Source organism: Pelobates fuscus, chromosome 5 (genome assembly GCF_036172605.1).
Source record: "Pelobates fuscus isolate aPelFus1 chromosome 5, aPelFus1.pri, whole genome shotgun sequence".
Taxonomy (NCBI): domain Eukaryota; kingdom Metazoa; phylum Chordata; class Amphibia; order Anura; family Pelobatidae; genus Pelobates; species Pelobates fuscus.
In genome coordinates, this window is record NC_086321.1 from 260,436,368 (window position 1) to 260,508,456 (window position 72,089).

Consider the following 72,089-nt stretch of genomic DNA (forward strand, 5'->3'; position numbering starts at 1 on the left):
AAGTCCTTCGTTAAAACAACCTCGTTACAGCTAACTTCAACTCATACTTTGTCTCAGTTAGCTGCATCTGTCTTACTTAAGTTTAAGTCTATGGAACAGCTATTGTAACTTCTTATCACCTAATTAATTAATACTACTAAAGGACTCTTTCTGCTTCAGTCATCGTTTACTACTTAAAGCTACAGTGCATATAATTGTGGACTTCAGTTATCGTTTACTACTTAAAGCTACAGTGCATATAATTGTGGACTTCAGTTATCGTTTACTACTTAAAGCTACAGTGCCTATAATTGTGGACTTCAGTTATCGTTTATTACTTAAAGCTACAGTACCTGTAAATTGGAATTAAAGTCAATACCTTTTACAATAAATATTCAAACTATAAGAAATCTGCAGTTGTGTTCCTTCATAACAAATGTTTAGACGTGACAGGTTGCTGTTTTACTCGTGAGACATTTCTGAATACAAATAGGTTATTTTATTGCAGTAAAACCGAACAGTATTCTGACATTAACAGTTAAATTGCCATGCAGAACTTGAAAAATAACATTTCTTAATTTTTCAAACCTTTTTTTTTTATCTTTATACATATAAAATTGAGTTCCATATATGAAGATTTGATATGAAATGAAAGTGCTGTTTCTCCTGAACAAAAGACAAACCGACACATTTATACACACAGATCCAGATCGACAGACACACACGCACTGATACAACCAATGGCATACACTCAGATACAAACACTACATACATAGCGGAGTTATGTCGACAATGGGGCGGTGTTATGATGGCAGTGGTGGGATTATGATTAGTGTTTGCAGATCAGGCAGGCTAGCACCATGCAGCTCTATCTTCCTCCTAGGACAGAAGACTGGGCCAGTGTTGCACTAGAGCGCATGACCGGGCCACTCATGGCATATGTCCATTGGGTGGCCCTAAGTGCATGGGCCACTTGAGGGACCTTCAGCCAGATTCCCAACCTGTGCGGTGCAACTGCACCGTCGCCGTTATGGGTTTATTTTTGTGTACTCTCTGGGGCTCGGAATTGCACCACTGGGGGTACGTGTACCATGGGTTGGGAACTCCTGTTCTACATTATCACTTCTCGATTCTGGCATCATTATAATGCAGATATACAAAAACAAGTTATGCGCTCAAACTCCCACTACTCTTGGGCGGCAGCAACGGCCATAGTATACATCAGGCCCAATAATACAGTAAAAACCAAAGGAAAAAAATAATGCATTGTAATGCAGTACTTTATCATTTGGATAAAAAAAAAGTTTTAATAAATTCACAACACAAAAAATGAAAGATCATATCTGATTTTTTATTTCCATTTTGACAAATTTAAATTAAAAAAGAAAAATTGTATTTCCAGAAATACACGTTAAATGCTACTGTAGCTCAGAGGTACAGACCTAATATAATTCATAAAGTAGACGTGTTGTGGACCCATTTCACTTCTAGCATTTTGGAGTTATATTCCAAAAGTAAACATGAGACTATTGGTATTTAAATTAAAATGTCAGTATTCCTGAGTGTTTATATTAAAAAACAAACAAACATGGTTTTCTGGCAGCCTTTGACCATTAGTTGTCAATTAGAAAGGGTTAGTATTCTTTATACATGCGCAGAGATCTTCTTCTTCAGTTCGTCTATGTCAGCACCACATACTTCATCAATCTGTCAAAATATTAGAAAAGATTATAATCTGCCAACATTTTAGGAACCCTGTGGTATGAAAAACAATGCAAAATATTTTATTCTTTTAAAATAAATCTTCCCATAAACCAAACAAATGAGACTTGTGGGAGGATAACATTGATATTCCTCTTATTTAACCCCTTAGTGACCAGACAGTTTTTCAATTTTCATACCGTTATGGACCAGGGCTGTTTTTACATTTCTGCGGTGTATCTGCTTAGCTGTAATTTTCCTCTTACTCATATACTGTACCCACACATATTATATACTGTTTTTCCTTCCCATTAAATGGTCTTTCTAAAGATACCATTATTTTCATCATATCATATAATTTAATATAAAAACAAATTATAAAATATGATGAAAAAAAAACACTTTTTTGAACTTTGACCCCCAAAATCTGTTGTGCATCTACAACCGCCAAAAAACACCTGTGCTACATAGTTTCTAAATGTTGTCCTGATTTTAGAAAAACACAATGTTAGCGGTTTTTTTTTTTGTGCAAGTTATAAGGCAATAAGTACAAGTAGCCCTTTGCTATTTCCAAACTGTGTGTGGTATGTTTTTTTTTTTTTTTTTTTTTTTAATTAACACAAGTTACATTGTTACACTGATATCTGTCAGGAATCCCTGAATAACCCTTCACATGTAGATATTTTTTAAAAGAAGACAATCTAAGGTATTAAACCTGGGATATTTTGACTCTTTTCGTGCGTTTTTTATGCAACCATTTTACCACCTATCTATGCCAAATTTAAAAAAATAAAATAATTGGTGATTTTTTTTGACACACAGCAATTTAAGAATACATGCACTGGGAACTTTAAGGGTTACTGCCAAAGAACACTTCAATATGTGTTCAGCAACATCACCTGAGTACAGTGATACCACCCATGTATAGGTGTGTCAGGTTCTCTGGGGGCTAGAAGACCTTATTTGGAGGGTGCGCATTCCAGTTTTCCAATGTGGAATTTTCCCAGCTGGTCATCATGCACCCATGTCCTATTTGGGAAATTTTTGAAGGTGGCCAATGTAATTTATCCCCATGAAACTATATATTTTTTTTAAAGTAGACATCCCACGGCATGGCCACTCTTTTATTTTAGTAGCCACTTAGTCACAAACACTGGCCAAAGTTAGCATTTATATTTGTTTGTGTGTGAAAAATGCAAAAAGCGAATATGAACGCTAACTTTGGCCAGTATTTGTGACTAAGTGGCTACTAGAAAAAACTGGACATACCCCATTTGCAATACCTTAGGTTGTCTTCTTTGCAAATGGTATGCCATCATGGAGTAATTCTTATTCCTGCGCTACCATACGGTCTCAAAGGCAACATAACCAATTTGACAAATATCAATGAAAAAAAAAAGAAATGGGCAAGCCTTATATTTGACCCTGTAACTTTGGGGGGGGGGGGGGGTACTGGTATACTCGGGAGACTTCGCTGAACACAAATATGAGTGTTTCAAAACAGTACAACTTATCACAACAATGATATGGTCAGTGAAAGTGCAGTTTTTGTTTAAAAAAAATTCAAACCCACTGGACAACCAGGGAGACATTGGACGACCAAGGAATTTATTATATTAAAAATAAAGGTAAGAAACAGTCCTCCCTCCATGCCCCCCCCTACCCCCCTACACTGTAACCCTTCTCACGTTGCCACCCTCCCCACACTGTAACCCCTTCTCTCACTGCCACCCTCCCCACACTGTAACCCCTTCTCACTCTGCCCTGTTCCCACACTGTAACCCTTTCTCACCCTGCAGCCCCCACTGACAAATATCAATGAAAAAAAAAGAAATGGGCAAGCCTCATATTTGACCCTGTAACTTTGGTGGTGGGGGTACTGGTATACTCGGGAGACTTCGCTGAACACAAATGAGTGTTTCAAAACAGTACAACTTATCACAACAATGATATGGTCAGTGAAAGTGCAGTTTTTGTTAAAAAAAAAAAAAATGCAAACCCACTGGACAACCAGGGAGACATTGGACAACCAAGGAATTTATTATATTAAAAATAAAGGTAAGAAACAGTCCTCCCTCCATGCCCCCTCCCCCCCCCCATCCCCACACTGTAACCCCTTCTCTCACTGCCACCCTCCCCACACTGTAACCCCTTGTCACTCTGCCCTGTTCCCACACTGTAACCCTTTCTCACCCTGCCCCCTCCCCACACTGTAACCCTGTCTCAGCCTGCAGCCCCCACGGAAGCCCTTTTTCACCCTGCAGCCCCCACTGAAGCCCTTTCACCCTGCCCCCACACTGTAACCCCTTCTCACCCTGCCCCTTCCCACTGTAGCCCTTTCTCCCTCTGCTCTCCCCACTGTAACCTTTTCTCACCCTGCCCCCAGACTGCAACCGTTTCTCAAACTGTGCCCCCACACTATCACCCTCACCTCCTGTCCCTGTGTGTGTGTGTATCATTTTGTGTCAGTGTGCGTGTATTTGTGTGTCCATCTGTATCTGTGTGTGGGGAAACTAGGGTGTGTGTAAGTGTATACACTGCACACAAATGCACACCAACATTCACATACTCCATACAAAACATGCTTACATTCAAACACACACTGTGTATATGTATATTTTATATACACAATATACACACACAGCAATCAAATGCAAATATTTCATACTAACACCCCTTTTATTCAAACACCAACATTATACACAAAAAGCACACCATTTAAAGACCAACACTACATACAAACACCCCTGCATTCAGACGCAAACATTACACACAAGTACACCATTACATTCCAATGGCAACAGTACATACAAATACACCCATACTTAAAACAAAAACATGCTTACATTCAAACACTGCTCAAATATAACCCTGCAACGAAGGGCAAATGGTAGACCCCCAGCTGGCATAGCATTGATGAAGTTCTCCGACAGATGGGGATCTACCTTTTGGCTACACTTGCACTAGAGGGGGGCCTAGAAAACATACTTGCACCAGGGGGCCCTCTCTATATTGGTTCCACCACTGGGATAATCAATGTGAGGTGACTGGCTGAAAGAGCGGGACACAGCACTTCTAAAGCTGAGTCTGTGAGAAAGCAGTTGTATGCCTCTTAAACTGATTGCCATGATATGCCAAGTTTCTGCCTCAAAAACTGCCCTGATATCCTAGTATTATGCCTCAAAAACTGCCATGATATGCCAATTTTATGCATCTAAAACTGATTGCCATAGTGTGCCAATTGTATGCCTCTAAAGCTGCCATGATGTGCCAACTTTATGCATCTAGGACTGTTTGCTGTGGTGTGCCAGTTGTATGCTTTTAAAACTGATTGCCATGGTGTGCCAAGTTTATGCACCTAAAGTTACCATGATGTTCCAATTGTCTGCCTGTAAAGCCAATTGCCATGGTGTGCCAATTATATGCCTCTAAAGCGGATTGCCATGGTGTGCATTTTTAAAATACGCATTAAAAGCAAGTGGGTCTCAAAATTACAGTTTTCAAAAGTGGGTCTTGGCCCATAAAAGTTTGGGAAGCCCTGGTGAATAGCATATATACACTATACTAACCAGAGCAGAGTAGCAGGATCAAGGCAGGCCTTAGGCACCTTGTGTACAGTGCGCTCCTTGGCAACACTCTTGCCCTGGCCCTGTTACAGGTTAAGGGAAGTGCAATATCTAGGCCAAGCATGTCAAACATGCGGCCCGCAATGATTATATTTGCAGTCCGCCTGCCCTGGAGATGCTTTGCGCTGTGGCTGTGAACAGCCGCAAGACAGGAAAGAGATTTCCTGTCTGATTCTTGCCTTCCCTCTCACAGCCACAAGAGAGCATCTGGCCTGCTTGCAGAGAAGATCAAAACTGGAACTGGAAGATGGACGGCTCATCTTAAGGTAGGAGAAGAGGGGCCTGTGTAGTGTGTTAAATTAGGGAGTTGGGGCAGTAGGGGCCAGTGTATTAAATTGGGGAGGGAGAGCAGTGTATTAATTTGAGGGAGAGATGGGACACTGTATGATTTGGAAAGGGTGGGGGCCAGTGTATTAAATTGAGGGAGGGAGTGGGCCAGTGTATTAAATTGAGGGAGGGAGAGCAGTGTATTAATTCGAGGGAGGGGGCCAGTGTATTAAATTGGGGGAGGGAGTGGGGCTGTGCATTAGATTGGATTTGGTGAAATGTATTTGATTTGTGGGCAGTGTATTAGAATAGGAGGAGGGGGCATTGTATTAGATTGGGTCTGCATGGAGGCGCTGAAAGCTCCCCATCGAGATGCTGATTGGTCGCGCAGCTTTTTGTCACACATGCACAATAGCCCTACAAGCGCGATGCCGTCCAGTTAGGCAACTTTTTTTATACTTTACTTTTCTAAATAAACCTACATTTGTATGAAAACTGAAGTTTGTTTTTTTGCGGCCCACATAAACTGAAACCTTGTTTATTTAGCCCGTGTTAGCCTTTGAGTTTCCCATGCGTGATCTAGGCCAATATAGCTCATCTGGGGATGATTTTCCATCTGAGCTGTTTTGGCACAAGTTATTGCTTACCATGCTAACTGATAAAAGAATAAACGTTTAAGTTGTGCTTAACATCTCCTCATCCCCTTGTGCGCCTCTCTTAATTCCCTCTTCCTACCTTGTGTGTCACTTATTTATTTTTACCGTCTTGTCTCTTAACCTATTGTTACTTCTTGTGTGTATAATCCCATTTACATCTTGCATGTCATAACCCCCTTTTTTGCTCTACACAGTCACATGCATAGATAGCTAGACATAGAATCACATAAGTATATGGACGTAACCAGTCACATGCAAAGGCGCACACACACAGTTACATACATAGACACATAACACTGTCACATACTGTACACATCAATATTTAATAAAGGGGACTGCACTTCAATCACAGAGATCTGTTTGTTTTGAATGACATATAAAGCAAAAAGAATGGGGTGCTCCAAATCTCCAGATATACATCGTTCACAAAACAAGGAATTCCAGGCACTCTGTGTTCTAAATCTTGACAGCCTTTTTCATGGAACATTGCCTATGTGTGTTATATTCTATCAAAAGCTTGATAAAAGTCATAGTTCATGACTGAAACATTGGCAATGTGTGTTATGAAAAAAGCGGTTAAGATTTAGAATGCCAATTTCCTGGACTTTTTTGTTTTGTGCACTACATACTGAACACAGACACACACAATGAGATAATTACATACACAGACACATGCATATCCAGACAGTCATATGCACACCATATCAGTCACATACTAAAACAGTACTGTATACGTAACAAGAATCACACACACACACACAGTTCTTACTGTCATGAGCACTTGGAGGAGCAGAGACGGCAAGGATCCTTGGTGTCTAGTGGTGGAGAAGCAAGCATTACCTCTGCATAGAGGTAGCTCTGGACTTTGTGATGCCCCCTTAAACAGTGTAAAGGTAATCTCTATTTACTGCATATTTTTATTACAAAGCTTCTATATAAAATATTTTTCCTTATTTCAGTTTGCTGTATATGTATATTGATGTATGCACCCCTATATACAGTACTATACATCCCTTATACATTAATACACATAGAAATGCACAGATCAAATCTCATACATACAGACATGCGGTCACATACACCAACACACATAACAGGGACTTTACTAAAGTCAAACTTGTTGGGAATTCAAAGTGGATTTCCTAGCCGACTTTGGAATTCTCTTTTAATATTCTGACAATTGTTTTTGGTGAATAACCTTGTCAGACATGAACCAATACACACCATCAGACATCAGGTACATGGACACACCAAAATAGTCTCAGATATACACTTTTAAAGTTACATACATTCATAAAAAAACAAAAACAAACACACAACACATACCACGTCACATGAATTAAAAGACACACAAAGTCCCATGCTATGACTCACTGAGTGCTGGAGTCACGAGGTTATTATGGTCGACCATAGCTCCCTGCTGGAGTGCACAATTGGTCCACCAGGGAAGTGTTTTCATTTAATATGCCAGTCTCTAATTGCGAGCTGTGTTGGCCGCCAGGTGCCCCTGTTGTCATGGTGCCCTGTGCAACTCCGCAGCTCGCACATCCTAAAGGCTGGCCCTGAGCAGGATGCTAGTGATGTATATCATACACGTTACTCTGCTGAAGCTGCACACAGATCCCTCCCACACCTGTATGGACTCAAAGCAGAAGTGTCTTATAGTCTATGGGGATATTTCTTTACCCAGAATTCTATGTCCATCCAGGGTTAAAGGGAGAATTAATTTATCCCCAAGGAACAGTTCAAATCATTATACAGAAATAATAGAACTGCTCTTTAAACTGATAGACGCATCACAGCTTTTATCAGTTTATACAGAGCTATGTTCATGGTGTAAAAAAAATGGTCTGTTTTAGCATCCGTTTAAAAAAACTTTTAGCTCTCAGCATTAGTAGTAGATGCGGAAAGCAGTGCCTTGCAGACCCCAAGTAATTCATCAAACAATTCAAAAAGGTTTCTTTATTTACAATTGGGGAGGAGAAGGTACAACTCCCCCTCCACAATAAAAAGTTTTGTTAAAATTTTATAGTACCTTTTTCCCATCTTTGTAAAATATGAATGTAGGCATAGCACGGACTTTGCAGAATTCCGCAACATCCTAAAAAAAAAAATATATATATATATTAAAAATTACAAAAAAATATAGAAATAAAATGCTGAGTAAGCAATACAATATAAACAACACATAACAATAAAAAAAACATATAAACTGATTAAAATAGTTTGAATTATAGTATAATAAAATGTTATAATATAGCAGTTTGAATGTTGACCCAATAAAACTGAGTCGGTGTTCTATACCTCAATACCTACATGTTAGATGTGCTTTATAACACAACAATACAATATTAGAAATATGGTACAATTAATACATACTACCAACAACCATAACATTTTCTATATTAATAGGTATATGAAGGACATGCAGAGAACAAGACAATATAGCTTACTCACCGACACGTCATCCACATCTACTTTATAAAAGTCAACTTTACTGATCTCTACGCTTAATTTCTGAAAGACAATAAATAAACAACTATTAAATTAGTTTCTATATATGGATCCTTGACTGTTACAGCTGTGTGAATAGTTTTTTTCTTCTAAACAAATCTTTGCCGTTCTATGTAGCTATCAGAGCTCAAAGTTGGCTCAGGGTGACCTGTGCCATTGCGGCAGATTTTATTTGAAGGAATTCAAAAACATTAAGATGGTGGATTGTGACTGTAGGAATGATTGCCCCCTCGTGATACCAAATGTAGTTGGACTGAATCAAGCCACTCATATTTATGACTTGTTGACTGCCTGAAATCAGCAACTCAAATCAGACCCAGGTTATCTTCCCTTGACATCTTCTTCAACAGTGGTTCCAGAACCTTTTTTCACTTGAGTACCTCTTGGCAGCCCATTTCCATAAATTGTACCCCTCATATTGGCGAAATGTTTGTTAGTAATATAGTTGCTGTTATTTCAATATATGCTTTTCTCAGCCCCAGACTCCTGTTCTTCAGCCCCAGGCTCTCCCTGCTTCTCCTCTGCCCCAGGCTCTCCCTGTTGTCATTGTGCAGATAGACAAACGGACACAAATGCAGATACTCAGATCCAAACACTGACACACATACAGTTGCAGACACACACATCTAAGCAAGGACACACTCACACACATACATGCAGATGCACAGATTCAAACATTGCCACACATACAGTTGTACAGACACAAATACAGATACAGACACTGCCACACATACAAACACTACCATACATGGAATACACACACAGATGCAAACAATGACACACATGCAGATACAAACACATGCAGACACACACAGTTGTAAGGACACACAGATACAAACAATGACACTCACACAGATACACACATGCACAGACACTGATACACACATAATGACACCTGTAGATATATACAGACACACAGATACAAACACGAACACAGACAGATACACACACAAACACTGACACACATACAGATGCAAACACACATACATGCATACAGTTGCCCAGACACACGCAGATAGATACAAACAGTGACACACATACAGACGTACAGACACATACACACATATTTCCATAAATGCACACACGCATGCAAACACACACAGATCCAAACAGTGACACACACTAATACACATGCAGATACAACCAATGACACACATACAGAAACACACCGACACATACACGCAAAACACTGACACACACAGAAACACACACATTCTGAGACAAAACAGATGAACACACTGTTCCATACTTGCAAATACAGGCACATGATACACACACACACACAGTTCCAAACTTGCAAATACAGACAGATGCAAACACACAGATACACAAAAACAAAAAACAGGTGGCCCTAAGTGCAAGGGCCAACCAATGTACCTTCACCTTTGCAGTGGTTGGGACTGCCATTACCAATTTGTTTCCACGTATCCCCAGGGGCACTGGATTGTACCCCTTGGGGTACGTGTACCATGGGTTTGGAAACCCTGGTCTACAATACCTGCACATTAGCAACTGTGAAATGCTGTGTGTAATCTGAAGCAGCTGCAGTTTCCACTTAAGCATGCCTGCTAGGCGAGTATTGAGACTTACTTCAAATAGAGGTGCAATCATTTTGCATGGTCCACACCAGACAGCAGTGAAGTCAATAACAACAAGCTTGCCTTTTACAGCAATTGCTTTTTGGTAATCAGCCTAAAAGGAGGAAAAACAAACAAAACCATTTGGAGGGATGTGTATAATCAAAGTACCATAAGCAGCAAAAAATATATAAAAGTAAAAATATATGTCGATCATAAATAGACAAGCATAGCGGGAAAAAATTAGAAAGCAGCTTGAAAGCTAAAAGGAAAGAAGTGGAACTGTCACGTAACTGACAATGAAATGTTGATTCACTCTTTTATGTTACACTTGTCTTCCTTTCTTCTTGATAAAACTATGAAAACCCCTGCCCCTCCTCCAAATAAATCTCAAACCCTACCACATGAACGCATGTCCAAACAGGCAGCAGATCTTTACAACTGAGAAAAGAAAACCTGCTGATACATGAAAGAGTGGTTTTATCACTCCCCCCTCCCCCTTTTAATCCAGTTAACATGCAAGCAAGAATACAAAATAAAAACAATAAGATGAGCTTTTACAAGTATATGAAAGCCCTGGCACCATCTATAAGCTTGTACAGGAAGCGGCTAGCTATAAGTTTCACTTTTGTGGCACTACCAAATCCTCCTAGAAGTAGACAAGGTGTGGTGTCCTATACATTTTTAAATTGTGAATTTAGAGCAAGACTCTTTAAAAGTACTGTATTCATCTGCCAAACCCATGTTATACCGGCTCTGAGGAATGTGTGATTATACACTTGATATTTGCATTTGCTTTCAGAAGCATGGTTGTATTTTTGCAGTGGATTGAAGTGAGGAAATTTAAAACTTCCTAAGCCCTGTTTAGCAAAAAGAACATAAAAGGCCTCAAGCACATCCCCACCACCATGTCTCTCTAACAAACGCCCATAATCACAAATTGCCAGAAGATAATGAAAGTGGTCGGCACTTTCAATAAACATAAAACTTAAGTGATGCAAATCTTTCAAAGTACTGGTTTCTTCAAACAATATGCAACACAGTTGGAGGCTTGGTAAACCTCATACAGAATAATAGATCTAGTAGCGGGGGGCACAAAAAAACCCAAATATATATATTTTTTTGTGCCCTCACTACTTGATCTATTACATAGATATATATATATATATATATATATATACACACACACACACATAACGTATGCACAAAACACATTTTTTGCATACTTTTTTGTGCCCTCACTACTTAAATCTATTCTGTATGAGGTTTACCAAGCCTCCAATTGTGTTGCATTTTGTCAGAAGAAACCTGTAAGTTGAAAGATTTGCATCACTGAAGCGGTCTGTTTATTGAAAGTGTTATTTATTTATTGAAAGTGTGGTTTTATGATTGGAACATACGTTTTCTGATGTATATGAGAAGATATAGTAAATATAGTAGATGATTTTCCTACCCCCATGATTCTCTTCCCGCTGTAGTGGATCTCGTGCCAGAACTACCCTAGCAATTCTCTCCCATCAAATGTTCTTACCTGGGGTCTGCTGCTCCCTGCCACCACTTGTTCCTACAAAGAGACAGAATCTCTGTCTGTACGAAGGCTGTCCGGTAGTGCAGGGCTTAGCTCATTGACAGAGCTATCAGTGGACACTCTTAGACAATGAGCCAGTTCTGCATTGCAAGGCTTAGCTCAGGACAGCTAATAGAAGATCCTAAGCAGGAGCATCAAGCTCTCTGTTAGATGTAATGGAGGCCAGGATTGGAACCCTGTGGACTTGAGGTATGAGCTCAAACCGTTCTAAAATGGTTTAACTTCTTACAGTGGGAGTGTGCAATGGTACTCCTGGCACCATAACAACTACAGCGTTCTGTAGTGGTTATGTTGCATGAATTGTTCCTAGAACAAAGAATGGATTGTGAAAGACCTCACACTAGAGATAAATAGTTTTTCTTGAAGGGCATACCACAATTTAATATGTTGAATAACACCAATTTTCAAATGGATTAAATGACTCATTACTAGAGGCAAATTAAGGCACACCCTATAAATATGGGATCAAGAGGGATAACAGAATGTACTGTAAAGATCTACACCATGTGACAAAATATTACAGTGTAGAGCTGCTTGCTATAAAATTAAAGCAGCTGTCACTACAACGTATGTATTTTTTCCTACGCTTGACAAAAGTAGCTACTTTTTGTCAAAACCTCATTAATGACAGCGAAGGGGAGAAGACTGCTGATGTCAACTCCCAGCAGATGAGGAAACAGGATTTTAAGGAGGACCTCATGAAGGAAAGACAAGCAAAGCAGTCACCATGTGGGGTCTTGGAAAAAATATGCAAAGAACCTAGAAAGTGACAGAACTGCTTTAAATGTATGAATTGTCAGGAACCGAACGTGAATTTCAATTTTCAGGCAGGAATATCCTATAGCCAACAATTTACACTTGTGTGATCACATACACAGGGTTAGTCACTAAAGTGAGAATGTCCCATTTAAAGCCAAACTGAAAGTAGGCTATAAGAAGATATTCCAGCTTGGCTATTTTACCCTTTAATGTGAAATTCACTTTGAATTCTAACTAGGATGAATAACCCTGATAATATTGTGTGTAAAACTACAGAATGTGCCACAGCTGCTTTGAAATCAACATTCACATATTCCCCAAAGCAGGCGTTTTACATTAATCAGGTATGGATGCGGCTGAATAATGAATAGTTTAGTCACTCCATCTACTGGGAGACAACGTTCCCCATTACACTCTACCTCTCGACAGGCTTGACATCAGAAGTAGACATTCCCAGCAACACCGGTAATGACAAAGTATGATACATGAAGTTATTATCCATTTTCTAGGACATAGAAATGGGCAGTGGTATTTTACAGCACAAACTTCCATTCATGTTAAGACAAGACAGCCCAGGAGCACACAGCCGTAAACCTGTTATCAGAAACGAACAACACCCTGTAATACACACACACCGCTGGAATGAACTCGCTGGAACCCGGTGTGACACACATCCTCTTACCATCGAATCGATTTCTTTCACCATCTTGTCGTTTAAGCTGCCGCTCTTCAGCGTAGAACTCTAAGTATCTCCGAGCACAGCAAGTAGTAACTCTATAGGCTCAGTGCAGCAATATATAGGGGCATGTGAGTGGGTGGCGATAACATGACATAATCGGGCTGCCTACTCACAGTGTCCCTCCCGCCGGCGCCAAAAGTAGGACTGCACTGAATGTGAGTCCTGTGTGATGTGTGCGACTGGAGAGATAATGCTGCCAGGGCTTTGTCATTATTGTTAGCAGCATTGTTGCAATTTACATCCTTTTGTCTGTGATTTAGGAAGGCAATCTATTGGTAAAACCTGTTCAACGTGTACAGGTTCTGTTTCTGGCAACCTTAAATCAGCATTTTGTACTTATGAGGCTAAAACAAAATGTGAGTTGGATAATTGCAACAGCAGCACAGGAGGGAAAAGCTTGAAAGATCGACATTGTTTTCTGCTAATATTCAGTTTGCATTGGTTAAAACAGAATTGGGTTACTGATATGTAGGGTAACCTAGGGAAACCTTGCCAACACTACTCTCCCTCAAATAGACTAAGCTTCATGTAGAGTTGAGGGGATAACTTCTAGGTCTGCGAACAAGAATAGTACTCTGAGTGTGACTGAGATAGGATGGGGAAGCCTGAGGTGTCACATAGCTCTCCCAAGATTGGACCCTAAAAGTTTTTTTTTTTTGCACTATTGAATAAACAGGAGGTGTTGGAGCACCTGGAATATTTCTGAGCAAATTTTTACCAATACAAAGTATTTCCCTTTGAACAGTTTTGATCTTTCCGGTTATCTGCCTCCATTCTTCATTCACAGCTCAGCAATCATCGGAACAAGAGGCCACAGGCACTAAGCACTGTGGCTTATATGTATGGTGGCAATTGAGGGTTAAAGGGACACTATAGTCACCTGAACAACTTTAGCTTAACCCCTTAAGGACACAGCTTCAAAAGCTTGTCTTGCACTTAAGGACCCAAGAAATTTTCCAATTTTTTGCTGCTTGCGTTCAACTGCAATTTGCATTTTACTATTTTATTGCACTGACACATATTATATACCGTTTTTTAAAGGACAAAAAGGGCTTTAAATTGATGTAACATATACATATATAAATGCTTATTTATTATAAAAAAATGCCCCAAAAAGTAAAGATATTGTTTTTTTTCTTCAGTTTTTGCAATAATAATGTGTGCACAATTAGTGCAGGTTAAGGAAAGTAATTAAAAATAAATTAATTTAGTTGTTCTGATTTACAGAATATATAATGTGTCTGGGATTTTCAGGTTTTTTTTGGTAGTTACAGCTCACAAAACACAAGGAGTAAAATAAACTTTTAATGTGGAGCGATTTTAGAATTTGGTATGTTTGTCTTCTAAGCTTAATAGCCATAAAAGAAAACAAAATTGCCACACAAAAGTATATATTTATATGAAGCAGGCATCACAGGCTATTTAGATAACATTATGTTGACACTTTTAACGTAGCCATTTCACCGCTAATCCCTGCTAAATATTGGACAAAATTATTTTGACACACAAAATTATAACAAACAACTTCTCATGTGTATTTTGTAAAGTTAGTGTGTGCTATTCCTGTACAAAACCTAATTTTGTGTTCAGCTACATTTGCTGAGTACAACGATACCCCTATTGTATGTCTTTGGCACTATTTTGTGAAGCTATAGCGCCATATAGGAGACCTGTCCATTTCGGTATTTACAGTAGAATTCTGAGAGACGGATTTGATGGGCCTATGTTTCAATTTGGGCCACTAGAGCAGTTTGACTCTTGGAAAAAAACCCACAAAGGCCTACCATTTGTAAAAGTAGACACTCCAGGGTATCTCATATACATAGACACAGAGAAAAATGAGATACGGCTGTACATAATCTAAAACAGGAACAGAAAAAGATACATAGTGTAATACAGTAAAATAAATGATAATGCGCTGATATAATAATGCACTCACAGGATCAAAGTGAATAATGCGCCAGAAAAGGTGCCTGCCCCGATAAATTTGGGCGGCTGAATGCCTCCACACTCTACTGGAACTCCAAGCGGACCAAAAATGGAATGAGACTCCAATAAGGTAGGGTGAAATAAATATGCTAATTTATTATAAAAAAGGCTATATATAATAGCCTCATTAAATAAAATTAAAACAAAAGAGAGGTCCTACGCGTTTCGTTCCTATGCAAAAGAACTTCCTCGGGACCAAAATACAAATAATATGGTAAGTAAAACCAATCAATACAGAGATGCATACAATATTATCCCCCCCAATGAGTCTCTATAAATAGGGCTGAGCCCTTTGTTGATAGGTGGATCCGGTGGGAGTTACCCTTGATTCCATGATCGCTTTCAGTTGTGGAGTGTCCAGTGATCCTGTTCAGGTGTGGAGTAGATGTTCCGACTGTCATTCTTGGCGCAAAACGGTGAAACCGGAAACCGGAAGTAGGAATCCGTTTACACTTCCGCGTTCCACTGCCCTATGCGTTCCAGCTCAGAAATGGAAGATGATTAAACATATTGCCACCTAGAGGTCGCCTAGAATATGGCGATCCTAATGTTAATCGGAAATAAAGCTGGAGTATATCATAATCAAACGTTATCCTAACAAAAAGATCTAAGTAGTTAGACTTGTGAAACACAGAATACATGAGCTCAATTGTTACTTCCCTAGTACCTTATTGCTATAATTAAATACATGGAAATCTCCATTGACTCTTTATACCTATATTATTTTAATGTGAAAATAAATGTGGTACATATGTAATATCAATGTTAGGGGCTTTTTAATGTGCCATTTAATATTAAACTAAATAAACCCAATAGATGGGTTGTTTTACCGCTCAAATAATCATAATAAACGTGTACTTCAAAACAATAATGGTAATCAGTGATGCTAGATTTATAGGCTAACCGTGCTATTCGTATTTCATGTTTACCTATTTAAAGATTTGTTTGAAAAAATTATTCATATTTACACCTTAACATGAATAATAGTTCCAAATTAATTTATATGTGAATTAATTTCTTTTCTATTCAAATATTGTATGTTCGCATGCTTTATATATTATAAATAAATTAATCATATTACGGTATTTATAATGTGAAATACTATAAATGATGTGTCCTGATAATCTAGTGATATCCATCCTTTATATATCCCTAATAAACATTATTAGGGATTATGAAAATTTATAATCATGTAATTTTGGGCATTTTTAACATCCGCATTACTTTTTCGCTGGTCATTTTGTATATTTGACATGTGCCACCATGATCAAAGCCCAAAAATTATGCTCAGTTAAGTCTTCTGAGTAAAATGACACCCCCATTGTATGTCTTTGGCACTATTTCGTGAAGCTACAGCGCCATATAGGAGACCTGTCCATTTTGGTATTTACAGTAGAATTTTGAGAGACGGATTTGATGGGCCTATGTTTCAATTTGGGCCACTATAGCAGTTTGTTTGTTGGAAAACCCCCACAAAGGCCTACCATTTGTAAAAGTAGACACTCCAGGGTATCTCATATGGTGCATATTGTGCCTTAACATGCCCCCATTTTTTCACCAATGTATGTCAAAGGTTGTGGTAAAAAATAATTTGGGGCATTTTTTACATCCGCATTACTTTTTTGCTAGGCATTGTGTATATTTGACATGTGCCACCATGATAAAAGCCCCAATATTATGCTCAGCTAAGTCTTCTGAGTAAAATAACACCCCCATTGTATGTCTTTGGCACTATTTCGTGAAGTTACAGCGCCATATAGGAGACCTGTCCATTTTGGTATTTACAGTAGAATTTTGAGAGACGGATTTGATGGGCCTATCTTTCAATTTGGGCCACTATAGCAGTTTGACTGTTGGAAAACCCCCACAAAGGCCTACCATTTGTAAAAGTAGACACTACGGGGTATCTCATATGGTGCATATTGTGCCTTAACATGCCCCCATTATTTCACCAATGCATGTCAAAGGTTGTGGTAAAAAATAATTTGGGGCATTTTTTACATCCGCATTACATTTTTGCTAGGCATTGTGTATATTTGACATGTGCCACCATGATCAAAGCCCCAATATTATGCTCAGCTAAGTCTTCTGAGTAAAATAACACCCCCATTGTATGTCTTTGGCACTATTTCGTGAAGTTACAGCGCCATATAGGAGACCTGTCCATTTCGGTATTTACAGTAGAATTTTGAGAGACGGATTTGATGGGCCTATGTTTCAATTTGGGCCACTATAGCAGTTTGACGGTTCGAAAACCCCCCACAAAGGCCTGCCATTTGTAAAAGTAGACACTCCAGGGTATTTCAAAGGGCATATTTTAAACCCTAGCGTAGGATCATTTTTTTTCTAGTTTGTACCAAGTCTAGTAGCAATTAGCATTTTTTTCTGCCTTTTTGACACACACTTGGAGATGTTACTGTATATTTTGCAATCCTTATGTGTGCTATGGCAGTATAACACCTATTATGTTGCTCAGCTATGTCGTCTTAGTACAACAATACCCCCATGTGTACCTTTTTCAGGGATATGGGGATGTTGAAGGGGCACATTGGAGACTAGGCCATATCAGTTTTTTTCAAACTTTGATGCTGGGTCCATGTGCAATTAGGGATTATTCTAGCCTCGGTGAGGGAATAATCTAAATTTTATTAAAGACAGGAGGCGAATATTTGCTTTACCTTCTTTACTGAAACCTCCAGCAGCAAAGAAACAGTTAACAGAACTTTTCAAAACAACCAATCAGAACAAAGCAACAGTAGTATAAAACCCCTAAGCAGGCTCTTCCACTTCCTCTTTCTTTGATGAGGTCGAGCAGGAGAGCAAGAAAACCAACGAATCCACCTTGTAGCAGACACATCCAGAGAAATAATCGTCAAGCCCAGAGAGAAAATAGATTACACTGCAAGAAAAAGGAAAACATCGTGAAAGTAAACTGTCAAGGCAAGATGTCATATCCATACAATATCACTTGCACATCATAATACCTGATGAATAAACAAAGTCTACAGATCTTATGAAGACCTAGTATCTAGTACCTAAACTAAAAGGCATTGACGAAACATAATTACAACACAAACATGATGAATAAAAATGCACACAGACAATCATCACCGAATAATAGAAATAACCTGTATTATGTAAAACAATGCATTCACAAAACATAACAATATCCCCAAATAATTATAAGACCCAAATCCAGGGAGGGAACGTAAGAAAAGGGGAAGAAATATTCGCCTCCTGTCTTTAATACAATTTAGATTATTCCCTCACCGAGGCTAGAATAATCCCTAATTTTATGGCAGGACAGGAGGCTTCATATTTGCAATTTTAACGCCCAAATAGTAGAACCAGAAGCAATATGACAGAGGACTGAAATAAAAGGAGAATGGAAAACCCCATTTCCTAAACCAAGCAGCGGTGTAGAGAAAATGCAGAAACAGTTCAAAACGGCCGTACGCAGAAATCAACAGCTGTCCATGAGTAGACGGAGGAAAGAACCAGATCCTGGATCTACATGGTCGCGTACAACCTGTCAACAGAGCCGTGGCCTATCCGGAGAATAGGGGTACAACACAGAGGACGAATAGAAATGAAATACGTGTGGAACAGAAACCGATGTACTGAACGGCAAGAAGGAAGAAGACACTACATCGATACCATGACGTCAGAACGCCATGAAATACAAGATGTACTGGGGAAAACCGTAAGCGGAAAAACTGGCGCAAGGCAAGTCCTTGTCATCAGGTCATTCCTCAAGGAAATGCAGAACACACGATACCACTAGACTTGAGGAATAGCGAGAGATAGGGCTCCCGTAAGGTATACTCCTCTTGGTAGACTGTAGACCAAGAGATCCTTACCAATGCCAGAATCTTAAGAAAACGCACATGAGTCGTCCTCTAGCTGACATAGGACGTGAATGGCCCCATATGATCTTACCCTGAGAGGGCAACTCAGCCAGACAATGGGATCCCACACAGGACATGAAGAGACAGGGAGTCGTAGATTGCCTTCCCATGGCAAACTCCAGCAAAAGGGGAAAGCACGGAGGACTCCTCCGAAGTGGTGTGGCCAGGCGAAACGACACTCCCAGGAATTCGGTCTGAAGCAAATCCCGAAGTATCCAGGAGGTAAACAGGATGCGGACGCCCCGAAGGAGACCAAGCTTGGAAAACACGTCCCTCGCCTTGCTGTAACGCTTACATAGATTTCTATGGAGCACAACTGCAGATTTCTTAGGACTTGTTGGTTGTTGATTAAGACACTTAGAGGATAGAATAGGAACTGTGTATTCAATAATGGAAAATACAGGCACTGTATCTTTAATTACTTCGCTGTTGGTTTAATTGGAGTAAGCAGCTTCTGATATACATGCAATCTAGCACATTGGTGTTTGCAAGTTTTAAGGAAATGAAGGAAGTTAGAAATGAAGTTGTAACAGGAGTTATTCGCTTTGGAGTTAGAGATAGCAGGCCTGGGAGCAGTTGTAGTCTGAATGCTTAGCGGACTTGAGAGCAGGCTGTAGCAGAAATGCTTGGCGAACTTGAGAGCAGACTATAGCAGGAATGCTTAGTGGGCTTGAGAGAAGATCACAGATATATAAAATTGACTTAGCTTCCAAAGGGGGGAAAATCAGGTTCCCAGAGTTCTCCTCCGGGGAGGGTTGTTTCTCAGACAGGATGAGGAAAGTCCAGATACTAGCCGTGGTCGAGGAGAGGAGAAGGAGGGTAAGTAGATTTCCAGTCCGGTTCGGTACACAAGTAGAGGTCGCAGAGAATCTTTTAGCCGGGTTGATATCGCGGTAACGCTGTTCAATAATCCAGCGTCTTGTATCTGGCGCGGTCGCATTACGTAGCGTGGGGAGACCGCGTCAGAGAAGGGGTGTGGCTAAACTCCGTCAACCCGGAAGAAACAAGGAATTACCGGTAGTTGAGGCATGACAGTACCCTCCCTGTAAGGAGCACCAACAGGGTGCTATCAACATGGTTTAGAAGGATAGCGTTTGTGGAATGCGGCAATTAACCTGTTTGCATGGATCACAGAGGAGTTTTCCCATGTATCTTCATCAATTCCGTAACCCTTCCATCTAATGAGGTACTGTAGAGAGCCACGATGGATCCGTGAATCCAGAATCTTTTGGATCTCGTATTCTTCTTCACCTTGTACCAAAACAGGATCAGGAGTAGTAATTACATCTCTATGGAAAGGGTCAGGAAGATGGGGTTTGAGCAAGGAAACATGGAAGACAGGATGAAGTTTTAAAGTAGGTGGAAGCTTCAATTTTACAACGTTACGGTTGATAATTGACAATATTTGAAAAGGACCAAGAAAAAGGGAACGGTTGGTGGATATGTTTTTTGAGGAGAGCCAGACAAGATCACCAATTTTATAAGCGGGATGAGGTTGTCTTTTAGTATCAAAAAACTTCTTTTGATTGGAGGATGCTAATTCAAGATTTTCATGTAATTTTCATGAAATAGGGAAGACGTGAGAGATTTGATTTGAAACGGTGGGATTAGATCAAGGAATTGTATGAGCAGGAAACAAAGAGGGATGAAACCCATAATTGGAGAAGAAGGGAGTCATTTTGCTACTGGTATGAACTGAGTTGTTATATGCAAATTCGGCCATGGGCAACCATGTCATCCAATCATCTTGTAAGTGGGAACAATAACATCGTAAATATTGCTCTAAACATTGGTTAACTCTTTCAGTTTGCCCATTGGTTTGGGGATGATAAGCGGAAGATAGTTTACATTGAATACGAAGGGAAGCACACAATGCGTTCCAGAACTTGGAGGTAAACTGGGTTCCTCGGTCTGATATGATTTCATCTGGAAGTCCATGAAGTTTCACAATATTATCGAGGAATACTTTTGAGAGTTCAGATGATGAGGGTAATTTCTTCAAGGGAATAAAATGGGACATTTTTGTGAAGCGGTCCACTACTACTAAAATGGTGGTTTGATGTTGAGAGGGGGGAAGTTCCACCAAGAAGTCCATAGAAATGGATTGCCAAGGCCTCTCCAGAATTGGTAGATTCAATAATTGACCAAATGGGTGATGATGTTCAGATTTGGATCTTTGGCAGGTTGAACAAGTCTTGACATTGGATTCGATGGTGGTGTCCTGGCGAGGCCACCAATAATATCTTTTGGATAATTCTAGGGTCTTTTTTATACCAGGATGACCAGCCAGAGGAGAATCATGAATAAATTTGATTACTTTATTTCTGAATGCGGGAGGAATGTAAATCCTGTCATTGAAATAATAGAGACCATCTTTCATTGATAACTTGATTGATTTAGGAAGTTCAAGAGCATCTTTACTTAGGCCTTTTATGTCATCTATAAGCGACGTTAAGATTCCGATGACTGTATGTGGAGGAGGTTCCAATTCAAGATCTTGGTGAATTCTGGAAAGGGCATCCGCTTTTTTGTTCCTAGATCCGGGTCTAAAAACAATTTGAAAATTAAACCGGGAGAAGAAAAGATTTCATTTTACTTGCCTAGCAGAGAGAGTCTTGTTGGAGTGAAGATATTCAAGGTTTTTATGGTCAGTATAAACCATTATAGGAGTTTGTGTTCCTTCAAGAAGATGTCGCCAGGTTTCTAAGGCTGCTTTTATACTCAATAATTCTTTTTCTCCTATAGGGTAATTTTTTTCGGCAGTAGACATTGAACGTGAGAAAAAGGCAACTGGATGAAGAGGATCTTAAAGAGTTTTGTGTTGAGAGAGAACAGCTCCGATGGCTGTTTCTGAAGCATCTGTTTCAAGGACATAGAGCTATGTGAGGTTTGGAAGTTGAAGAATAGGAGCAGTTGTAAATCTTCTTTTTAATTCATCGAAGGCTTTTTGAGCCTTTTCATTCCAATTGAAAGGATGTTTTTTGCTGTTAAGTAGATTAAGTGAATGAGCTACGTCGGAGTAATTTTTAATACATTTTCTGTAGAAGTTGGCAAACCCCAGAAAACGTTGTAATTCTTTTACATTAGAAGGAATGGGCCAGTTGAGGATACAATTGATTTTAGAACTATCCATGCTTATCGAATGAGGGGTAATAACGTAACCTAAAAAGGTTATTTCATGAACGTTAAAAATACATTTTTCTGGTTTAGCGTATAATTTATGAGTTCTGAGTCTGGATAACACCCATCTCACGTGTTTTTTGTGTTCCTCAGGATTGTTAGAATATATAAGAATGTCATCTAAATAAATGATAACACAGACATCTAGAAGATCCCTGAAGATGTCATTTATAAAATGTTGAAAGGTTGCGGGGGCGTTGAAGAGGCCGAAAGGCATCACAAGATACTCGTAGAGGCCATATCTTGTTCGGAAGGCAGTTTTCCATTCATCGTTAGCCTTGATTCTAATGAGGTTACATGCCCCACGAAGGTCAAGCTTGGTGTAGATAGTAGCAGTTTTTAACCATTCAATTAATTCATTTATCAGGGGAAGAGGGTAACGATTTTTAACTGTTATTTTGTTTAAAGCTCTGTAATCTATGATGGGACGTATGGTCTGGTCTTTATTTCTCACAAAAAACATACTGGAGGCAGCAGGTGAGCTGGAAGGTCTAATGAACCCTTTACGGAGGTTTTCATCCAAGTATTCCTTGAGGATTTTTAATTCAGATTCAGAGAGAGGATAGATGTGCCCAAAAGGTATGGGGGCACCAGGTATGAGTCGTAGGGACGATGAGGTGGGAGTGTTTCAGCTTCCTTTTTACTGAATACGTCTGAGAACTCAGAATAACAGGAAGGTATAGTTGGTTCTTCAATAGTCTGAAAAATTGGAATATGTTGTAAGCATGTTTCTTTACAATAAGCAGAGTTAAAGATGAGAGAGAAGGGAGACCAAGTAATTTGTGGGTTGTGGTTCCTTAACCAGTTGATTCCTAGTATGACCGGATAAAGAGGTGATGAGATAATATCGAATATAAGATATTCAGTATAAGTATGATTGGTGGTTACTCTTACAGGAATAGTTTCATTTAGAATAGGGCCCGAGGATATGAGGGAGCCGTCAATCACTCTGACAGAAACAGAAGTGCTTTTGCGAACACAAGGAATTTTATTTTTTGTTACAAAGGATGAATCGATGAACACCCCGTTTGCACCAGAATCAATGATGGCTTCAGTTGTAATTCTTTCTTTGTCCCACTGTAATATGAGAGAAATAGAGGAGAATTGAGTGGTTGATTTGGAGGGAAGTGCACTTAGTATAGAAGTGGTATGAGCATGCTTACCGCCTTTTGGCCGTTTCAATAAGGGGCAATCTGGGATCAAGTGATCTTGCGAGGCACAATACATGCAGAGGTTTAGTAGACGTCTTCTGGTTTTCTCTTCTAGAGTGAGAGGACTTCTTATTACCCCTATTTCCATAGGTTCATTTTGTAATGATGGTTTTTCAGTTGTTTTTGAAGGACTAAATGTTTTTTTCCATAATGAACTTGAGAGAGCTTTTTCGGCCTTTCTTTCTCTAAGTCTTCTGTCAATGTTGATTGATAGTTGAATCAGTGCATTTAACGTAGTAGGGAGTTCAGTTCTAGAAAGTTCATCCTTTACTGCTTCGGATAACCCAATTCGAAACTGGTTGCGCAGGGTTATGTCATTCCATTGAGTTTCTATTGCCCATCTTTTAAATTCAGCAATGTAGTCTTCGACAGGTCTATGTTTTTGATGTAGGGTTCTAATGGTTAAATCAGCTGTAGATTGTTTGTTGGGATCTTCATAAAGAAGAGACATGGCTTCAAAAAATTCATCCAATGAGTCTAAGATGGGATCGTCATTTTCCAAGAAGCAATGGGCCCAGGCCATAGGTTCACCTCTTAGAAAGGAGATAACTAAACAAACCTTAGATCTTTCAGTGGGATAACATCTAGGTTTTAAAGCAATTAATAACTTGCAGGAATTAAGAAACTCCCTATATTTGGATCGATCTCCAGAAAACTTTTCGGGATTACAGACAGCAGGGTCGCTAGCTGAGTGCATAACAGTATGAGGAGTATGTGTTTGTAAGTCTCTGACATAAGTAAGAATCCGTTCATTTGTAACCTGTAGGTCTTGCATGCCCTGGGCAAGTGTATCGACTCTTTGATTCAGCATAGTAAATTTAGAATCGAAATCTGCTGGATCCATTACAAAGGCTGGATTATTCTGTAACGCTTACATATCCATTTCTATGGACTAGATTGCTATGGAGCACAACTGCAGATTTCTTAGGACTTAGGTTGTTCATTAAGACACTTAGAGGATAGAATAGGAACTGTGTATTCAATAATGGAAAATACAGGCACTGTATCTTTAATTACTTCGCTGTTGGTTTAATTGGAGTAAGCAGCTTCTGATATACATGCAATCTAGCACATTGGTGTTTGCAAGTTTTAAGGAAATGAAGGAAGTTAGAAATGAAGTTGTAACAGGAGTGATTCGTTTTGGAGTTAGAGATAGCATGCCTGGGAGCAGTTGTAGTCTGAATGCTTAGCGGACTTGAGAGCAGGCTGTAGCAGAAATGCTTGGCGAACTTGAGAGCAGACTATAGCAGGAATGCTTAGTGGGCTTGAGAGAAGGTAAGCTCTTATCACAGATATATAAAATTGACCTAGCTTCCAAAGGGTGAAAAATCAGGTTCCCGGAGTTCTCCTCCGGGGAGGATTGTTTCTCAGACAGGATGAGGAAAGTCCAGATACTAGACGTGGTCGAGGAGAGGAGAAGGAGGGTAAGTAGATTTCCAGTCCGGTTCGGTACACAAGTAGAGGTCGCAGAGAATCTTTTAGCCGGGTTGATATCGCGGTAATGCTGTTCAATAATCCAGCGTCTTGTATCTGGCGTGGTCGCATTATGTAGCGTGGGGAGACCGCGTCAGAGAAGGGGTGTGGATAAACTCCGTCAACCCGGAAGAAACAAGGAATTACCGGTAGTTGAGGCATGACACTTGCTGAGGGTCTGGCAGCCAGCAGTTCGCACTGAATTTAATCATGCCAGTACTCGAGACCCCGGAGGGTGAGGCAACCAATCATTGTGATCTCTCCATGGTCGGGTGAAGCCGTCCGCCACATGAGTGTCTCGTCCCGCAGACATTGTCACAAATGACGAATACTTGTCCAGACGCTATAGATAGCGATCCTACGTGAGATCCGACTGCAGTTCAAAGTGGGCAACCAGTGATAAGTCCCGGCTGGAAGGTAGCGAACAGTACTACTTCCCCTGGGAAAGCTGTAAACGTTGAACAAACCTGCAGGTAGTTCCATGCAGTTGGCGTGAAGAGGTTCCTCCTTTGGACTCCAGAGTCCAGGCCGAAGTTGGTTGGGTTCCGAAACTCCTAGGTAGGCCAGGTCCCCCTATGTCGGAGTCATCAATTAAGTTTTAGATGATCTTCGTCTGAAGGTCACAGGATTCGGTCATACCAGGCCGAAGAACCGAGAAGGCGTCATGTTGGAGCGGCTGATAGTACCGGATCCATTGCCTCGATGGCGAATAACAACTGGTCAATCGACCGGGTTGGGCCCCTAAGTGTGACCCGCAGGTTGCGGAGCATATGCCTGGCATTTTCCTTAAAGACGGAAAGCACCGCCTGGACCGAATATTCTATGAAAGACCAGAAAACTGGGTTGACTGGGAGTGAGTCAGATTCAATATGTCCATGTTGATGGCAAAATCCATGCGGGTTTCTCTCATGTCCAGTTGAGGGAGAGAACCAATCGTCCACGCCGAGCAGCTCTCTGACGGGATGAGTGCCCTCCGTCTCAAAGTGTCCACAGGCGACATATGCAATGGGAGCATGTAGCGTGGGGATGGGGCGGGAGTCCACTCCGCCGCACCCTTCGCCCAGCATGGCAACTTCGGAATGAGTCGGAATGGTTCCGCAACCTTGATCCTGAGTCCGGGCACGGTCAGAGAGACCTCTGGGGCTAGTTAAGGGGAACCCTATGAGTAGAGACGTGTCAGCTCAATTTGTACGTGAGGGCAACTCCGGAGAGCAGACCCAGCACTTGGATGCCAAATCCGTCAGTTTGATGTCCAGCTTGGACAAGGGCCGTTTTGCGGTTCTTAGGGGTAGAAACCAACTAGGCGATACCTATAAGTCATATAGGTCCATTCCCATAGGGAATTAAGTATTTTTCGCTTTCCAAGCTGTAACGTGCCATTTGTCCCGAGGAAACATCTGTGTCCACGTGTCGTCGACATCCAGTGGTTAGTCCCGGATAGAGTGCAAACCCTGTATCAAGTGTCTGCCGGGTCCTCTCCGGACTCCGTCATGAAGACTGATCCTCTAGATGAATCCATCCGTTAGCCAACTCGTACCAGGGGTGCTTGGTGTAGCGTCTAGGATGGCCGGTGGAGTGTCCCCTGTAGGGTACCGATGGTTTCTGGCAGTGAGGTCAGCGGGGTGGCATGAGGACAGGCCAAGTGACCTTCTGGGCACGGGAGATTTGTCCTTTAGACGTGATTTCATAACTGCCATAGAGGTAACACTGTCGGAGTGGTACCTGGTGCGGACAGCTGGGGGTCACCCAGCGTGCAAGAGGGGGTCACCCAACAAGCACAAGCATACTATGCAGTATAGGCCAGCAGGGGAGGGGGTCACCCTCAGTCTGAACATAATTGGAAACTGTAGGTACAGTAGTGCCGTAGTGGTTAGCCTTCAGACGTGATTGCATAACTGCCATAGAGGTAACACTGTCTGAGTGATACCTGGTGCAGCCAGCTGGGGGTCACCCAGCGTGCAAGAGGGGGTCACCCAACAAGCACAAGCATACTATGCAGTATAGGCCAGCAGGGGAGGGGGTCACCCTCAGTCTGAACATAATCGGACACTGTAGGTACAGTAGTGCCGTAGTGGTTAGCCTTCAGATGTGATTGCATAACTGCCATAGAGGTAACACTGTCTGAGTGATACCTGGTGTGGCCAGCTGGGGGTCACCCAGCGTGCAAGAGGGGGTCACCCAACAAGCACAAGCATACTATGCAGTATAGGCCAGCAGGGGAGGGGGTCACCCTCAGTCTGAACATAATCGGACACTGTAGGTACAGTAGTGCCGTAGTGGTTAGCCGTATAATAAAAGTAGCCAGACATTGCCGGTCCAGCAGTGCAGACGGCAGGAGGGGGTCACCCTCATATAACCATAACCGGGCATTGCAGATCCAGCAGAGCTGTAGGTAAGAGGGGGTCACCCTCAGTGTGGTATCATAGAGGTCTGTACACCCAGTAGTGCAGTCAGTGAGAGCGGGTCACTCTGATTATGGTTATGACAGGACCCCGTAGGTCCAGCAGAATAGTCCACAGGAGGGGGTCACCCTCAGTATCTGGGTATAGCAGGGCACCGTAAGAACAGTAGCTCAATCAGTGGGAGGGGTACCCTCTTTTACGGGTATACCCGGACGCTGCAGATCCAGCAGTGCAGACTGTAGGAGGGGTTCCCTCTCGGTATGATAATAACAGGACATTGCCAGAGCATTAGTGAAGGAAGCAGGAGGGGGTCACCCTCAGCATTAATCCTACAGGACACCGTAGAGCCAGCAGGGTACTCCTTGGTAGCCATGTTGCCAGAGGGAGGGGGTCACCCGGCCCACAATGGTGTCACACGTCCATTATTATGGTCCAGTAGCGGGTAGACCCCCAGAAATATGGACGGGGGGCACCCCTAGTAATAACAGGGCTGTATGTGGGGCCGGTTAGCCCCCCTGAGGGGTAGACGGGTCCATACAGCTAGAAGCTGATGCACATCTACAGACCACTCAGGCATAATATTAGGATACATTTGAAGTGTATGTATAGTGGACAATTTTAAGCCCCTTGCAGGAAGGGCAGCAAAACCTTGGCAGGGGAGGTAGGCGCTGAAAACAGACCATATAATTTTTGTTGAGAGAAAGGCTTGATTAGCATATATCACATGTGGCATAGTCTTGTTAAACAATGATTTTTAACCCCTTAAGGACACATGACGTGTGTGACATGTCATGATTCCATTTTATTCCAGAAGTTTGGTCCTTAAGGGGTTAAACAAAGATATTTATTTGAGCAGTAACATACCCCTGTAAATCAAAGATTCTCCTTAGTAGCAAAAAGTGTGGCAAGTTTACTGCTAGGATAGAGAACCTAGTCACATTGCATCAGACATCATAGGAAGCTGCAGTGTGAGCTGGGAGAGTGCCTGGGACAGATCCTGCTATCCAGGATATGTTACATATGCAGCATGTGAGACAGGCACAGTAAGTAGGGGGATAGCTGAAATATTGGGCTATCTCCCCTTATATAGGGAGAGGGAAGGCTGGCCACATGGCCAGCAGGCAGCAGGGCAGCTCGGTGGGTGAGATCGGGCTGTTTGCGACGCATGGAGCCCATGCGGCTCCGAAAAAATGGCCGCCACGGCTCCAACAAAATGGCCGCTGCGGCTCCAACAAAATGGCCACCGCTGCCACTAAAAGGACTAGCGCGGCCTACTGCGTGGTGCTCGCGCGGCACTGCCATGGCTGAAAAAGTTGCTGAAAAAGCAAGCAGCCAGGGGCTGCGGGGAGCAGGTGGGGAATAAGGGAGAAAGGGTATGGGCGACAGAGCCCAGCAGGGGGACCCAAGGAGGGGAAACAGAGTACAGGCAGAGTCAAAGCATCAAAGCAGGGACATCCAGTCCCCATACAGCAGAGTGAGAAAAACTGCATGCTACATAGCATGGAGTGGTATAGGAAATAACACAGAATAAACTGCCTAGCTAAACCCAGCAATAGACTGCCTAGATAAACACAGCAATAGACTGCCTAGCTAAACCCAGCAATAGACTGCCTAGATAAAGCCAGCAATAGACTGCTTAGATAAAGCCAGCAAACTGTTAAAATAAATTCAGCAAGAACCCTGCCTAAATAAATCCAGCAATTAAGCTGCCTAAACAAACCTATGAAATAGACTGATTAAACAGACTGTTCAAATAAGCAAGCAGCATGTAGGATAAAAAACAACCCAGAGCAGAGACAACTCTGAGTTGGTGAGTGCTCACCCGGAGGCAGCAGCAAAGAAAGAGGAAGTGGAAGAGCCTGCTTAGGGGTTTTATACTACTGTTGCTTTGTTCTGATTGGTTGTTTTGAAAAGTTCTGTTAACTGTTTCTTTGCTGCTGGAGGTTTCAGTAAAGAAGGTAAAGCAAATATGAAGCATCCTGTCCTGCCATAAAATGTTAGAGCATCTTAGCAGAGTGATAATTCAAACCACCCCACAAAGGCCTACCATTTTTTAAAGAAGATATTAATCACCGTATTAACCTGCATCAAACTCTGGGGCACTGCCTGTCTGCTGATAGAATTCATAACTTCCTAAGCATTTTTTACTTTTTACACAAGAACATTAACTAAATAATGTTATAAAATAATTTTTTTTTCTATCTTTTTCACCCCTAGTGTAACAATAAACTCCCCAACTTCCTATGAATTACCACGCACCCTAATTAACTAACTAAAATTAGAAAAATAAAAATAATCAGTCAGAGGTAAGACTTTTAGTAGCCTCCTTGGCCCTAAACGTTGTCAGCAACTTTAAAATGGAAGAACTAAATAATAACAAAACAAAAAAATATATATATTTATACAATGTGCAACTTATTCTCCCTGGGTGTGAAACACTTTAAAACAGTTGCCAATGCAAAGGCCGGGCTGAGAGGGGCAATCAGGGCAATAAAAGCTGGTTTCCGTCTTTACGCCCCTCTGATAGCACAACTTGCATCTTTTCTGGGGTGTCTTCTTTTTGGGGGTTGGTGGTATCCGGAAACAGAAGTGACCTGTCTCAACCCTTCTGCTGCTAGGCCCAGCTGATGGTTCCCCACTGTGACACTCAGTGAGCAGCCCAGAAATAAGCAGAAACTGGAAATCCAGAAATGTGGATTTAAGGTCAGCATTTGCCTTTTTGTACAGAATAAAGGCATTGTGAGTCGTCATTTGCATAAGGTAAATGCCACGCTTTTTGTACCATGCCCTGGTCTTCCTCAGTATTAAATAGGGTTGCAGCAGTTGGTCGGACAGGTCAACTCCCCCCATGTGCTTGTTATACTGCCTAATGCAGACTGGCACACGTCTAATTTCTTGTCTGCCACGAACTGCGACTCTTCGAGTGTGCTCCGTATGCATAGATGTTAGCATTAACACCTCCTTCTTATCTTTGAATTTGAGAGCCAGCAGTTTGTCCTGGCAGAGAGCAGCCGTTTACCCCCTCTTCAGCTTTTTTTGTGCCAGAGCTTTTGGGAAACCGACACGTGTCTTTCGGATAGTGCCGCAGGCCACAGTTTCAAAGCAATAAAGCATCCTAAGAAGAGGGATGCTATTATAGTAATTGTCTATAAATAAATGATACCCCTTATTTGGCAATGGGTTAATTAAATCCCATACGATTTTTCCACTCGTCCCAATGATATCCGGGCAACCTGGGGGATCCAAGTGGCTGTCTTTACCTTCGTACACACGGAAGGTATAAACATACCCACTGGCACTTTCACAAAGTTTATACAACTTTATCCCATACCGGGATCTTTTGGCCGGGATATATTGTTTAAACCCCAGTCTGCCCTTGTATTTCATAAGAGACTCGTCTACACCAGTGGTAATCAACCTTTTTTTACCTACCGCCCACTAATGCATCTTTCTTGATGGAAAAATTTCCTTACCGCCCACCAGTTTTTGCGCAAGTGCGGAATATTGGTTAAGAAAGGAGGGTGTTTTAAAAAAAAAAAAGAAATGTACGTACATTTATCTTTTTATTTCTACTTCATGCATGTTTATAATGTTTTTAACTTTATAAAGTTTAATTAGAAAACAATAAAGTAAATTGAAATTAGCTTTACTAGTGAGATCCTTGAGGCTGATGCTGCGAGACTAAATATTTGATATCTGGTTAGATTTTCGTAAGGAACAAATGAAGGTCTCCTCTTTCGGTGATATTCAGACGGTTTCTCTGTTTGCTCATAATATGATTAACAGCACTAAAGCCTGATTCTACAAGATAAGTGGTAGGGGAAGGTATTAATAAGTTGAACATCATTTTCCACATATTTGGATATAACGCAGGCATTTTTTTATTTTGCCAGAGTTTTTGGTATCCACCACTGCCAAAATTACATTTACTCTCTTCGTCATATTTAAGTTCTTTTTTTTTTTTTAATTCTTTATTTTTACACACGATAGGTAAGGCAAAAATTATACAACTTGAAGGCTTGCGCAGAAGCCAAAATACAATAACACAATTTTGTAAACGTAATAAAGAAAAACAGCCCATGTTACAAGCCACCTTGGAAATTCTATACAATTCGCCTCCCATCGAGGGTTTTATTTTTTATACGGCATCAGTAGTTAAATTCCTCATTTTTGCCCGTGGGTGTCACAACAAGAACAGAACGACTGTGTGGCCTGCACAGAAGCCTTAGTGTAAAAGAGCAGTGCTAATAAGCCAATCTTAAGCGACATCTGCCCACGAGACACGCCTATCCCTAAACTCCATTCCCCCTACCCCCCCTCGGGGATTTGGTGTTATTGTATACGTTAGGATTATAGCGCTCCGTTGTCGATTCGACAAGAGGAACAAGAACATAAGGTCACGTGTCGGGTGAGCAGTAGCCAACGGTGGTGATACAAGAAGCAAACTTATAGCGAATGCAAGACCACCCCAGGCTTCCCCGTACAGGTCATCCGAGTCAACTGTCTCTGATTGAAGGTAGTCGATAAGTCTCAGGCATTTATAATTGTCCTATCGGGGAACAGTCAGGAAAAGGTGTCCAGAGAACACCAGGTCTCCACCTTCCCCTATCACTCTGATCGTACCGGAGGAGATGTTGGTTAGACAAGTAAAATGAGGAATAAAAGAGAATATGGCCTACGATAAAAAGAAAGACCTACCCCCGAAACCCGGAAACCGAGAATCGAGGGTGGTCGTAGAAGAATAGGAGTAGAAGGTACAGGGAGAGAGAAGTGAAGAAGAGGTGAGGCGTCGGATCCAGGACGCGGCAAGAGCGGGACGACCAGCCAGGGCTATTGCGGGGCGGGAAAAAACACAAGGGCCCTCCATACCCCAACTTCCTGGTGTATATGGTCTGTCTACGTGGATCCAGCTACACTATTATCCCAGGGCTCCCAAAGTTTTATGAATTTCACTGTCGTACCCTTCACATGTGCTGTCAGATCGTCCCCTTCACATGTGCTGTCAGTCTCGGATCCTAGATATCACGCCCGAAATCAGGGGGACCTTCAGGGGAGAGCCAAGCTGTGGCTATAGTACGTCTAGCCCCAAGGGTTATTTTGTGAACCAGAGTCTGCTCCCTTTTGGTCCATCCGTCAAGGGATCTGTTCAATAAGTACACCCACGGATCTAATAGTAGGGGTTTGTGAAAGGTCTGTGCCAATAGGTCGTCATATTTAAGTTCTAATAGTTCTTCTTGGCAAGTTATATCAACCTCAGCAACATTTGCTGTAAAAGAATTTATCATCCAGTCATGCACCTTTAAGTTCAAAATATCTTGAAATCGTTTTTCCATATCCAATTTGAGTTCCTTGAGGTGGCTACTGAACCTTTCAATATCCCCCGGAGTTACATCATTGTTTATAGAGGACAATTCAGGAAACTGATGAAATTCTCTCTTGACAATATTATGACGGAGAAGATCAAGCTTTTCGATAAATAATGACACAATATTTTTGCAACTTATGAGAGTTAAATTGGCTCCTTGAAGCTGCAAATTTATTTCATTAAATCTCTTTAAAATGTCTGCCAAATAAAAGGCATAATTCTTTACGTTTTTTAACTGTTCATAGAGACCAGCCTCATTATCACTTTCAAAAAACTGTACGACACTATCAAATAATACAAAACAGGAGAAGACAGATGCTAGATGGTCTCAAACTAAAGCAAGTAATGAGACCCTAGGCATCCCTGGAAATAGGTATAGCTTACTGGAAAAATAAAGCTGTATATAAATGCTAGTGGGTACAATGCCCAAAACAGAGAGGAAAGTACTACAAGAAGATATAAATAAATAAAGTATATACAGGAGATCCGATCCCTACTGTCTGGTAGACCTGGGATAGGGTACATATGCACTTAAACTCAAAGTGCAGAGGTCAGTATGGGATACAGGGAATGAAAATAAAAAATCCTTTAATGCAATTAACTAAATGAACATGTCCATATCCCTACCTCCAGTAACCCCACAGCCATATGTTCCTCAATTGCCTATTAGAAGCTGGAACTTCAACCTAAAACTCAATGGTATAGTATAGGTCCCCAGCCCCCCTTCAGGTGCACAGGAGTCCAAAGGAAATACTCAGAGAATATAACTGTATACCAGGGGTCCTAGTAGTACAAAAGAGAGATAAAGCAGTATAGGGAGAGAGAAATGTAAAGCAGAATTAGAGGTCAGTACCAAATGTACTAACAGTTACTTTAATAAAGCCTCTCTCCCTTTTCAGCTAGCTAGACAGACATAGTAGAGAAAGAAAAAACAAATAAATCAAAAGTAGTGGTTTAGAGCATCATCAAGGTGCTCCACACCCAAGGTGTTTAGTAAGTGCCCATGTGAGAATAAAAAAAATAAAAATAATAATAGTAAAACGCCCGACGCGCGTTTCGGTGCCTAGGTAATGCACCTTCGTCAGGGACCAACTGAATGCAGTAACTGACCTCCCTTAAATACAAAGTGCACCAAAGTTCCCAAAATACCTGTAGCCAATCACAAGGATCGGGGAGAAATTCCCTCAGGTGCTGCAGGGATATCTTGATGTGTCCGGTTAATAGACGAGTTCATGCCGGGTGGGTATACCACGTGATCGCTGCTTCAGGGAAGCAGATTGGTTTCCCTATTCGGCTTATATGAAACAAAAACCTGATCTAAGTGGGAGACCAATTGTTTCGGGTAGGGGAAACCTAACCCAGAACACGAGCCTTTATGTAGACCAGATTCTACGCAAACTAGTCATTAAACTTCCATCCTACCTGAGAGATACCAAGCACACTTTGAATATCATTGGGGAAATTAAAGTAACGGGGGATGCCATTCTATGTAGCCTTGACGTCGAGAACCTATATAGCTCTATACCACACAGAGTGGGCCTAAAGCACATCCGGGCTTTCTTGGATGAAGAACCTGGGGCCTCTCCCCCTCATAACCGCCTGGTACATGATCTAATGCAATTCATTTTGACTCATAATTTTTTCATATTCCAGGGCAAATATTACCATCAGCTAAGGGGGACGGCTATGGGGACGGCATGTGGTGGATGGTGGGAGAGAACCATGGTCTTTAATACCCATATGCAGAAATATACCAAACATATCAAAGTATGGAAGAGATACATTGATGACGTCCTGCTGATCTGGACGGACACCATTGACCTCTTCCATGAATTTGTGATGACCCTGAATGTAAATGATATCAACTTGAAACTAACAAGGGAAGTAGGGGGAAATAAAATCCATTTTCTGGATATTACCATCACACTGACAGAAGATGGACACCTTAAATCCACGTTATTTCGAAAACCAACAGCGACTAATAATTTGCCTAACTGGGAGAGTTACCACCCCCCACCCCTTAAGAAAGGTATACCTATAGGACAATACCTACGTCTTCGACGGAACTGCTCCAATTTGGAGGATTTCAAACTGAAGGCTAAGACCCTTCGGAGCCAGTTCAAACAGAAAGGCTACCCGAATAGATGCATCAAGCATGCATATAAACGTGCAAACCGAAATGATCTTCTCTCAGAAGACATTAATCGCAAATCACCACAAGACGTGATTAGATGCATTGGGAACTATGATGCTGGCTGGAATCAAATTCTTAAGATCTTGGAAAGATTCTGGCCTCTTTTGCATCAGGATCCCCATGTACATAAAGTGATCACCCCCCATGCATCTGTCACTGCAAGAAGAGGGCTTAATCTGAAGGATTTATTAGTCCCCAGCCACCTTAAGAATACTCCCCAGAATCCCACTGGGTTAAAATCTCCAGTGGTAGGCACCTACCAGTGCGGTAGGTGTAAGGCTTGTCATTTCATAGGTCGCCCATCCAAAACCTTTACAGATTCCTCTTACTCCCAGGAGTTTAAGGTTAAAAACTTTTTTAACTGCCAAACGAAAGGCGTAGTTTATCTACTCACATGCTCGTGTAAAAAACTCTACGTAGGGAACACGTGAACTCAGTGAACCCTAGGAGACTGGTAGAAACACCAGTCTCAAAACATCTCAAATTACACCACAGGGGGTCCCCAGATGGGATCAGGTTCTGTGGCTTGGAAAAGGTTACATTGGGACCAAGGGGTGGAGATCTGGATAAAAAACTCTTACAAAGAGAGAGTTTTTGGATCTACAAACTCAAGACACTCTCACCCCTTGGTCTCAATGAGGGTTTCTCATATACTTCTTTCATCTCAGATTGAGAGTTTTGGTCCCTTTTATAAATATGTAATTATGTAAATATATAGATCAGCCTCATACACACCCATATGTTTGTATAGCACTTTGGATTTTTTATGACTTGAACGCTGTTGGCCCTTTCTTTAGCCCTTACCTTTTTATATCATAAGTGCCATGGTAACCTGTACCTGTATGCCTCAAGTATATTTCTCCATCGCCTTATAAAGCACACCCTTCAAAAAGATAATGTCCCTCTAAATACATATAGACCTAGGGTGTATATATATGTATACTAGTCTTGGAGTGTGTCATAATGCCTTCCAGGCCAGCCGCTCTCATTTCCCACTGGACGGCTGGCTGAGAGACATATGAGCTATTTTTCCCTGGACATATCCAATCACTATTTCTCCATTGCGAAATTTATTAGGCAGTATGCATATATTTGTGTGTGATCAGATGTCGTTCTGATTCTCCACTGGACGGCTGGATGAGAGTTACAAGGGTCGTTAGTATGTCTGAATGACTGCTATGAATGGCTATATAATGAAGCCAGCTAGGGATGTTGTACACATTGATGGGATCAGAAGCCGTCCTTATTATTTCTTTCTTTGGGCGGCTGGCTGAGAGACATAGGGGTTATAGCCATCCTTGATGACAGCCATTATCTGGGTAAGAACGGCTTAACAAAGAAGCCTACCCAGGGGGCGTGCCTTCCACACACATACTACCCGCCGATAGGACGAGCCCCACGTGGGGTTCAACCAATCATATAAGCCGAATAGGGAAACCAATCTGCTTCCCTGAAGCAGCGATTACGTGGTATACCCACCCGGCATGAACTCGTCTATTAACCGGACACATCAAGATATCCCTGCAGCACCTGTGGGAATTTCTCCCCGATCCTTGTGATTGGCTACAGGTATTTTGGGAACTTTGGCGCACTTTGTATTTAAGGGAGGTCAGTTACTGCATTCAGTTGGTCCCTGACGAAGGTACATTACCTAGGCACCGAAACGCGCATTTTACTATTATTATTATTTTTTTTTGTTCTCACATGGGCACTTACTAAACACCTTGGGTGTGGAGCACCTTGATGATGCTCTAAACCACTACTTTTGATTTATTTGTTTTTTCTTTCTCTACTATGTCTGTCTAGCTAGCTGAAAAGGGAGAGAGGCTTTATTAAAGTAACTGTTAGTACATTTGGTACTGACCTCTAATTCTGCTTTACATTTCTCTCTCCCTATACTGCTTTATCTCCCTTTTGTACTACTAGGACCCCTGGTATACAGTTATATTCTCTGAGTATTTCCTTTGGACTCCTGTGCACCTGAAGGGGGGCTGGGGACCTATACTATACCATTGAGTTTTAGGTTGAAGTTCCAGTTTCTAATAGGCAATTGAGGAACATATGGCTGTGGGGTTACTGGAGGTAGGGATATGGACATGTTCATTTAGTTAATTGCATTAAAGGATTTTTTATTTTCATTCCCTGTATCCCATACTGACCTCTGCACTTTGAGTTTAAGTGCATATGTACCCTATCCCAGGTCTACCAGACAGTAGGGATCGAATCTCCTGTATATACTTTATTTATTTATATCTTCTTGTAGCACTTTCCTCTCTGTTTTGGGCATTGTAGCCACTAGCATTTATATACAGCTTTATTTTTCCAGTAAGCTATACCTATTTCCAGGGATGCCTAGGGTCTCATTACTTGCTTTAGTTTGAGACCATCTAGCATCTGTCTTCTCCTGTTTTGTATTTACCTAGTCTGGGGTTAAGCCCCTGGAGACCCCTGGAGTCTCCTTGCGGTACACAGGTCAGCGTGGCCAGACTGTGACTGTCCCATCTGGTTCAGTCATCTGCTCTGTCCCCCGCTACCTGCCTCTCGTTTTTTCTTCACTATCAAATAATGCAACAAAACGAGACAAGCATGTACCCTTTGAGAACCATCGAACTTCTGTATGTAAAAGTAACCTAATAAACTGCTCGTTATTATCCTGGCACAGCTGTCGAAACATTCTATCACACTTGGCATTAGATTTTATCTTATTTACAGCTTTAATTATTATACTTAATGATGAATGGAGACTTGTACTTAAATGTTTTCCTACAATATGTTGTCTGTGCACAACACAATGAATACACAAAACGTTTGGCACTTCTTCCTTCAAGTAAGCAACAAACCCACGATAGCGGCCTACCATTGATGGTGCTCCATCAGTAGCACATGCAACAATATTGTTCAAGGGTATATTATTTTTTGCAAAGTATGATTTCACAGCAATAAATATTGATAATCCTTTTGTATCTGTAATCTGATTGACATTGAATAGCATTTCTTCTTGCAATGTATTGTTTTCATCAAGGTACCGTACATATGTCATCAGTAGAGCATTATTATCTGCAATGACAGACTCATCCAATTGTATGGAAAATGACGAATTTTGGAGAATACCTATAAGTTTATTTTCAACATTAGCCGCCATTTCGTCAATGCGTCTCTTTACTGTGTTATCGCTAAGGGGCAATGTTTTTAAAACTTCAGGTATATCCTGATGCATTACTGTTGAGATAAATTCTTTGATAGAGGGTATTATCAAAGTTTCTCCAGTATTATGGCTTTTACCACTTTTTGCAATTAAGTGTGATATACGATAAGCTGCAGTTAATCCATCCTCATTCTTTGCATGTTGTTTTTGAAAGGATGTAGCTATTGTTGAACGATTTTGAAATCTTTTATAGATCTCCTGAAAATATTCAATGGGCTTATCTTTATCTTGCGAATGCTTTGTAGCGAGATGTTCTCTCAATCGACTTACCTTCATTGCTTCATTAGATAATGTCTTGTGGCACAGTAAACACATTGGAAGCTGTTTATTTGTAACAGATTCAATGAAACCCATCTTCAGATACTCTGGTAAATAGCCACGAGCCTATTTCTTTTTTTCAGACATGGGTTCTAAATTAGTTTCTGTATTGCTGTATTAGGTGCCAATTTTTATTAAGTGTCACCATCAAAAGAAATTCCTTTTCCTGCCTTCTTCTTTACCTTCCTTAGTATATCACTATATCAAGGATCTCTTTTTCCCTTTTTTATTTTCTCATTCTCCTTCCCTTACTTATTTTTTTTCTTTTATTTTACAAGATAACAAAACTTAATTTATAAGCCAGACTAAACACTGCTTACTCTTCCTCCTTTATTTTATCCCCTTTTCTCAATTTTTCTTCCCTTTTTTTGTTATTTTTTTTATCTTTTCTTTTTTATCTCTTTTCTTTTACCTTCCTTTGGTACAAAAGTAACGCTGAGCTAGTTAGCCCACTTTTTATTAGCCAACAACAATTCTCTCATTTTTCCTGCCTATAACTTTTCTTTCTCCTATTTTGCAACTGCTAATTTATAAGCCAAACTAAACACTGCTTACTCTCCTCCTTTATTTTATCCCCTTTTCTCAATTTTCCTTCCCTCTTTTGTTGTTGTTTTTTTTAATCTCTTTTCTTTTACCTTCCTTAGGTACAAAAATAAGGCTGAGCTAGTTAGCCCACTTATTATTAGCCAACAACAATTCTCTTTTTTTCCTGCCTATAACTTTTCTTTCTCTTATTTGGCCACTGCTCTGCTCCGTTTCTGCCTGCTTCTGCCTGTCCCTGCTATCAGTTTCTACTCCTCCCCTTCCTCTTCCCACGTGTTTGCGTGCATGCGCGCGTCCATTTATGTGCGCGCGCTCGCTCGCACCCGCCCGCACCTTCTCGCACAAAAGAAAGGTTGATCGTTGTGTGCGCTCACGCCCACCTGCGCCCGCCCGCCCTCTGCGCCCTCCCGCCCTCTCGCGCACGTTGGTTGCCTTGATGTGTGCGCTCGCTCTCTCGCGCGCGCACGCCCGCTCACTCACTCACTCGTTGGTGTCTTGATGTGTGCGCTCACTCTCTCTCGTGCACGCATCCGCTCACTCACTCAATAGGAGATTTTAACCTCCAAAGTCCCTACCACTAGTGGGCGGTAGGGACCAGGTTGACAAACCATGGTCATCACAAATATTTTTTTTGTGGGGTGTACATTGAGCCAAACTGTCTGTTGAAGTGGGAAATAAGGGGGCGAAGCTTATAGAGATTATCGTATTGAGGATTATCTCTTGGGGGGCACTTCGAATCTGTCTGGGAGTAAATAGGGGTGCTGCATACAGGATTTTTGGACCAGTACATCCTGATGCTGTTTTTTTTTTATAATTCCCATTAGCATTGTTAGTGCCCAAATTTTTTTTAATTCTGGCACACTGGTGGGGTACCAACTCCCTTGCCTGGCGATGAGATTCTGATCATTAAGTGTCAGGTACTGCACAGCATAAAGGTTGGTCTGGGTGTTTATATCCCCTAAAATATCATCCCCCAAGAATAGCTGCATGAAATCCAGTGCACTGTAGTTGGTGACGTCCAACTGAATTCCAGGACTGCCAGTAAACAGTGGGATTTCAGGCGTGAAATCATTTAGGGGTTCCCAGTTACCAGCGTCATGAGCCAGGTCAGGGGACTCGGCGCTTACAACAGAGGGCCCTGCAGTATCTGGCACAGTCTCATCACCACTCTCAGAGGCAGTGTCTGTGGCGTCAGTCGGCTTCTAGTATATCATAAGCCTCATCAGCAGTGTACCTTCTAGACATTATGAAGGTGTAACTTTAACAAATATTTTTTAAACAGTTTTTTTTTTCAAACTTTTTTTAACTTTTTTTTTAAAACTTTTTGTCTTTTTTTTTATCCTTTTTTTCTTTTTTTTATAGTTTTTTTAAACTTTTAAAAACTTTTCAGAACTTTTCAGAAAGTTTCTAAACTTTTCTAAACTTTTCGTCTCTAACTAGCCTAACACTCAATTTCCCAAATTCTCACTAAAGTCCACCCACTCCAGCTAACTAAGGAATTAACGTTAAGTTAATTAAATAACAAATTAAATAAAATTAACCCCTAAGGGTTAAAAAAAATTAGATCACAGTTAAATACTGTGATCAGTAAACTGATCACTGCAGGCAGTGATCAAAAGGGCAGGGAAAGGGTTAAAACTGTTTTAAAAGTTATAAAATTACTTTTAAAACACAGATACTCTTTATACTAAATTGACACACAATGTTTCAGCACCGATCCGTCTCTCTCCACTTCTCAAACCACACAAAGGTGGAGGGAGGAGGATCAGGAATCCCAGCAGCACTGTGATCGCTGTGACTGGCTGTCACAGTGATCACATGTGCTGGGACAGCTCTATTGGCGGTTGCTGGTCTGCCTCTGACATCGAGGCACCCAGCAACAGCGTTAACCCCACGATCGCCGCGATCGAGGCGATCTGGCGTTAACGTTAGTAAATAACGGAGATTTTCCGTCATCGGTCCTTAACGCACGGACAAGCTTGACGGAAAATCTCCGTCATCGGTCGGGAAGGGGTTAATGAAGCAGTTTTGGTGTATAGAACATGCCCCTGCAGCCTCACTGCTCAATCCTCTGCCATTTAGGAGTTAAATCCCTTTGTTTATGAACCCTAGTCACACCTCCCTGCATGTGACTTGCACAGCCTTCCATAAACACTTCCTGTAAAGAGAGCCCTATTTAGGCTTTCTTTATTGCAAGTTCTGTTTAATTTGGATTTTCTTATCCCCTGCTATGTTAAAAGCTTGCTAGACCCTGCAAGAGCATCCTGTATGTGATTAAAGTTCAATTTAGAGATTGAGATACAATTATTTAAGGTAAATTACATCTGTTTAAAAGTGAAACCAGTTTTTTTTTCCATGCAGGCTCTGTCAATCATAGCCAGGGGAGGTGTGGCTAGGGCTGCATAAACAAAATCCCGACCGCAGTGTGAGAGAGTTGGAGTTTCCATAACGAGGGTTTGTCTGGTTGCTCGCTGATCCGCCCGACACCACCTTTATTCTGCCTACCCAGGGAGGACTTCCGGACATTTACTGTTTTTTCATTTTATTTTATTTCACTTAGTATTATTATCTCTTGTCTTTTATTTATACATATTTCATTTATTTATTTTCTGGTTATATCTGCCTCAGGTGGGGGCCCACACCGAGGACAGAGATATATATTTTTCCTTTTTAGTATTATTATTGTGTTTATTGGTATATTTATTTTTTTGCCCTTTTGTATCCACCCTACCTTCACTTAGTGATCGGACCTCTATATATATTCTTTATATTGAGGTTATTCCATCTTTTCGGCCATTCAGTGCAGTTAGTTTGTGGATACATTTGGTGTCATTTGTTTTTTATTATTCTGTTTTATGATATTTTTGTATGTAATTGTCCAGTTAAGGTTTATCAGTGGTGATCGGAATTAGTCCTCTGCTTATTTATTTTTTACCTAATTAATCAATGTTTTTTGATAATTCTTATATCATTTATCTAGTTTTATATTCTTAAGCGCACACACCCTATTTTCCATTTTTGAGTATATAACTCATCAAGTCGCTAGAGTGGGTGTGTAGCTGCTATTTTTCCTTTTATTCATTTATATATTAATTTGTGGTGTTATCACTGCATGTACCGTTTTTTATAAGTTTTTTTCTGCATAAACAAAAAACAAAGTGATTTAACTCCTAAATGGCAGTGAATTGAGCAGTGAAATTGCAAGGGAATGATCTATACACTAAAACTGCTTTATTTAGCTAAAGTAATTTAGGTGACTATAGTGTTCCTTTAATAGGTCAGTGTAAGTTCATGACCCCTGATCATCTTGTTGGGCAGAGTGGGACAAGTAGCTGGGCAGATTAGGTGACACAGCTGTTGCTGGGGACAAGAACTGGCTGATGATTGGCTGCTGTCAGTGAGCCAGAAAAAGAGCGGGAAACCAGGTAAGTATAAAAAGTGACAGTGCAAGGCAATCCCTGTCAGCTGTCTTTTCTACAGGATGGAAGAAGCACCGACGGACACCCCCCCTCCCTCCCTCCCACTAATTGTTAAATGTGTTTATATGTGATGTCGTGGTGTTGGAAGCTTGGGGCAAAAGTCATCCTCAGGTTCAAGTTCTGAGGAAGGATATGTGTTAAATGGTTGTATTTATAAGGTAGTCAGGTTAGTTATGATTGACTGGCACTAAGTGATGGTGAAAGTAAAAGTTGAAGTTAAGTGAAAAGTTTTGAAGTTAAGTGAAAAGTTTACCTGAATATGTTACCGTTATCAAGTTACTGGTGGTATGCCCCATTTTCAAGCTTTAAGAAACACCACGGCCAAGCCCATTGAAATAAAATGAACAATGTCTGTGTTTATTGTGTGGTCTAAGGTATTTATGCGAATTATTGCCTACCAGACATATTCTCCTTCCTTAGGATCCCTGTGTATGAAAGGGCTGGTCAGTGAGGTCCTGCAAGGGGAGTAAAGTTATTGTCACTCTCGCTAGTTAGGGACTTCACTGCAGCACTGGAATATTTAGGGTTAATGTGAGGGTTAAAATTAGGGCTAGGAACTAATCTAGTCTCTTTTAATTCTTATTCTTACCATAGAAGCATGGGCATCTGCAGGTATTTTTCCAGGGGGAGGGGGCATAATTATAATGATAACCATGTTTGGCCCCCTTTTGACAGTGTCATGAAGGAAAGGGGCATAGTCATTATCACATAAAGCCAGGATGAATAGCGTTTTCACAACTATGGTTTCAGGAATACATGTATCTCTTTCCGTTAAGGGGTTAAACCTCTCTCAGATGGTTTAACCCCAAAGACTTCTAGGTCACTCAGTGATATTCGCCTTCACTTCACTTGTCCTTCTTGCTCAAATCTCCTTTTCTTCTTCTTCATTTGACACAGTCTTCTTATTCTTCTGACACTGTCTTCTCTCCTCCTCGGCTTCTTTTGCTCCTTTACCTTTCTGCTTCTTTTGCGCCCTTCTGCTCCTTTCTCTTTCTGATCCCTTTCTGCTCCTTGCAGACATATTCTGCTCCTTCTCCTACTTTACCTTTGTGCTCCTTTTGCCACTTCCAGCTTATTCCTGCCCTTTTCTGCTCCTTGCTGTCCTTTCCTGCTCATTTCTGTTCCTTCTCCTTCCTGCTCCTTCTTACTTAATTTACCCCCCTGCTCCTTGCTGTTCCTTTCTGCTCCTTCTCCTACTTTACCTTTGTGCTGATTCTGATTCTTTCTGCTCCTTTACCTTCCTGCTCCTTCTGCCCCTTTCGGCTAGTTTCTATTAATTTCTGCTCATTTTCCTACTTTACCTTTGCGCTCCTTCTGCCCCTTCCATCTCCTTTCTACTCCTTGCTGCCCTTTCCAGCTCTTTGCTGGCCCTTGCTGCTCGTTCTTCTGCTTTACCTTTATGCTCCTCCTGATTCTATTTGCTCCTTTACCTTTGTGTTCCTTCTGTCCCTTCCTGCCCCTTTGTTCTCCTTGCCGCCCCCTTCCTGCTTCTTGCCGCCCCTTCCCCCTTCTCGCAGACCCTTCCTGCTTCCTGCTGCCCACTCCTGATCCTTGCTGCCCATTCCTGTTCTATTCCTTTCTGCTTCTTCTCCTACTTTACTTTGCAGTCCTTGGTGCCCCTTCCTGTATGCTGCCCCCATCCCTCACTTACCTGATCTATAGGCTGCCCCCCATGCCTCAGTTACCTAATCTCTAGGCTGCTCCCCCATGCCTCACTTACCTTATCTGTATGCTGCCCCATATCCCTCACTGATCTGTAGGCTGCCCCCCCGTCTCACTTCCCTGATCTGCAGGCTTTCTCCCCATTCCTAACTTCCCTGATCTGCAGGCTTTCTCCCCATGCCTCATCTGCCTGATCTGTAGGCTGCCCCTCCTCACCCCCTCCATCACTCACTTACATACCACCCCCCCCCCCCCATTCCATTTGTTGTTCAGATGGTGCAGTAAATCATCAATTGGATCAAATGTATTATCTGGAGTTGATTTTCATTAGAGATGTCATAGTTAGTGTGCTGATAGAAAGAGCACTATTGAAGCAAGAAATAAAATTATTATTAACATCGTCTAAATTTGTCAGTATCTGTTTTGAATATTCATTTATTTCATCTGATCATTTAAACCTCTTCTTATCCTCTTTGTTATAATTATAAGCACAGACTAAAATATAAATTATAACGAAGAGGATTGGTTAAACAGCTAGCTGACAGAATAATCACTAACCAAATTACATATGACCGTAAGGTCTGCACTAAAACTATCATTATTGATTTGTGAACAGGGGCAGTCTTATAATCAAGTAAAGAAATTTGAAACCGCTGAATTACAATCACCAATCACAGGCCCCACGTGGGGCTATAAATTTAAAAGCTGATACAGAGTCAGTGTATCTTTTACCCCTTACGAAGGTGCACCGAAATGTGCGTTGGGCAACTTTCTATACACAGGGCAGATTCACATTGGTGCATTATACCATGCACTTCTTAGCATGGAATCATTTTTATAGCACTTAACCTCACCTTTTCTCTTTTTAACCTCTGACTGTCTAGCTAGATTAACAGGGAGAGAGGCTTTATCTTATGTCTATGCTGCAAAATCTTTCAGTGAGTATTTAAATTTCTGTCTATAGACATTATCATACCAAGATAGAACTACTTGGTATATGCCTGAAGGCATTTGTCTACCAGCCAAGCCTCATATTATGTTCACAAACTGGAGTGAACATCCTCTATAAGGAATAGATAATCTCCTTTTAGCTTGCTAATTAATTAACCCTTAAGATGCCCCTTTGTTTGGCCATTCATAATAAAGCCTTTACCATAGGGATTACTTTGAGTTAATTTTTAGTCAGAGGAAAGCAAGTTTGCTTTAGTATTCACCCTGACTCATTTATTTATTCTTGGTTCATAGATTTTCTAACTGTGTAAAAGCTTTCTACCATTATCCAGACTATATCCACGCTTAAACAGTTACTTTGTTCTGTTTTTAGTGAGGATATTCTATTACTTTCATATCGTATTGTACCCTATACATATTATTACTATAAAGATACCTACCGGTATATGACTTGAGCAAAAGTTTAACCGGCACTAAAGGACTTGGCGGAAGACTTGAATGGCCTACTACCTATGAATGTAGAAAATATAACATAAGTACTGGAAGACTAATGAGACTGTATGTGTGCCAGAATAACAGTAACCACTAACCTATGGGAAATGGTGAATCGCGTAGATAAGAGTGATGTTTCTCAAATGCTGAGCACTTCGTGGGACTGAAACATGAATGCATCTACATTTATCGCCGCCCCCCCCAGTGAATAAATCAAGTATGGTAGGGAGATAACCGTACCTATAGTAGGAACAAAAGAGACCTGGATCAACTTGAGTACTACAATAGAAATACCCAGAAAAGGAAACGTAATTGCAGGTTTATTAATGAGTCCTAAGCACAAGTAATCAGTACTGTGTTGTATGACTTTAACCAATTTAACATGGTGACAAAACTTAACTCTATCTGTGCATTAACAAAATGTACCACCAGAGGTCGACACTGCTGCCTAAACGCTATAGCGAAACAACCATTCGTATGAAAAAGGTGTGTATTAATGCTAACATTGGCCGTTCGGTTGAAACACATACGAACGGCCCTAGTGATGGCTTGTGAGGTTGAGAATATCACCAAATGTTTTAAATCACGGAACCTATGGGAAATGCAGTGCAGAAATTACAGTACAATCGTTATTAGTTTGTATGTGGAACCGGAGTGTTCGTGTGCATGCTCCTGGCAGTATGTAAAGTGACCGTTCGTATGGCCACAAAAGACCCGACATTAAACTGAACATAGAAGCACGAAATGGGAGGAAGTAAAAGGCCGTCCCAAGATGATGCTGTGCGCCTGCCACTAGTGACTTGCGGTTTTTAAGACACGGGTTGTGACGCGATTTCCGCAGGAACGGAAGTTCTGGGACTGGAGTAGGCGGATATCCCTGTATTACGGGCAATCCTGGATGAGGCTCTGGCGGGTCAGGAAGCAATGAGACGAATAACCAGGGGCTGCAGACCAGGTACACGTTCCCACGAGGTGAAAAATGGCGGTTTTCACAGACCGGAAGTGACGGTATGCAAATCACCAGACCTAAGATGGTAGTGAGGAGGGGACTGGTGCTCCTTAAGAAGGGAAACCAGGCCCCTCCCACAACTTCAGACCCAGCCTTCCATATATATATATATATATATATTTCTAGCTCTTGTTCTTTGCATGTTAAGTGAGGGCACTCTAAAGTGCGATATACGTAATGCTATTCCTGTACTTGTGCATCTTAAAGAGAATCATGTTACAGGCGGGATTTGTCCCCGGCAGACAGGCAGGAGACAATACTAGGCACTTCATCAATTTAATCAACTGGGCCAATACAAGTAAACAAGCAGGCGTAGTTCTTGCGTTGGATGCCGAAAAGGCGTTTGATCGCCTGAACTGGCCGTATATGGAAGCTAAACTACTCAAAATGGGGTTCACTCGCCAATCCCTGAGGGGAATTAAGGCGCTATACCAATCTCCCTCAGCCAGAGTTTTCAACTCTGGCTTCCTGTCGGACACATTTCAGATAAGCAATGGCACACGCCAGGGCTGTCCACTGTCCCCATTGCTGTTAATCCTCTGCCTTGAACCACTTATAAACCACATCAAACACAACCCAGAGATAGCAGGTCTAAGCCGGGATCCAGCCGGGATCCAAAAATTAGCCCTCTTTGCAGATGATGTACTTGTGTATGTCTCAAACCCATTAAATTCCATCCCAAAATTGATGGACCTACTTCTACTGTATGGACAAGTTTCATACTATAAAAACAACCTCAAAAAGACACAAGCACTGCCCATAAACATTCCTCAGCACGCAGCGCAGACACTCGAAAAGATACACCCCTTCGATTGGAGGAAAGTCTCCATAAAGTACTTAGGTATCAATTTGACCAAATCAATCCAGCATCTACCCAAAGAAAATCACGTCCAGGTGGCCCACAAAATACAAGCACAATTAGACAAATGGCAAGCTCTGCTGGGCAGGGTGAACACCATTAAAATGATGGCCTTACCCCATGTCTTTTATTTATTCCGCACTATACCCATAGCGTTAAACGACAAACTACTACATAAATTCCAAAGTATTTTCAATGCTTACATTTGGAAAAAGAAACCACCGAGACTAGCCAGACGCCTAACATGGCTATCCCCGAACAAAGGAGGTCTAGGTATCCCAAACATTAGAGCATACTACAGGGCTGCAATCCTGGCTCAGGGGTTAGAATTACTTTCCCGCACCAACCAACCACTATGGGCACCCCTGGAAAATGCTTGCGTTCACCCACTTACGGTACAATCTACCATGCAAGCATTCACGCTATGGGACGCGACCACAACCTGTCCATTACAGAGCACAAGATTCCTACTCAAGAGTTGGAAGAAATGGGCCGGCCCACTCATAGGTACAAACAACATTTTATATTTTGCCCCCATACAAACGATCTCAGAACTTTCCGATAATATTCATATGACACCTTGGAAACGGAAAGGCATACTAATGATAGCTCAACTGTATACGGAGGAAGGTCTAAAACCATTCATGTTGCTTCAGCAGGAGTTTACACTCCCCTCCAAAGACGTGTTCACATACATTAGAGTCAAACATATCCTACACACCCTACAAATACAACACTGCGAAGAAGCACAGCTGACGAGTTTTGGCCAACACTGCATAGGGAAACACCCACAAGCAAAATCCCTATCCTTGTGCTATTCGGCTCTCAACGACAAAGACCCGCTCCTTAAACACAAATACATGCTAATGTGGGAATCCGAACTTAACATAAACATTCCCCTCCCACTTTGGTTACAAGCTATGCAAACGACTAAAAAGTTGTTCCACAGCATATCACAATGGGAAGCATACTGTAAAATGATAATGAGGTGGTATCTGGTACCGACCAGACTGGCTACTATGTACACGTCAGCCTCACATATCTGTTGGAGGTGCGATATCTCCAGGGGCGACATGAAACACATGTTCTGGGACTGCCCCATATTGAGAGGGTTCTGGATAACAATAGGGAAAGCTATTAAGTTGCTAATGAACCGCAACATCCCAAATAAGCCAGAATGCTTTCTGCTGCATTTGTCCCCAGAATTGTTGTCAGATAAGACTAAACATGTCCTTCTACACATCTTAACGGCAGCTAAAACCAGTATAGCCAGCCACTGGAAAAAGAAACATGCTCCAACACCGCTAGAGGTTTGGGACAGGATCGACAACATAGCAATGTATGAACGTATGGCATACAAATTACAGGGCTAACTGGAAGCCTACTCCGTACACTGGGCAAGTTGGCATATGGCCCCCACAAAAGTAATACGCCTCCATAGCACAATCAAGTAGCAGCCACAAAACCAGACATGACCATCCCTTAAATAGGCACTTCAGTCAGGGAACACGCAACCTTACAACCTTACCTGGATACATCTACAGCTCGCACACGTCATGTTTTCTCCACTACTATTGAAGGTAACACGTGTTAATTAATTAGTCAATAAGTTCACTCACCCCTATGCTTCCCCTCACCCTATACCCCTATCACCTGACCTATGATTATGCACTGCAGCAAGATGTTCACATATAGTCTGCATACTGAATAATAGTCCAACGCACCTAGCCACAATACAACTGAGCTTCCTGAGCGATAATGCTTTGGTCAATTACCAAAAGAACAACCCTGATATAATGTAAGCCTGTTATCGCATATTGTGATGTATGTTTTCCACATATCTATGTACAGAACGACCAACGACGAATTTACACGTTATATTAATATGACTATGCATAATCACTCACCCATCCCCTTTCTTTTTTCTGTACCCCCTTGTTACCATTTCCGTTCTCGTGTTATAACTCAATAAAAATCAGAAATTGAAAAAAAAAAAAAAAAAAAAAAAGAGAATTATGTTATACCTTTCCCTATGCTCCCTCACTGCTCCCTCACTGCCATGGCACACTAGAAGTGAGGTAGAAACAGCTGTTGGTCTGTTTACCTGCATGGGGCACCTATGCTCCACCAGGAGGGGATATGGGATTCTTACATGGAGCCGTGCTCGTGCGCGTGCAGGTGGCATGTACATCTGACATATTATCTGTGCATGTGCAATATTGGGTAGTGTATTCTGACACTGTAACTGTGCATGCGCTGGTCCAGAAACAGAATACCTCTACCCTATACTGTAAATGCGTTCTGCTCAGCTGATATATTGGTTGCATGCGCACTTGCACCATTAGAAAACTCTACACCAATACTGCACATGCGCCGATCATACTTCATGTGTATGAAACATATGCACGGCTCCCTGGAAGAATCACATAACCCCTCCTGGTGAGGAGCAGACGCCCCACACAGGTAAGCTGATCTACAGCTGGTTCGGCCTCACTTCCAGTGTTGCTGCGTCACCGGACGTGACGGGTAGTTACTTTTGACAGAACACCGGCTAGGGAGTTACAATGGCAACCACAGCACATGTACTGTGGTTGCTTTGGGTAGAGAACAAAGGAACCTCCTGTAGGACCTCCTGCTCTCCCTCTCTCTCAATTCCACCACATTAAAGAGACACTCCAGGCACCCAGACCACTTCTGCCCATTGGAGTGGTCTGGGTGCCAACTCCCACTACCCTTAACCCTGCAAGTGTAATTATTGCAGTTTTCATAAACTGCAATATTTACCTTGCAGGGTTAAGTAATTTTCTAGTGGCTGTCTACTAGACAGCCACTAGAGGAGAATTCTGTGTTCATAGAACACAAAAAGTGGTTTAAAACGACGCTGGACGTCCTCACGCTATGTGAGGACCTCCAGCGTCGCCGAAATCCCCATAGGAAAGAATTGAAAGCATTATTGAATGCTTTCCTATGGGAAGGTCTAATGGGCGTGCACGCCCATTGCCGCGCATGCGAATTAGGTCAGGGGAGGAGCGTCGGCGGAGTCTGACCCCGCACTGAGGGACATTGGCACTGTACTCCGGTAACTTGGGATGGGGGGTGGGAGGGAGAGGGGCACTAGAGGACCACTATAGTGCCAGTAAAATAAACTTGTTTTCCTGGCACTATAGTGTTAATAGCCCCCCCCTCCACCCTCATGGCCCCCCTCCCGCCGGGCTCAAGAGGGGTTAAGGGGTTAAACACTTACCTTTCTCCAGCCCCAGGCTCCCTCGGCGCTGGGAACTCTCCTCTCTCTTCCGACGTCACCTGCCGAATGCACATGCGTGGCAAGAGCCGTGCAAGCATTCAATCAGTCCATAGGAAAGCATTTCTCAATGCTTTCCTATGGACGGCAGCGTCTTCTCACTGTGAAAATCACAGTGAGAAGCGCGGAAGCGTCTCTAGCGGCTGTCAGTGAGACAGCCACAAGAGGTTGGATTAACCCTAATGTAAACATAGCAGTTTCTCTGAAACTGCTATGTTTACAGCTGCAAGGTTAACCCTAGATGGACCTGGCACCCAGACCACTTCATTGAGCTGAAGTGGTTTGGGTGCCTATAGTGGTCCTTTAAGTGTCTGCTGAGGAATTGAGAGACAAATGGGAGGAAAAACACATTTTAAGTAGGTTTTTTTTCCCCAATCTATAAACGTATGAGCAAAACCGCTACCACAATGTATAGATGGAATTTTAAGTTCTTTAAAAAGAGCTAAAGTTGTTTATGTGGTGACAGGTTCCTTTAAATTTATTGAACTGTTAAAGAAGGCAGGTAATATTTAAATACAACAAATAATGGAAGAAACATGCACACTCTACCACTGCAAAAGTGAGTAAATTGTTCTGCTCAAAACTATGTGTTCTGCCAAAAATTGTCAATATAAAAACATATTCCCAGGGTGAACCCTGTTGCACAATGAAAAACTCCAAAAGTTAGTGGAAATAAATCACCCACAAAGACAAAGTCAACATGCAATTATAGTAGGACACCCATAAACACCTGTCCAAGGTGTGGCTGTATACCCTCGAGAAAATGGGTTACTACTGCCTAGGTTGTCCCTTCTAATTGTGTATAGCTCCAGAGGGATTATACCCTCATGCACAGGGTACCAATGTCTCACCCAAGCACTAGCTGAGACTTAGTGAAGGGTGAAGAAAAACAGTTTTTATTGAATAAAGCACACAGATTTATACCCAGCATGGGGTCTCTAATTATTGTAACATAAACCCGCCCAGAGGCCTCTGTGTCTGGGAGATAATGGAGTCAGCTCTCGGTTAAACAAATTATCTCCTGGACACAGAAAGTACAAAACACAAAATACCTCGATGATGATAGGTGGTTTTGGACAGCAAGGAAGGGGCGCTAAGTTGGAAGACATGGGCTGGAGGGTTAGTCCATAGTGTAATAGTCTTTTTAGTGGAGGTGGATGGCCGGGAAGCCATGTACACGGCTTTGGTGACCAAAGGGTCCATTACGCAAGGGTTCTATAAGATTCAGTAATGTAGCATTTCCACACTGGTATATAGCAAAACTGTATGGCTTCAATAGGTGGTAAAATAACTAAAAATATATAGCATGTGCGCTCCACTACTTCCCAAAAACTGCAACAGTTTTTTCCTCGGTTTTCTTTCCTTCTGCTTCCTGTCTTGGCGTGGTTAAGACTCTCCTTCACTATGTGGACGTTCATTCTTCACTTCATTGTTCTCCTTCGGGGCAATTACTAGTATCTTATGTACAACTGCATGGACCAGTTTCAGCTACGACCCTGATGGCTGTTATCCATGATGGGCATCAAATCATCATTCGGAGCACGCTCCATACGTGGTGCAGTGTCAACGGGGGTTTTTTGTTGGGTGCTTTAGCTGGCAGACATTATGCGGTCTGCTGACTGGTCTCGCGGAGATACTTTTCGGATTTTGCTATTTCCGTCCTGTTCTCATGCTTCTTTCCCTCTTCTTTAAAGGAACTCTATAGGGTCAGGAACACAAACATGTATTCCTGACCCTATAGTGTTAAAATCACCATCTAGCCCCCCAGGGCACCTTATGCCTCCCTAAATATAGCAAAATCTTACTTGTATCCAATAGAAAAATAGAACAGTGAAACAGCGCTAGTCAACTTATAGGCAGCAACCCTTTAAAAGGAATCCCTCAAAACCCTTTAAAACAAGACAGATGTAAAACAATAGTAAAAAAGGTTGCGCCACAAAATACAAGGTAAAAGTATAGGTAATAGAAAAATAGTAATTGTTACGGTTGCCTCCAGGCTGGCTGGAAGTTGGACCGTAGAAAAGGATGCTCCTAGCGCTCACCAAATGACCATCAGCACCGCAGCCACCATAATCACTGCAGACTCCACGAACCACCGCTGCTGGGCTGGTATCTCGCCGTCTGCTCTGCGCCCTGGACCTACGACCAGGCTCCAGGTTCCAATAGGCGAACCTCTTCCTTCTGTCGAGCGAAGCAGGATCAGGAACCAGAGCTCTTACAAGAGCTCAACAGCTAAGGGAGTATGAAGAGCATAGCAATCCCTGTAGTGATTATAGCTGTCCCCTACAAACATGAGTCGAGGCTACAAGTTAGAGGGTCAGAAGAGGTCTGAGGTGCTGGAACACCCAGCCTGGTTTTTATTACCATTTTGAAAATACAGGACCACCCACAGGGCGGGACAAAACAACCAATCATACACGTACATCATTAAAACCACTCCCAGTAATTACACACAAAATCCTCCCCTATGTCTGTGATATAATTATGCTACACAAGGGATTAACATAATTATCACAGACAGTAAAAATACAGTTTTTACACAACATTCATAACTCCCAAAATATACATCACATTCGCATAAAAATACATATTCACAATCAATCCATTCAGGGGAACAACATACTCAAAAATCATACGAATTGGACCAGGGGTTCAGAAGTTAGTACAAATGTGCATTTGACCTTCTGGAAGCATGGTTTTACAGGGCCCTCTATCCTGGAGACAATGGGGGGAAGTAATTCAATTATCCAGGACTAGAGGCAGACTCCATTAACCACATGGTTGCAAAACAACATAAAACACTTTAAAATACATAAAGTCACATTTTACACATAACACACAGACATTTCACATATCCCCAGATAGCTGGGATCTGAGCGCACAAAACTACCGAATAGCGCGCAGATCCTATTCACACAGTTCAATTGCCACGGAGCTAAAGTCTTTCCCATAGTCTTTCATTATATGAATAGGCTCCATGGCATAGCCATCTGGGGTATCACCGCTCACACAGGGCCATAGTCATAAGGAAGGAGGCTGGCAAATAGGCTTCTCCACAATCCAGGGAAGCAGGGCAATTTTTCATTTAAAGGGCCAGTTACAAATAGCGATTTGTAACACATCTCCCCTTTTGGAGGGAGACTAACCAGGCACCTGACCTTCTGTCGGTCAGTGCCTAAGTTAGTCTCGCAGCCCACCCACAAATAAACATTGGCAGAGAAGCCCCCCCACAATAAATAGTACTGGCCTGTAGGTCCCAGGTTGTAGGGTAAACATGCAGCACTCGCTGCCTTCCGGGTGCAGCTGGGCAAATAGCTGGTAGTACTTGGGGGGCAGAGGCCAGCGGCACTCTGCCCTGGTGCCAGCGCTTCTGCTGGGGGAATTGGGGCATAGTCCTGCCCGGGGGCAAAGGGAACTGTTAACCCTGGGCCCAGGTTAGAAGTTAGCTGAGGAGGGGGGAATTGGCTTACCTCCTCCTCCTGATACTCCTGCGGCCGTTGAGAAGGGAGGTCGATGCTCTCCGCTTCTTGTGGAACATGCTGCGGCTGGGGAGAGAGACCAGTTGTCTCCTCTCCCTGGAAGGCATACTCCGGCTGGGGAGGGTGGTCGATGCTCTCCCCTCCCTGTAGCTGGGTCTGCCGCTGGGGATCTGGGCCGCCTGCCCAGCATCCCTGTAGGGCCGGTAGAGAGACTGCGGTCCCATCTCCACCTGCCTGCTGGGGGTCCTCCCAGGACCATTCTATGAGGCCTGCTGCCTCGGGTATCTCTGGTTGGGGTTGGGGAAGGAGACCGGTTGTCTCTTCCCTCTGCACGGTGCACTGCCGCTGGGGAGGGAGGTCGCTGCTCTCCTCTCCCTGTAACTCAGGCTGCCGCTGGGGATCTGGGCCGCCTGCCCAGCATCCCTGTAGGGCCGGTAGAGAGACTGCGGTCCCATCTCCACCTGCCTGCTGGGGGTCCTCCCAGGACCAGTCTTTGAGGCCTGCTGCCTCGGGTACCTCTGGTTGTGGTTGGGGAAGGAGACCGGTTGTCTCTTCCCTCTGTACAGTGCACTGCCGCTGGGGAGGGAGGTCGCTGCTCTCCTCTCCCTTTAACTCACGCTGCCGCTGGGGAGGGAGGTCGTTGCTCTCCTCTCCCTGTAACTCACCCTGGGGTTGGGGATCTGGGCCGCCTGCCCAGCATCCCTGTAGGGCCGGTAGAGAGACTGCGGTCCCATCTCCACCTGCCATCGGAGGTTCCTCCCAGTATACCCCTACGATGTCCTGCCAGCTGAAGGGCTCTCGACCTGGCTCTGCTGCTGTGCTCTCCTGGGGTACCTCTGGATGCTGTGGAGGAAGGGGACCGGGTGTCTCTTCCCGGGACCCATCGATGAGGTGCTGGTACTTCCACTCAAGGTCACATTCGTTGGTGACTAGGTACCGCAGATCTGCCTCTAGGTTAATAGTTCTAGGGAGGCCCAGCTTGTCTTCCCGGTCATCAAACAGGTCCCAGAAGCGTGAATCTGTAGCCCTACCAAAGTCATCATCATCCATATTCTCCCAGAATAGATCAGGGCCATCGTAATCCCCACACTCTGGGAATTCATACTCAGCCATCTCTGGAGCGAGCTGAGTTGCGTACCACTGTAGCACCTGGTATGCGGTGTCGAGCCACAGTTCGTTGTATACTAGTTTCTCTAGTTTAGCTACCCACACTGGAAGGGGTTGTTTGCCCAGGAAGGGCATCCGCTCTGCCATTCGAGCCTGGATTTGCTGCTCTCGGCTGATACTACGATCTCCTCGCCAACGTTGAACTTCCTGTAGGGCTTCTTCCCACAGCTCAAATCTGGCCTCATGTCTGTACCCACACATCTCCTCTTCTGAGACTTCCCCATCTCTCCAGGATAGGAAGCCATGCAATCTGTTGAGGAACCTCTCCTCCATTTCGGCTGCTGTGCACGGACTGGCTGGCTCCATGCTGCTCAAGGTAGGGACGCTGCGCAGTGGCTAGCATTGCCCTCAATAACTCTCATACGATACCAGTGCTGTTGGGGTGCTGCTCCTTGCGCTAGGACGCCATCCCACCGCTGCCACCAAATGTTACGGTTGCCTCCAGGCTGGCTGGAAGTTGGACCGTAGAAAAGGATGCTCCTAGCGCTCACCAAATGACCATCAGCACCGCAGCCACCATAATCACTGCAGACTCCACGAACCACCGCTGCTGGGCTGGTATCTCGCCGTCTGCTCTGCGCCCTGGACCTACGACCAGGCTCCAGGTTCCAATAGGCGAACCTCTTCCTTCTGTCGAGCGAAGCAGGATCAGGAACCAGAGCTCTTACAAGAGCTCAACAGCTAAGGGAGTATGAAGAGCATAGCAATCCCTGTAGTGATTATAGCTGTCCCCTACAAACATGAGTCGAGGCTACAAGTTAGAGGGTCAGAAGAGGTCTGAGGTGCTGGAACACCCAGCCTGGTTTTTAGTACCATTTTGAAAATACAGGACCACCCACAGGGCGGGACAAAACAACCAATCATACACGTACATCATTAAAACCACTCCCAGTAATTACACACAAAATCCTCCCCTATGTCTGTGATATAATTATGCTACACAAGGGATTAACATAATTATCACAGACAGTAAAAATACAGTTTTTACACAACATTCATAACTCCCAAAATATACATCACATTCGCATAAAAATACATATTCACAATCAATCCATTCAGGGGAACAACATACTCAAAAATCATACGAATTGGACCAGGGGTTCAGAAGTTAGTACAAATGTGCATTTGACCTTCTGGAAGCATGGTTTTACAGGGCCCTCTATCCTGGAGACAATGGGGGGAAGTAATTCAATTATCCAGGACTAGAGGCAGACTCCATTAACCACATGGTTGCAAAACAACATAAAACACTTTAAAATACATAAAGTCACATTTTACACATAACACACAGACATTTCACATATCCCCAGATAGCTGGGATCTGAGCGCACAAAACTACCGAATAGCGCGCAGATCCTATTCACACAGTTCAATTGCCACGGAGCTAAAGTCTTTCCCATAGTCTTTCATTATATGAATAGGCTCCATGGCATAGCCATCTGGGGTATCACCGCTCACACAGGGCCATAGTCATAAGGAAGGAGGCTGGCAAATAGGCTTCTCCACAATCCAGGGAAGCAGGGCAATTTTTCATTTAAAGGGCCAGTTACAAATAGCGATTTGTAACAGTAATAAAAAGTATTTTTATAAAAGATAACAAAGTCCAAGTAAAATCAGTTCAAATGATTAATCCTTACGTATGATCTTGAGATCTTCAAGTGTGGTAGCGTATCCAATTTGTAAGAGCTATATCCAGCTCTGGGGTAAAGCGCGTGCAGTGGTATAATCCCCGCTTATGGGATATGTCATGGGTGTCTCTCCGTTTCTGATGTCCAATTCTCAAATAAAAAGAAAGCAGCCAATAGTGTTCACCGTATAACAGTGTAGGTATAGGTGAAAAATAAATAAAACGTACTTACAAATAGAGAGCAGACCGACTGCTCTATGATGTCAGCATAGGTGGATTGATCCCCACCTAGGATTTCTTTAAATACGGGAACAAATAGAGAGCAGACCGACTGCTTTATGATGTCAGCATAGGTGGATTGATCCCCACCTAGGATTTCTTTAAATACAGGAACCTTCCAGGCAAATATTTAAAACCAATAAAAAGTAAAAAATATAAAAGGAAGTAATAAAAAAGCCAGGATAGAATATGAATAAAATAATATATATGTGTATCTAAAAAAGATAACTGGCACAAATAAATGACCAAAATACTTTAATATTTAAAATACACAAAGATTTCCATTAATGGAAATCTTTGTGTATTTTAAATATTAAAGTATTTTGGACATTTATTTGGTCATTTATTTGTGCCAATTATCATTAATGGAAATCTTTGTGTATTTTAAATATTAAAGTATTTTGGTCATTTATTTGTGCCAATTATCTTTTTTAGATACACATATATATTATTTTATTCATATTCTATCCTGGCTTTTTTATTACTTCCTTTTATATTTTTTACTTTTTATTGGTTTTAAATATTTGTCTGGAAGGTTCCTGTATTTAAAGAAATCCTAGGTGGGGATCAATCCACCTATGCTGACATCATAGAGCAGTCGGTCTGCTCTCTATTTGTTCCTGTATTTAAAGAAATCCTAGGTGGGGATCAATCCACCTATGCTGACATCATAGAGCAGTCGGTCTGCTCTCTATTTGTAAGTAAGTTTTATTTATTTTTCACCTATACTTACACTGTTATACGGTGAGCACTATTGGCTGCTTTCTTTTTATTTGAGAATTGGACATCAGAAACGGAGAGACACCCACGACATATCCCATAAGCGGGGATTATACCACTGCACGCGCTTTACCCCAGAGCTGGATATAGCTCTTACAAATTGGATACGCTACCACACTTGAAGATCTCAAGATCATACGTAAGGATTAATCATTTGGACTGATTTTACTTGGACTTTGTTATATTTTATAAAAATACTTTTTATTACTATTTTTCTATTACCTATACTTTTACCTTGTATTTTGTGGCGCAACCTTTTTTTACTATTGTTTTACATCTTACTTGTATCCAAGCCTGAAGCTGCTGCTTCACCCTGTCTGCCTCAGACCAGCAAGCAGTCTGCTAACATCATCAGAAGTGGTAGCCTGATCCAATCACAGTGCTTCCCCATAGGATCGACTGAGACTGACAAGGAGGCAGAGCCAGCACAATTCAAACACAGCCCAGGCCAATCAGCATCTCCTCATAGAAATGAATTGAATCAATTAATCTCTATGAGGAAAGTTCAGTGTCTGCATGCAGAGGGAGGAGACACTGAATGTTTGGATGCATTTTAGGCAGCCATGAGCCAGGAAGGATCTCTAACAGCCATCTAAGGAGAGGCCAGTGAAGTTATCACTAGGCTGTAATGTAAACACTGCATTTTCTCTGAAACAGCAAAAAGCCTGAAGGTAATGATTCTACTCACCAAAACAAATTCAATAAGCTGTAGTTGTTCTGGTGACTATAGTGTCCACTTACTATCTTTAAAAATGCAAAATATGAAGCCTCCTGTCATGTGGTAAAATTGTAGATTATTCACTACATTGATTCACTATACACAGACACTGTGTCTAATAAACACTATACAACCACTAAAGACACTGCATCCACTAAACACATTTCATCTAGTACATACACACACTACATCCACTACTCAAACACTCTCTGCATTCACTACACTAACACACACTCTGCATCCGCTACACACTAACACACCCTCTGCATTCACTACACATTAACACAGTGCATTTACTACACTAACACACACTCTGCATCCGCTACACACTAACACATTCTCTGCATTCACTACACATTAACACACACTCTGCATTCACTACACATTAACACACACTCTGCATTCACTGCACTAACACACACACTACATTCATTACACTGACACACTCTGCATTCACTACACACTAACACACACTCTGCATTCATTACACACTAACACACACTCTGCATTCACTAAACTATGCACACACTCTGGATTCACTATACTGACACACACTCTGCATTAACTGTACACACAGCATCCACTACACAAACATCCTGTATTCACAGTACACACACTACATCCACCACAAATTGAAACACTCTGCATTCACTATACACAGACACTGTGTCTAATACACACACTACATCTACTACAGACACTGCATCCACTAAACACATTTAATCTAGTACATACAAACACTACATCCACTACACAAACACACACTACATCACTGTACACACACTACATCCACTACTCAAACACACTCTGCGTTCACTATACACACTGCATCCACTACACAAACACACACTCTGCATTCACTGCACAAACAGTATCTAATACACACAAACACTACATCCATTACACACATTCTAATTCACTTCCACTATACACACCACATTCAGTCCCGCATCATTGTCAGCGGACAAGGTAGGGCGTGGGCGGGCCCGGGAGGGAGGGGGCGCATTGACGTTTGTGCCTTATTGAGGGATGTGAATATATTGACCCTCTTATTAAGCTCAGTAAGGAAGGCCTCTCCAAACAGCCTGCCCTGTGCCAAGGGGCCCAATTCCTTATCCCCCAGTTCGACAAGCTTGTTGTTAATTTGGAAAAGTGCTGCTCGACGCCTCTCCGAAGAGAGGGCCACATTAGTGTTCCCGAGGAAACAGAAGCACCTCTGTGCCAACTCTCGGGTATCCCGTGCCCACTCACGCAGCATATCTGGGGTGAAGTCATAAACCCTTTCATAGGCATCATCTGCCATGTCCATGATCCTCGCCAATGCCCCGATGGCGTCTAACAATTTGTCCTGGGCTCCCTTGAAGCCACGTTCCATGGCCTTGCGTGGGTCCCGACCCCCGCGGGACATGAATGTGGTCATAAGCGGGTCGAATTTGGGAGTGTGTGCTACCTTGTCTGGTAGGCTCAGTCAAGGACATTCAGATCTCATATGCTTTCTCACTTCCTTGTCTAGAGACTTCCGGAGCCAGAAGTGCATGAATCTGGTCAAGTGTTCGGGTGGCGCCCATTCTTCCGAAAGGGCATGGCAAATGTTCCTAGGATCAAACATTCGGACGCCAGAGTTGTCCAGAAATATCTCTGAACCTTCTTGTGGAGTCTCCAAGGATGTGGCCACAGAGTCCTGGGGCTGACCCAGGTTCTGTTCCCTTACAAGATAAGGGTCAGAGTTGGCAGCGGAGTCCAAGTCGGATTCCTCCTGGTCGGAGGCAGCTGCCTGCCATTCGTCAACCATGGCTAGGGTGTGTGATGGTCCTGCGTCATCTTTCCAGAGGAAGCCTGAGCGGGTTTTATGGGACGATCTGCTAGTGTCTCTTCTGCGTTTAGCAGGGGCCTTTCCTTTGGACTTATGTGGTCCCATGGCCTCGCCTTTCCAATTGCGCTTAGGGGTGTGGGAGCGCTCCCTGGAGGAATCAGAGTCCTCAGAATCCGCCCCATAATGAGCCTGTTTTGGAATGGGCTTAGATGCATCTTGTTCCAATTGGAACGACTTAGCAAAGGCCTTTTCCATGGACGCAGCTACAGCTGCTGCAATCATGGCCTGGAGGTCTGAGGGGTTTTGAGATTCTTCCATGGTATTATAATCACACTCAGGGCTCACCCGGTGAATATGCATGAGGGCACTTGTGGCACAAAAAATTGGAGAGGTCTGGGGACCAGGGGGTTGTATAGAAGTAGGTAATGGTTAACCTGAGAGGATTGTGTGACTGGTAAGTCAAGTGAGGTGATGAGAGCTGTCACTGGGGCTCACCCAGGAATTCGGAATCCTGCATGGACAGGTCCGTTCAGCAGCACATGAATGGGGGCTCACCCCTGCCAGAATAAGGATAATCCAACTGGCTTAAACTGACCCCAAGTGCAAAGCACTAACCTGATACTGGTCCCACAGTGAGCTGTGATAAGGATGCAGCGTTCAGGAGAGTATTCCAGAGTATCTGGCAGTAATAATTGACTGGAGTCTGCAACAGGATAGTAGTAGCCGTTTAAAATGGCCGCCGGACTGAAGGCAGTTAAAATGGGGAGGTTTTAGTACCTCCCCTAGATGCTAGGGTGGCAAAAGGAGTTAAACGAACGCCGGGCGTTCGTGCGCACGAATTAGCCGAACGCGAGCGCCAATAGATGGAACGGGTGTTCGGTGCCTAATACAAGGCATTCGCGGGAAATTTACCGAATGGTAGGCATTCGGCAAAAGAAGCAAATCTATATGAATGAACGGTCAGAAAGTGCCGTTCTCGAAGTGAAAAGAACATGCAAATGACGGTGAAAGGCGGGAAATACCGCGAGAGAGATCTGGCACTGGGAAGTAGAGGTGAAGACGGCGAGAATGCCGGTAAGACCTCCTGTAAAAGGGATAGGGATAGTTGAATAGTCCCAGAGCCAGGGGGGGAAACCCAGAAATAGAGGGGATAGCCCCCCAACGGGTAATAATAACAGAAATACAGTAAAATAATAGGCATAAAATATGATATGAAATACAGTAGACATGTAAGGACAGAGAGGATAAACCAAAATCTGTACTTATCTTGTGATGGAGCAGCAAAGAAAGAGGAAATTATGTCATATGTTACACCTCTTATACTCTATACTGCACTGTGATTGGTTCTCAGTTATGTCACTCTTTTCTTTGCTGCTATGGAGTTAGTAAAGAAAGATTATGCAAAATATGAAGCCTCCTGTCATGTGATAAAATTAAAGGTTTTGTTTATGTTTTGTTTTGATCAGAAGTTGTACAATTACCTTCATCCTTAAGGGGTTAAGCCAACCAATCAGAGAGCTCTGAGTCTAATTGCAGGGCGTGGGGAAGCTTTATAAGCCTTTCCCTTCCCTGCGGAGCACAGTCTGCGCAGAGACCTAACTGGATGAAGATAGATAATTTTTTATCATTGGCAATTGTTTGCCCAGCGTGTTTTTTTTTTTTTTGCTATTGAGTTGCTTTTTTTTTATTTATAAGTTCGACGGGATTTATGTCTTTTTATTTGGCCTTTTTGGGGCTGCAAAATGAAAAGAAAAGGTTTTAGGTTAAAATAACACATCTTATGGTAACTGTAACGGCACCCCCAGGCATAAAAGGGGTTAACAGCCATTTAGTAGATCTTCCCCTTCCAGAGACACAGGTACAGCTACTGTAGGCACCAATCCACCGAACCGGAGAAGCATATGAATGCTCTCAAACATACGAATGCTGTAAACAGCCGAATAGGAAAAACCATACGAAAAGGTTTACACTCCTAGCAGTCAAACTGGAACAGCATACAATAAATCCCCCCAAGAATGAGACAAGGCTCCGTTTTGAGGGTCAGGCAGGAACAGACAGAGCTGTGGGTTTATTGTTCTTATATACACATAAGTACCACCCACAGGGTTTTGGAAAACAACCAATAAACACGTACAATACACTCAGACATTCCCACACAAAATCCTCCCCTCTGCATGTGATACAATTACCTTACACAATGTGTAATGTAATTATCACAGGCAGAGAAATACAGTTTTTCCACATTATTCATAACTTTAAAAGTATGCATCACATTCACATACTTGCATTTCCAGAATCAGCATACTCCAAATACGAACATATGTAAAAATCATCCACATTGATCCATTGCTTCAGTAGATAGATCGAAGTCCTTTGTGACCAAAGGAAGCATGGCTTTTCTGCCCAAAACCAGTTCCACAGAGTCTTCTATCCTGGAGATAATTAGGAAGTAATCCAATTATCTCCAAGGACAGAGGCAAAACTCCATTAAGCACATGGCAGTAAAAATACAGTAAAATACAATAAAATACACAAGGTTACATTTATTACATAAAATATAGACATGCAACATATCCCCAGATAGCTTAGGTCTGCGCGCACATTATTACTGAATGGCTCTCAGACCACACACATACAGTTCAATTGCCATGGAACCAAAGTCTTTTATTACATGAATAGGCTCCATGGCATAGCTATCTGGGTTAAATGAGTTCATTCAGTAAATCCGAGAATCTACCGAACGCCAGAGCAGAAATACATGAATAGACCTTTCTGCATAGGAAAAAAAAAGTATTTAAATGCCGGTCCATAGTCAAAAGGCAGCAGGCAGGCAACCAGGCTCCTCCAATGCACAGTGGCGAGATTGGTCTCGTCACAGTAACTATGTTTTTTTTTCATTTACAGGTATTTAGTTTATTGCTCCCTCCCTACTATTTTTAGGTTGAGGGGGGTAGGTTGGGTGTTATTATATTGCGGGGGTAACTAGGGGCTTAGAGACCATAGTAACTGGTGGGATGGGATGACTATGGCCTTCATCTACCCACACAAAGATGGTGGTACCTAAAACCTAGATCCGGGCATGAAATAAAAAAAAAGGTAAAAGGCGGGGCCTAGGGTTATTTGGGGGTGACTAGAGGGACCATAAAATAAAGTGGAGTCAGAAGGGGGGTTAAAAAAACAAAAACGGATGCGGCCATGACAGTGCCGCTTTACGTTACACATAATAAGAAAATATTATGATGGATTACTCTGCGCTAAACTCTACACTAAATACAGTAATATTAGATATTTAAAAGTTTCTGAAAATCTAAAGATATCTGTCCCCCAGATGGTAAGCTAAAACGTGGCTTATAAGCCCTTAAGGGTTTAGTGATCTTAAAATTCCTAACTGGTATTGCCAATTTGCTTGACTTATTGTGGATGAATGGATCTACCACATTATTAATTTAGATTGCGTTTCTGAGAAAAACTAGACCTACATATTATTGGATAACTAATGGTTCCTGGAGGAGGGATATATTTATTGGTATAATTGTTAGGTACCATAAGTACTGTATATAGTGTGCATGAATGAATATACCAACTGTATAAGAGCATATAAAAAAGAAAAACAAAAAAACAGAGCAATCTCCCTTGTATTACAGAGCTCCTGCAGGAACCCCAGAATACTAGTATATAACCCAAGATGTGGATGAATACATTTACCACAATTAGGAGTAATGCTTAGTATGTGTAGAGGATATAGCTGATTGACAAAGGGAGATCTGTTGGTCTGATTACCGAGTTAGAACTACTGACAAGTGATGCCATACTAGTGGACATAATGTGGATGAGTGTAACCGTCTATTTTTCTGGTAGGATAGGTGCGAATTATGTCATTTAGAATCAGGAAGAACAGTAATCACTGTGCTCCACAGGACAATAAGACATACAGATTCATTTTACAACACTGATAAGCGAATGAACAGAAAATTTGGGATATCATGAGAGCAGGCAACTAAACACCCACATTTTAAAAAAAAATATTTATTTTATCTAGTGAGAAAAGAAAGCAAAATTAATATGGTTTAATAAGAACATACCAATTGGATTGAATAGAGTTTTACATATGATTTATTGCGTTGTTCACACTATTAATTAATAACTGCTTGAAAGTCTGAAACTCATGGACACCAAGTCTGGGTTGCCTCCTTTATGCAGCTGTCTGCCTTTACTGCAGCTGTATTCAGTTAATGCTTGTTCATGGGTCTTTCTGCCTTAAATTTGGTCTTCAGCAAGTGGTATATATACTTGATTGGGTTAAGATCAGGTGTTTGACTCGACCATTGCAGAACATTCCACTTCTTTGCCTGAAAAAATCTCTGTGGTTGCTTTTGCAGTATGTTTTGAGTCATTGTCCATCTTCAAAGTAAAGCACTTTGCAATGAACTTCATTGAGTTTGGTTGCATCTAAGCAGGCAATATATCCCTATACATTTCAGAATATATCTGGCTGCTTCTGTCATTTTTCACATCATCAATAAACAAATGTGTTTTTTAAGTATGCTTCAGATCATGAGCTGTTCCATACTTTTTTTTCTCCCATCCTTCTGGTACAGGTTGATCTTAGTTTCATTTGTCCAAAGAATGCTGTTTCAGAACTGGACTGGCTTTTTTTTTTTTTTTTATATATTCTTTATTTTTGTCGTGCAAGAATTAACAACAGTGTCTGTGTAGCCACAATAGCCATAACAGACGCGATCACATGTAACATATAAAAACAGTTTAGTGTCGTAATTAAACTAAGCACGTTTTTGTTATAAAATGAATCATGCGAATAAACATTGAGCAGTGTACCGTCCGACATATCTGTCATTAAGAGCATTTAGGTATTTAGGTCTTATGTTGATCTGTGAACTTGTGGATTCTTTATTTGTTAAGTAAGGTGTTACAGGCTTCTCAATCACTGCTATAAAAGTGTGTTACGTGAGTTCCCAGTAGGACGCTGTGGCATAGTAATGCACACATTGTTATATAGAAGTGACAAGCTTGTCTAAGCATTTGCGTTATCAGGGTAGTGTTAAGTATGTGTTATGTAACCGTGGTAAGCTGCGCTAGCTTGGTTGCTTTTTACTATCATATTATTGTGTATTTATTGTGTGTTTTTGTCAACGTATAACAATCAGTTTACATTTGTTTCCTATATAGGTCGACAGTAGTTATCTCAGAGATAATGCAGAGTTAAAACCTAGTGACACATCTTATGCCGAGATTGTCTAGACATATTCTTGGTCGCATACATGCCGTGGGCTGTGCAAAATGGTACTGTCATTATGCCTATCTATGAACCTCCCTGCGGGCCTAAGCTAGGTGTCCATCTGGCGCCTCGCCTCCGGTCGCCTCTGCCCGGCTCGCCTCTTGTGTGGATGGGGGGGCAGAGGGGGTCACGGGTGAGTGTAGCGGTGGGGGGGGTTGAGGGGAGGGCTGGTGGTCCCTATCTCCACCTGCAGGCCCCGAGTGGCCCAGGTCAGACGCGCCAGCGCCGCCCACTCTGTGTTTTATTCTCTCCGGTCACCTTGCGGCCAGATAGAGGATCCAGGGGGTCCAGCACTGTTGATATTTTTCCATGTTGTTCCTTATCGCCGCCATGAGCCTTTCCATCTCGTGTATCTCTTCGACTTTAGCCATCCACTGCTGGAGTGTGGGTGTCTGTTCTGATTTCCATCTGTTCGGGATCAGAGCCTTTGCCGCGTTGAGGAGGTGTTTTGTCAAGGATTTTTTATATTGCGAGAGAGGCATCTGAGTGGGGTGGAGCAGCATCTGGAGCGGTTGAAATGGGGGCTCTGTGCCCTGTATCTCCCGGATAGCTCCGTGGATCTCCCGCCAGTAGGGGGCTATCCTTTCGCACGACCACCATATGTGGAGGTCTGTTCCTGGTCTCTCCCCACATCTCCAGCATGTGTCTGGGACTTCGGGCAGCATGCGGTGGAGCCTTTCCGGGGTTCGTTACCAGCCCATGAGCAGTTTGTAGTTTAGTTCTTGTAGCTTGGAGCACATGGAGCTCTGGTGCGTGAGAATATATATTTTGGTCCACTGGGCATTGGAGAGCTCTATTCCCGTCTCTCTCTCCCACCTTGCTGCGTGTTTCGCTGGTTCGAGTGGGACCTTCGATCGGAGCACAGAGTAAAGGACTGAGATCCCCTGGGGGATGTGCGTCCCGCTATCGCAATATTTCTCAAACTCCGTATGGGGTCTGTGAAAGAGATATCTCCCTTGTTGGGCATTATAGTAGGTCTTGATTTGGATGTACCGAAATCTCTCTAGCCCTGTTGGGGTTTTGGTCTCCAGTAAGTCGGGTAGTTGTTTGAGCGTAACCGTGTTGCACCATTGGTGTATGTGGGTTCGGCCTACTCCGCCAAAGGCTGCCACATCCCGGGGCAGGAGCCCCCTGCCACCTCGGGATTAGAGAGTACTGGGGTCATCGGCCCCGGTAGTGTGGTGAAGGAGAGTTTCGTCCGAATTGCTTTCCAGACTTTCAGCGTTGCTCCGATGAGTGGGTGGTTCTGGGCTTGGGTATTACTCAAGAGGTCGTGTCTCCAGACCAGCGCCGGGATCCTCTCCTCCATCAGTGCCCTTTCCATGCATATCCAGTGCTTGGGCGTGTGTGGGATATGACACTCGACTATACGTAATAGGTGTGTGGCTCTGTGGTAGTCCCTCAGTGATGGTAGATCCGTTCCTCCCTGTTCCTTCGGTCTGTGAAGCAGGGTCCTACGGATCCTGGGTGGTTGGTTGCGCCATACAAACGTAGAAATATCTAGTTGTCGGAAGAACGTTACGGGTAGGCTGATTGGAACCGTTTGAAATAGATACAGTAGGCGGGGAGGAGATTCATTTTGACGGCGTTCATTCTGCCGAACCAGGAGACGCACAGGCTCGCCCAGCGTACCATGTCTGTCTTAAGTTGTCGGGTGAGCAGGGCGAAATTATGGGTGTATAGGTACTTGAGGTCTGTCGGGAGCCAGATGCCGAGATACTTCAGTTTGGAGGTGCACCACGTGAAGGTGTATTGCGTGTGTGTATATGGGTGGCCTCCCCCGGGTCGGTCGCAATGAGCATGGCTTCTGATTTTTCGGTGTTAAGTTTTAAGTTCGATATCTGTCCGTATTCCTGAAATGCTTTTAAGATGTTCGGTAGTGACACCAGGGGGTTGCTGATGAAGAATAATAATTTGGCGGCATATGCCGCTATCTTGTGTGTGGTGCCTTTCAGGGTGAACCCAGAGATGCCCCCATTCCGTCTGACCGCCCCCAGGAATGGTTCCAGGGAGAGGGCAAACAGGAGGGGGGAGAGTGGGCACCCCTGCCTCGTCCCGTTTCGGATCTGGATGGTCGTGACAAGGCCCCGTTGACTCGTATCCTTGCGTTCGGTGTGGTGTATATTGACTTTATCCATGTCAACATGTATGGGCCAAATCCCATCTGCTCCAAGGTAGAGGTCATGAACTGCCAGTCCACTCGTCCGTGGACAGGAGAAGGGTGCGTCGATTTAGCTGTCTCGCCGCGTGGATTATGTTCAATGCTCTGGTGGTGTTATCACATGCCTCTCTTCCCGGGATGAATCCCGCCTGATCCGGGTCCACCAGTTCCGGGAGAAATCCCTGTAGTCGTGTGGCCAGGACTTTGGTGAAGAGCTTAAGATCTGCATTTAGGAGGGATATCGGCCTGTAACTCGCACATAGCTTCCCCTCCTTTGGGATAATTGTCACCGTTGCTGCCAGGGAATCCCTGGGGAATGCTCCTCCTTCTCGTATCGAGTTTAGGCTTTTAAGGAGCTGTGGTAGGAGTAACTCTTTGAGGTATCTGGCCGGTAGCCCATCCGGGCCAGGGGCTTTATTCAGCTTGGTGGATTTCAGCGCCGCCTGCAATTCCATGATGGTTATGGGTGCCTCTAACTCCGCTGTCTCTGCTTCGCTCAGGGTCCTCGTGATATGTTGTTGCAGGTATGCCGTCATTCGTGTGGTTCGTAGTTGTTCTGTCCCCGGAGACTCCTGGTGTCTTAGGTTGTAGAGGTCCGTGTAGTATCTGTGTAATTCCGCCGTTATTTTGTCCGGTAGGTGGGTGGCTGTGCCCTCTCTTGTTTGAATTTTGGTGATATGGCTCAGACGCCTTTGTCTCTGTAATGCTTTGGCTAGGAGCCTCCCACATTTATTTGAATATTCGTAGAAGAAGCGCTTGGATTTCCGGTCGTGTGTTGTAATTGTCGGGACAGGAGGTCCCTGAGGGCCTGCCTCGCTTCCAGTTGTGCTTTGTAGGCAGTATCTGTTTGGGTGGTCTTGTGGGCGTCCTCCAGCTTCTCAATTTTACTAGTTAGTTCCTCCATGCGTCTCTTCTGTTCCCTTTTCCTCTGTGAGGATACTTTGATAAGGTGTTCCCTCACTACACATGTATGCGCTTCCCAGGTTATCAGCGGCGGGGTCTCCTGCGAGGTGTTCTCTTCGAAGTATGTGGTGATAACGGTTCGGAGGTCTGCCACCACAGGTATCTCTGTCAGTATGGATTCGTTCATCCTCCATTGGCCTCCCTTGGGGCGGAACAGCGGGGATTTTATGTAGACCGAGATGGGCGCGTGGTCTGACCATCCCGCTGCCTTTATCTCTGCTGTTATGAGCATTGGCAGAAACTCTTTGGCCAGCATGATGTAGTCTAGTCTGCTATATCTTTGGTGAACTGTGGAGAAGAAGGAGTAGTCACGGTCTGCGGGGTGTAGCACCCGCCAGCTGTCCATGAAGCCCGCCTTCCGCAACGCCTCCCTGGCTGCTCTCAGGTTCCGGTGGGGGATCGAGCTGGTCCCCCGGGAGGTGTCTAGCCGTGGTTCAAGGGCCATGTTCAAGTCCCCAGCCAACACGAGTAAGCCCTCTCTAAATTGGTCCAGTCTGTGTAGGGTGCTCCGTAAGAAGCGATGTTGTCGGGTGTTGGGGGCGTATACACATGCGAAGGTATACTTTGTGTCTGCGATCGTCCCTTTGATGAACAAGTAGCGCCCCATAGGGTCTCCACATGTCTCTCTGCATTGGAACGGGATCGTCTTCGCGAACAGGATTGCGACTCCCGCTTTCTTAGCTGTTTCATGATTCGCGAAGTATCCTACGGGGTATCTCGAATCCCGGAGTGTAGGTCCAGTTGTCCCCTTGAAGTGCGTCTCTTGTAGCATTGCGATGGACACCCTAGACGCCCACAGGGATCGTAGGATGTGCGACCTTCTTTCAGGTGTGTTCAGGCCTCTCACGCTGTGCGACCAGATGTGCAGCGGTGCCGGCCCGTACCCCGCGGCCGCAGGGTGGGCTGGCTTTTTTATGTGGTTTTTGGCAAAGTCTAATCTTGCCTTTCTATTCTTGAGGCTTATGAATTGTTTGCATCTTGTGATGAATCCTCTGTAATTGCTCTTGTAAAGTCTTCTCTTTATGGTAGACTTGGATAATATGTCTACCTCCAGGAGAGTGTTCTTCACTTGGCTGGATGTTGGCATGGAAAGGTTCCCACAATCATCCACCACAGTTGTTTTCAATGGATTTAAAAGCCTTTTTGTGTTATAGAGCTCACTAGTGCTTTTTTTCTCTCAGTATGTTCCAAACTGTTGATTTGGCCACTCCTAATGTTCCTGGTCTGATGGATTTTTTTTGCAGCCCAAGGATGGCCAGCATTCAAAGCTTATTTGACTGCATGTTTTGCATTTACAGCAACAGCTTCCACATGTGAATGCCACACCTGGAATCAACTCCAGAACTTTCTTCTTCTTAATTGATTAAGGAATAACAAAGCAATATCCCACATCTGTCCATGAATCATCTTTTGAGAAAGCTGTCCAATTACATTTGGTCCCTTGGAAAACAGGGGGCTACGTATTAAAGAGTTGTAACTCAGACGCACAAAATTGAAGGCCGCCAAGAGGAGCAATGTCACTGGGAGCCCAGAAGGAGGCAGACTGGCTATGTTAGGGTACCCATTCAGTAAGGCAAAGTAGGCTCCAGCTTCCCTAGATTGCAGGTGCCTACTCTATTGATATTTGCCAGTGAGGTGTTGAAGCAACCTGCAGTGGCGGTGAGGGGGCAGCACTGATCTTACAGCTCCTCACTCCTCCCTCTGTGATGCCGGGATCTGGAATATGATATCATTCAGACCCTGGCATACTAAAAACGGAATGGCAAGATTTTCAGTGAGAGTGGTGTCTGTCAGTGAGCATGTGTGTTTCCTTCAGTGAGTGTGTGTTTTTTTCAGTGAGTGAATGTGTTTGTCAGTGAGAGTGTGTATATGTGTGTGTTTGTCAGAGTGAGTGTGTGTATGTGTGTATATCAGTGAGTGTGTGTCTGTCAGTGAGTGAGTGTCTGAGTGTCTGTATGTGAATGTGTGTCTGTCTGTCAGTAAGTGTGTGTCTGTATGTGAATGTGTATATGTCAGTGAGTGAGTGTGTCTGTCAGTACATGTGTTTCTCAGTGAGTGTGTGTCTTTGAGTTAGTGGGTGTGTCTATCAGTATGTGTGTGTATCTATCAGTCAGTGAGTGTGTGTGTGTGTGTGTGTTTGCCAGTGAAATGTGTCTGTCAGTCAGTGAGTGTGTTTGTGTGTGTGTGTGTGTGTGTGTGTGTGACAAACACATTGACAGACCCATTGACATACACTCTCAATATGTGAGACACACAATCTCACTGATCTCAAACACAGTCACTGACAGACACACACTGTTTTGAAATATTCAATGCCAGATACATTTACATACAGCTGTGCTCAAAAGTTTGCATACCCTGGCAGAAATTGTGAGATTTTGGCATTGATTTTGAAAAAATGACAGATCATGCAAAACATTTATTTTATTGAAGGATAGTTATTATATGAAGCCATGTAGTATCACATAGTTGTTTGGCTTATTTTTAAAATCATAATGATAACAGAAATTACCCAAATGGCCCTGACCAAAAGTTTACATACCCTTGGCCTTGTTACAGAAACACACATTGACACACACATGTTAAAATGGCAATTGAAGGTTAATTTCCCACACCTGTGGCTTTTTAGATTGCAATTAGTGTCTGTTTTAAATAGGATAATGAGTTTGTTAGGTCTCATGTGGATGCACTGAGCAGGCTAGATACTGAGCCATGGGGAGTACAAAAACTGTCAAAAGACCTGCATAACAAGGTAATGGAACTTTATAAAGATGGAAAAGGATATAAAAATATTCAAAGCCTTGAAAATGCCAGTCAGTAAAGTTCAATCATTTTTATGAGAAGTGGAAAATTCAGTGA

General features: G+C 42.7%; 1 protein-coding gene across 1 annotated transcript; it reads right to left on the reverse strand.

Moving 5' to 3' along the window:
- Positions 1-1,379: 1,379 nt before the first annotated feature.
- Positions 1,380-13,444, reverse strand: LOC134611401 (uncharacterized). The gene is made up of 5 exons (XM_063455265.1): positions 13,350-13,444; positions 10,334-10,435; positions 8,687-8,746; positions 8,265-8,330; positions 1,380-1,686 (listed from the first exon to the last, which is right to left on the reverse strand). Exons 1-5 carry the CDS (start codon positions 13,371-13,373, stop codon positions 1,624-1,626), a joined length of 315 nt encoding a protein of 104 aa, XP_063311335.1. The 5' UTR covers positions 13,374-13,444; the 3' UTR covers positions 1,380-1,623.
- Between the last annotated feature and the right edge of the window lie 58,645 nt (positions 13,445-72,089).

Bases quoted from the DNA above. Each gene is read 5' to 3' on its own strand.
- LOC134611401 (XM_063455265.1), bottom strand. From the start codon at position 13,373: ATGGTGAAAGAAATCGATTCGATG. The intron at 10,436-13,349 runs GTAAGAGGATGT...TCCTCCTTTTAG, and splicing joins TGAAAGAAATCGATTCGATG to GCTGATTACCAAAAAGCAAT. The intron at 8,331-8,686 runs GTGAGTAAGCTA...TTTTTTTTTTAG, and splicing joins TAGATGTGGATGACGTGTCG to GATGTTGCGGAATTCTGCAA.